We start from the raw sequence: 72089 nt of genomic DNA, 5'->3' as shown, positions 1-72089 counted from the left end.
TTCAGTATCACACGGGGGATCTGAGGAGTGTGTGCAGTGGATGAGTGGAGCCGGGGGAAGGAAAGAATGGCGGACCTGATTAGCGTTCTGTGATCTCCCACCATGCTGTCTGAGGCGAGACCCCCCCCCCCCCCCCCCCGTGCTGCTAATGACTGCTAATTGTGGCACGGCAGGGGGAGAGATGCTATGAGGTGAATATTGCACCCTCACTGCCTGGTCTGGTGCTGCTGGGGACCCTGGAGCAACAAACTTCCATTCAATCAAGTCCATCGATCACTAAGTCCATTAATCAGTAAGGGTATTGACTCCTTCTCTATCCATTTTGGTTTATAGTCACTAGATCATCCCATCTACCACTCCCTCCTCTCTGTATCCAAACTGCTGAATTGCACCCTTGTTTTTTGGGCTCAAAGTTTGCCGTTGAAGAAGTATCCCTGGGAGATGCTCCTCTCAGTTCAGCTGAAATTTGGACATGTTTTGCGGTAGAAGGCTGATCTAAACAGTGCAGGGAAGGCCTGTTCCAAAGGAAGGCCTGTGTTCTATCTATTTCTGGAGGAGTTTTGATCTGAGTGAAGTGAGCTGCTAGTGTCTGGCACTTACCGAATTCTCTCTTATTTATCCTTTGACAGATGAGTTTCTCCATTTGTAAATCTACTCCTAATCTCTCTCAATCCCTCTTCCCCTCCGTTGTAGAAGCTCGCCTTCAACTTTCTCTCACTCTCAATCTCTTCCTCACCTCTTGTTCCTCACCTCTTGTTCCTCCCTCCTCTACTTTTCTTCCTCCTCCTCTCCTTTTCTTCCTCCCCCGCTCTCCTCTCCTTATTAGCCAAGTAGGAGAATGTTGTCTGACCAGTTGAACTAGACTGAGGTGAGCTTATCCATGATAGACAAGCAGGGATATATCCTCAATGTCCTATAGCTGCTCATTGTATGGATCCGAGCTGCCAACGGTTAAGCCACAGAATGAGAGAACAGGAGCCTAAACTAATGCATCGCAACGCCGCAGTTCTTCCCTGTAATAAGTTTCCTTGGCCTGGGCTCCGCTCCGTGTTTCATTTGGAATGGGATTTGTCAGAGGAGAGAAAGTAATGTTCATCTGAAGTGCCTGACCTGTTTCTTTGTCCTGAGCTAACTCTCCCGTATCGCTCCATCTCTCATTTCAGCAAGGAAATGTCCCTCTTGTTTCAAACCCAATTTTCCTAAAACTCCAGACGTCAGCAGGTAGCAGCAGGCCGCCTCTGCCTCTCCGCCCAGCCTAACACACTTTGTGTCCAATTAAACTCTCTCTCACCCTCCATCTTTCACTCTCTCTCGCTTCTTCCCTGCCTCCTTACTTCTCTCTGTCAGTCTATCACTCACTCTACCTTGTTAAACACAACCACACCAGTCCAATTAAAGGTTTATATGCATAACAGAAATAAAGAGCCTGGATTTACACTTTGTTTCCTCTTACTTATTCATTACCTTTCGCTCAATATCAAACTCCTCCCTCTCTCAAACTCCCCCTCCCTCCTTTCTTTCTTTCGTCCGCCTCTCTGTTCCTCCATCTTTGTCTCCCCCCCTCAATCCCTCCCTCTTTCTCCACTCTCTCTCGCTCCACTCTCTCTCCGTCCCTGTAGCAGATGGTGGCTGTCAGAGGTGGACAGGTAACAGACGACCCAGTATCCCTCCCAGGCATACAGGCTCTGCCCTGGCCAGTCCCCTTCCAACCTGCCCACCACCCTCTTCCACCTTTCTCCTCCCAACACCACCCCCTTCCACCTCAACCCCCCTGCAGCCTTCCTACTCCCACAACCAGCCCTCTCCAACCTTCCTCCTCCCACCACCAGCCCCCTCCAACCTTCCTCCTCCCACCACCAGCCCCTTCCAACCTTCCTCCTCCCACCACCAGCCCCCTCCAACCTTCCTCCTCCCACAACCAGCCCCCTCCAACCTTCCTCCTCCCACCACCAGCCCCTTCCAACCTTCCTCCTCCCACAACCAGCCCCCTCCAACCTTCCTACTTCCACCACCAGCCCCCTCCAACCTTCCTCCTCCCACCACCAGCCCCCTCCAACCTTCTCCAACCCCCTGCAACCCACCTCGTTCCCCTCGTCTCCAGTTCCTCCTCAGTCTCCTCCCCTCCCTCTCCTCTGGGTTGATATCTGGCGGGCCGTCTCTTCCCCCCCAGTGGCGCGGGCCTTCTGGACAGAGCAGATGGTGAGAGCGGACCGGGAGGAGACGTCCTCTAACCTGGGAGTCTGGCCAGCCCCGGCCCACGGCGAACGCCTGATGCCAGCCTAATGGACCTGGACAGGGCTTGAAGTGTGTGCGCGGGTGTGTGTGTGTTTACGTGGTGTGTGTTTTGTAATTTTCGGTTGTGTTGCTTGGTTGTTTATGTCTCTGCAGCTTCAAACTTCAAGATTTTTGTATAATATAAGTATTGTGTGTGTTTGGTGTGTATGCACGTGTGTGACTGATTCTTTTCATTTCTAATTGTGTAAATTCAGCTAAAAACATCACATTGTGAGGTCAAAGGTTGGGGGTCAGCAGACCAGGGTCAAATGGACACACTGTGGATGGAAACAGGGATGCTGCTGATGTGTGAATGTAAGGTTTGTAAGGAGCAGCAGTTCATATTCAGTTTCAACACTGAAGAAACCTTCCATGAACAGGCTTATCACAGGCTTAGAGTAGTCCAGGCTCACTGTTAAATCAGCATAACTCAGACTCACAGAGGCATGGGCTTGAAACTGTCCAAGCAGCACACACTCACAGCAAGCTCTCCAGAGGCTGAGGATTAGAACCCTTTACTAGCTGTGTGTGTTCACTCCATCTGACATGTACTGTATATTGAGCAAGCCATAGAGTTCAGAAGAAGAGCGTTTGCATGTGTAACGGATGTGAAATGGCTAGCTAGTTAGCGCGTATGCGCTAATAGCGTTTCAATCAGTTATGTCACTTGCTCTGAAACCTAGAAGTAGTGTTGCCCCTTGCTCTGCAAGGGCCGCGGCCTTTGTGGAGCGATGGGTAACGATGCTTCGTGGGCGACCGTTGTTGATGTGTGCAGAGGGTCCCTGGTTCGCGCCCGGGTCGGGGCGAGGGGACGGTTTAAAGTTATACTGTTACACATGTGACAGATAATGAATCCCTCTATTAGATGTACATCAGAGAGTGGATGATAACAGAGGTGTCTGATTAGATTAGCCTCTATCTGTGTGTGTGTGTTCACCTGCACCGTAGAGGGAGACGTTCTGTATGACAACAGTACAAGCAGAGAAACACTTTCCAGTCTGTTGCTGAAGTGTATTCATGGCTATTTCCCAAAATGTATTTTAAATGCATTAATAGCAGAAAGAGCAACTCACTGAGCTCAGCCTAGTTTCCCTCATTTGCCTAGCGAGTCCACACGGATTGTTCTCCCCTGACACAGTTCCTCTCCAATCCCTTCATGTTATTAAATATTAAAATCACTGCAATCACTCTGTTTAGCAAACTCTCAGGGGATCAGGCAGCCAACACTATTACAGCACTGATGATTGCAATGCTTTTTTTTTTTTTTTTTTTTTTAACGCTGTCGACGCGCTAACGGAACGGAGTCTAAATGCTGACCGTCGGTGTCCATATTGTGCTGGTTAGATGTTACATGTTCATTAACATGATTACCAACATATGTACATGTGTACATGCAGACATACACACACACAAATAAATACTTTCATGCACACACACAAGCATGCATACGCACACATACAGGCATGCAGATTCCAAAAGACTTCACACTCCCACACTTGTCCTCTTCTGATATTTTCTTCTCAGGTCTGCACCTGGCTATCCCAAACAAATGAGTCAGAGGAACATTTTGCACTGTCTCTTTTTTATAAATCATTTCATATTCCCTCATTTTATATTATTGTCGCCCGCAATGAAATTGGGGAGGGGACAGATATCTGACAGCACTGGCCTGATTTTGACGAAGACATGAGTGAATGATGCGTCTTGTATTAGATTTGGCATTTACACAATTACACTGATTGGCCAGATGGTGGCGCTATAACAAGAATGAAAATGCAAGCTTTGAAAGGTCACTCAACTCATCCCGTTTGACCTAAAGTCATGAGATTCGGTACGTAAGTCCCTCTCCTCACAAGGAACAAATTTGCCCCGGGATCCATAATGTCAACCATGATGGATTTTCCGCCTTTTACCATTTTGTGAAAAACACTTAAAACGCAACTCTTCTGGCACCGAATGACCAATCTGCACGGAACTTGATATCTCTCTCAACCAATATTTATCAGATAGTACCTAAAACAACATGGCTGCTGCTGACCAATAAACATTCACGTGGGCGTGGTCTGGCACATAAATGCATATAAATATGTCAAGGATATTCGTATTGTAGCACAATTTGGTACACATGTTGCAAACACTGTCAAGACTCAACATATGCAAGAACATTCATATCGACCACACAGTGGTGCTATAACGAGCACCTGTTTATACTGCGCCTTCAGAAAGCATTCACATCCCTTGACTTATTCCACATTTCGTTGTGTTACAACCTGCATTTAAAATTGATTAAACATGTTTTTAGAAATGTTTGCAAATGTATTAAATTAAATACAAATATCTAATTTACATAAGTATTCACACCCCTGAGTCAATACTTTGTAGAAGCACTTTTAGCAGCGATTAAAGCTGTGAGTCTTTCTGGGTAAATCTCTAAGAGCTTTCCACATCTGGATTGTGCAACATTTGTTCTTTTCAAAATGATTCAAGCTCTGTCAAGTCTGTTGTTGATCATTGCTTGTAACCATTTCCAGGTCTTGCAATAGATTTTCAAGTAGATTTAAGTCAAAACTGTAAATCAGCCACTCGGGAACATTCACTGTCTTCTTGGTAAGCAACTCCAGTCCAGTGTAGATTTGGTCTTGTGTTTTAGGTTATTGTTCTCCTGAAAGGTGAATTCATCTCCCAGTGTCAGGTGGAATGCAGCCTGAACCAGGTTTTCCTCTAGGATTTTGCCTGTGCTTAGCTCCATTCCGTTTCTTTTTTATCCTGAAAAACTCCCCAGTCCTTAATGATTACGAGCATACCCATAACATGATGCAGCCACCACTATGCTTTAAAATATGGAGGGTGGTACTCAGTAACATGTTTTGGATTTGCCAACAACATAACACTTTGTATTAAGGACAAAAAGTGAATTGCTTTACCACAATTTTTGCGGTATTACTTTAGTGCCTTGTTGCAAACAGGATGCATGTTTTGGAATATTTTTTTTCTGTACAGTCTTACTTCTTTTCACTCTGTCAATTAGGTTAATATTGTGGAGTAACTACAATGTTGTTGATCCATCCTCAGTTTTCTCTTATCACAGCCTGGGGCTTCTGAGTGGTGCAGCGGTCTAAGGCACCGCATCTCAGTGCTAGAGGAGTCACTACAGACCCTGGTTTGATTCCAGGCTGTATCACAACCGGCCGTGATTGGGTGTCCCATAGGGCGGCGTACAATTGGCCCAGCGTCGTCCGGGTTTGGCCGGGGTAGGATGTCATTGTAAATAAGAATTTGTTCTTAACTGACTTGCCTAGTTAAATAAAGGTTAAATGAAAATAAATAAACAGCCATTAAACTCTGTAATTGTTTTATAGTCACCATTGGCCTTATGGTGAAATCCCTGAGTGGTTTCCTTCCTCTCCGGCAACTGAGTTAGGAGGGATGCCTGTATCTTTGTAGTGACTGGGTGTATTGATACACCATCCAAAGTGTAATTAATAACTTCACCATGCTCAAAGGGATATTCAATGTCTGCTTTTTTATTTTCACCCATCTATCAATCGGTGCTCTTCTTTGCGAGGCATTGGAAAACCTCAGTGGTCTTTGTTGTTGAATCTGGGTTTGAAATGTACTGCTCGACTGATGGACCTTACAGATAATTGTCTGTGCGGTACAGAGATGAGGTAGTCATAAAAAAATCATGTTAAAGGGATACTTCGGGATTTTGGAAATGGGTTCATCTGACTCTGGGGAAGTAGATAAAGGGCCACATTGTCAAAATCTCAAAGTATCCCTTTAAAAACGATTATTGCACACAGTGAGTCCATACAACTTATTATGTGACTTATGTGACTTTTTACTCCTGAACTTATTTTACAATACCTGGGTGAATGATGCGTCTTGCCATAGAGATCCATTAGTTACAAAATCACACTGATTGGCCCAAGGGAGGTGCTGCATCATTCGTGGGGGACGATATGTTTACTGTTGCCTTGTTTATAATTTCTGTCCGTTTTGAGGAGGCTCCAATTCTGGTTCCTGGCAGGTTGTCTCATCTCATTTACTGTTACTTGCTGTTTTCTAATAAGCGCTGTTGTAATTCTGTGTGTTATTAATGCCGGAGCGCACTGCACCCTGGGAGCCCTGGCTAGGCTGAGGCGAGGGCGTGCATCTGACACCCCGTGCCACCCGCCTTAGACCAACCCCTGTCCAGAGAGGGGGCTTGCTCGCCCAGGAGGTGACACTAATGGGAGATTTTAACCACGTCTCTTCCCCTTCCTCTCTTTTTCTCTCCCTCTTTCCCTCCCTCGTTCTCTCTCCCTCCTGCTGATCTGTGAATATGAGCTCAAAGCAAACACAGGCAGCTCTCATTAAGGGACTAGTGCTGGTATTAAATTTGCTGTTATTAGAGAGGCCTCCTTTTAATTTCACTGGCACAGCAAACCACACACACCCACGAAGACTGCATTACATTTAGATGCTCTGTGTGTGCGCGAGCATGTGTGTGCGCGAGCGTGTGTGTGTGTGTGCGTTTGCGCGTACTTGCGTTGGTGGGTGTGTGTCACGCCCTGACCTTAAAGATCCTTTTTATGTCTCTATTTTGGTTGGTCAGGGCGTGAGTTGGGGTGGGCATTCTATGTTTTGTGTTCTATGTTTTCTATTTCTGTGTGTTTGGCCGGGTGTGGTTCTCAATCAGAGGCAGCTGTCTATCGTTGTCTCTGATTGAGAACCATACTTAGGTAGCCTTTTCCCACCTGTGTTTTGTGGGTAGTTGTTTTCTGTCTTTGTGTCTGTTCCAGACAGGACTGTTTCGCTTTCGTTCTCCTGTTTGTTGTTTTTGTTCGATTTGTTTTTTTGGATTAAATCATGAACACTTTAAACGCTGCACCTTGGTCCACTCTTCCTTCAGCCCACGAGAAGCGTTACAGTGTGTGTACCTCAGAGGGGTGATGGGGGTGGTAATGGCAGCATCCATTATGGAGTGGGTTCTACTGTGTTCAGGTGTCAGCCCCTCTGAAAGTGATAGCCTGTAATAAGGCTGGGCAGAGGTTGGGTTTTGATGTGGGGTTCTCCGGCTGTGTATTTGGCTCTGGCTCACTGGGCCTCAGACAGATAGGATGTCATTTTTCACATTACTGCTCACACCCCCCCTGCCTGACACAACCAAGACGAACAAGATCCATACTCATGCACCATGACAAAGACTCTGTCCCACAAAATCAATGGCAATTATTTGATCCGAGTCTATTTCCACTATACAGAATGTACAGAATGTGTGTGTGTGTGTGTCAGTCTCTCAACAAGTGAGTTGACATAGAAATTCTTGCATATGGTACATTTGTCAAGCAGCGACTAGAGATCCCTCAAGGACATTTAATCACCTTCATCTGGATCCAGCTCCAGCCGCCTGTGCTGTGCCTCTGTCATTGGGCATTCAGAACACGCCACGCTGAGTGACAGGGAGGAGGTAAAGTGACTGTGACAGGGGAACTGGCATCACGCTCTGTGACAGACGACCTCGCCATGATATCACCATGACAGGTGCATAAGAAGATGACTGAATGGGGAGACTGCGTGACAATACTAGAATATAATGGTGTTTTCTCTTGCTGAGCCAAAGGGGTCTGTTAGGGGGTCTACTAGAAGATTCTGTTTTCTACCGTGACCATTTGGTGTTCTGTTGGAACAGGTGGTTAAGAGGCGACGCTGAGAACAAACCACAGGTGTTCGGTTCGCCTGTGATGACAAAGTGCCGGCACAACTTTCACACAAACAAACATGATACATGAAACATGACATACTATAGTGGGACTTTCTAGGACCATGTTTTCTTCTTGTTGGTGTGTTTGCGATTCACCAAGGCAGGCAGCCATTCATCCCGGCCCTTCTGTCTGTCTGTCTGTCTGTGGGAGCTGTAAAGCACCACGGTGTGTTCAGCTGTGACTGAGACTCATTAAAGGGGGAGAGCGTCCGTCGTGTCGGCCGGCTGTCCTGCGGTTGACTTACAGGGGGACTGGGGGGGCTCAGAGCTTCTCCTAACTGAACCCAACCTGCCGCTCCTCCATCACCCAGCTGGGGCTGGTCTCCTGTGATTCACTATGCCCCCCTGCCGCCATGCATCACACACCAGCCCCACTCTCCAACCTGCCTCCCCTGCCTCTTAGCAGACAGACCTTTTATCAAGCACCTCCAGGGCATAGCTTAGTGATGGATGCTTATCAAGGAGGACATTGTTGTGGATCTCTGCAGTGTCCTCTGTCATGTTGTAATTGTCCTTCAAGTCCCATACTGCCTCTTTAGTAATTGTCAGCCATCTACTGCATGTTTACTGCTGTGGCATTGCGACTTGAGATGTTTGAGTGGACTTATGTGCACCTCTCAATCTCTCCCTGTCCATCCATATTGATGTCTTATTTCTTTATATGCATATTTCCATCCATCCATTGGTGTAGTGTGGTGTGAGAAATGCCTGGTTGATGTGTTATTTCCCTAGAAGAGCCAGAGCTGTATTGTGTTCTGTGCTCTCAGCAGCAGACAGCAGTCCTGGAAGGCCAACAGGACCACACTGCTGCTGGGCTCTCTGTCGGCCTGTGTCAGATCTCCACTGATGTGTTCAGCCGTTCAGACACACTGGCTCAATATCTGCCTCCATCCTCATCCCCACCCTCTATTACTTCTCTCTCGTTCTCTCTCTTTCTTCCTCTCTCTTTCCCTCTCTCTCACTCCACCTCTCTATCTCATCTCTTGTCCTCCCGTCTCTCCTATCCTCTCCTGTCTTTCCCCATGGGGGAGATTACCCCTACTCCACGGGCCATTCCAGATATTTAATTTCCAAATCCCTGTAGGTAACCACCCCCTCCTCTCACTTTCTCTCCATCCCTCTCTTTCTCTCTTCATTGTGGTAAGAGACAAGCACAACGGAGGAAACCAAACACAATGGGGGCTGTTGATATATTAGAGGAGGTGGCATCTGTGAGGCTGGGGTCACCGTGGTGCTCAAATGAGAAAGGACATCGCTCATTTCCAACCTCAAATTGCCTTGCTCTCATCTCTGACCTTCTCTAAACAGCCTCACTCAAGCAATCCCCCAGCTTTTCCTTGACACGCAAGTACCAAGCTAGATCGCATGCACACGTGCACACATTCACTCACACCCACACATGTGCATTAAACACACACACACACCCTTACCATACACATTTGACATGATATGTACCCTTTCTACAGAGAAAGAAATTATACCAAAAAATATACATAATAATAATTCCCCTTTAATTGCGCATCTAACGAGAGAGGAATCTGTTGGTCTAGCGACGTTTCTGCTGTTAGGACAACTGCTGCAGCATGTCATGGCACAGTTTGTAAAACAATGGCCACTCAATTTATACAAATAATCAAATAATATGTACTGACCAAAAATATAAACGCACCATGTAAAGTGTTGGTCCCATGTTTCATGAGATGAAATAAAAGGTCCCAGAAATGTTCCATACTCACAAAAAGATAATTTCTCTCAAATTGTGTGCACAAATTTGTTTACATCCCTGTTCCAGTTCCCGCCAAAATATCCAGCAACTTTGCACAGCCATTGAATAGGAGTGAGACAACATTCCACAGGCCACAATCAACAGCCTGATCAACTCTATGTGAAGGAGATGTGTTGTGCTTTTTTTTTGATGATATCTAAATTATATATATATCTAGATTAGGGCCTAATGAATTTATTTCAATTGACTGATTTCCTTATTTGTATTTATTATGGATCCCCATTAGCTGCTGCCAAGGCAGCAGCTACTCTTCCTGGGGTCCGGCAGAATTAAGGCAGTTATACAATTTAAAAAACATTACAGTACATTCATTACAGAATTCACAACACACTGTGTGCCCTCAGTCCCCTACTCCACTACCACATATCTACAACACACTGTGTGCCCTCAGGCCCATACTCCACTACCACATATCTACAACACAAAATACATGTGTACATGTGTATAGTGCGTATGTTATCATGTGTGTCTATGCATGTGTCTGTGCCTATGTTTGTGTTACTGCACAGTCCCCGTTGTTCTATAAGGTTAATTTTTTCCCCCTGCTTTTTAAATCTGATTCTACTGCTTTGCATCTGTTACCTGATGTGGAATAGAGTTCCATGTAGTCATGGCTCTATGTAGTACTGTGCGCCTCCCATAGTCTGTTCTGGGGACTGTGAAGAGACCTCTGGTGGCATGTCTTGTGGGGTATACATGGGTGTCCGAGCTGTGTGCTAGTATTTTAAACAGACAGCTCGGTACCTTCAGCTTGTCAACACCTCTTACGAAAACAAGTTATGAGGATGTCAATCTCTCTTCCACTTTGAGCCATGAGAGATTGACATGCGTGTCATTAATATTAGCTCCGTGTACTTTTAAGGGCCAGCCGTGCTGCCTTGTTCTGAGCCAACTGCAATTTTCCCAAGTCTCTCTTTGTTGCACCTGACTAGGTGCGTCAAAACCAGGGCCTGTAGGACCTGCCTTGTTGATAGTGTTGTTAAGAAGGTAGAAACCAGGGCCTGTAGGACCTGCCTTGTTGATAGTGTTGTTAAGAAGGTAGAAATTAGGGCCTGTAGGACCTGCCTTGTTGATAGTGTTGTTAAGAAGGTAGAAACCAGGGCCTGTAGGACCTGCCTTGTTGATAGTGTTGTTAAGAAGGCAGAGCAGTGCTTTATTATGGACACTTCTCCTCATCTAAGCTACTGTTGTGTCAGTATCGTTTAACCATGACAGTTTACAATCCAGGGTTACTCCAAGCAGTTTAGTCACCTCAACGTGCTCAATTTCCACATTATTCATTCTGAAATGTAGTTGAGGTTTAGGGTTTAGTGAAAGATTTGTCCCAAATACGATGCTTTTAGTTTTGGAAATATTTAGAACTAACTTATTCATTGCTACCCATTCCGAAACTAACTGCATCTCTTTGTTAAGTGTTGCAGTCATTTCAGTCGCTGTAGTAGGTTGACGTGTGTTGAGTTATCCGCATACATAGACACGCTGCCTTACTCAAAGCCAGTGACTTTGAGTAACTCAGTAAAATCTTTGAAATTGTTGCGTGTTGCATTTATATTTTTGTTCAGTGTAGTTCTGTCAGGTAACCTACTTTGTAGTTAACATTTCATTGAGTATATTTTTGTGGAAGACTTTGTCTACCCACAAGACGGTTATCATGAGCATCACTAACTTGCTACATACAGAGTGATAAGCAAACTCGTACCCCAAATGTATAGGCAGATGTTGTGTTTGGCCTTCTAAGCCAATAGAGGCTAACCAGGGGTGGGATAATTCAATGTGGCTTTGATTGGATAGTAGTTGGGAGCTTTATGTTTTTCACAGTTTGCGATGGAACAAATAAAAAAATGCAAACACTTTCAGAATTGCTTGGCGAGCTACTGGTAGTTCGGGATCTACCTGTTGGAGAACCCTGGTGTAAACTAACTACGTAAAAATACTTTGAAGTACTACTTAAGACGTTTTTGTAGGTATCTGTACTTCACTGAGAAATGCCAATTTTTTTACAACTTTTACTTTCACTACATTCCTGAAGAAAATATTTACTTTTTACTCCCATATATTTTTCCTGACACCCAAAAGTACTCCTTACATTTGGAATGTTTAGCAGGAGAGGAGAAAGAGAACATGATCTTGTAGACTCACTAAACACTATTGCTTTGTTTGTCTAGTGTTGGAGTGCGTCCCTGGCTATCCGTAAATAAATAAGTAAAATGTGGCCGTGTGGTTTGCTTAATATAAGGAATTTTAAATGATTTTTACTTTTGATACTTTTGACTTTTATTCAAGTAGTTTGTTACAGGGTGACTTTTCATTGAGTCATTTTCTATTAAGGTATCTTTACTTTTACTCAAGTATGACAATTGGGTACTTTTGCCACCACTGCACTTTCCCCATGAGTGTGTATGGTCCAGAATGTTATATTTGTCATTTCACCACTAGATGAGCAGACGAGCCATAGTGTAGATTAGCCCCGCTACCTTCTGTCAGTGATGCAGCCCTGTTCAGATAACATCATCACGTTTTAATGCAGACATAAACACAGCACTGTGTTCTAATTGGCCAGAGATATGACAACATTAAAGGGTGTCAGCACAGGGAACAGCGTTTTAATTCTGGGTTAATGATGATGTTTATTTCCCCCGGTACTCGTTCCTAAGAGCTATGGCTTTATGCCAGTGGTGGCTAGCTGTAGCTGTGTGGTCTCTATGGGGAGAATGCTGAGTTCTCTCTCAAGGTAGTTTAGCTAAGAATCTCTCCTTCCCTCTGTAAGTTCTTTATCAGGAAGTAGCAGCACATTAACCTCAGAGTGGATTAGAGCGTGTAACAGAGCCGGGCTGCCGGGACGCAGTGTGACTGGGATCCTCTGGGCTCAGATTAGAGCCGACCTCTGACCTCTGTGTAAGTCACTGATAGTGAACTGTGCTTCCTCAACCTCCTCTCTCTCCACTCCCCGGTCGTCTGAGGCTGCTGTGTGGTTCTGGAGTAAATCCATACAGCAGGGCCAGGGTAGTACTGCTGCTCTGATAGAAACCACACAGATGTATCTGGCCTCACAGACAACAACCCCTAATCACAGTAGAAGTGATCTGAATACCTGTGGAGAAAAGACAGAACACCATGAGCAGAGATGAAATGAAAAAATAGCTTTCTGTTAAGGACACAATTTACTGTACAGGAATGAAAGGCAGTCTATTTCTGACACTGAGGAACAACTTAAATGTCACATTATAAATTGCCAATAACTGTAATATTGTGCTGACATAAAGGTTAAAGGGTATAGACGGACGAGTTTCTGCAGATATTTCTGTAATGAATTTCTGTGTTGTGAGAGCGATATAAATACATTAAGAAAGAAAGGTCAAAAGAAAGAAAGAAGGAGCAAAAAAACAGTGAAAGAAAAGGTGAATGAGGGAGGGAGGGGGTTAGCATATTCTACTTCAATGACTGTGATCTTCTTGTAACTGCCGTGTGCATATGTTGGTGATGACGAGACAGGGATTAGCATGGAGAGGAGTGCTGATGAGGAGATGAGTGAGGTGATAGATTTATATCCTGCCATGACAGCCCAGGGAGAGATTAATTTCCTCTTTACGACTGTTTAAAAAGACGCTTGCGCCATGAGAGACCGACTGAGAGAGAGACCGACTGAGAGAGAGACCGACAGAGAGAGACTGATTACTGCCAGGCTATGCCACAGAGTTGGTACTCGACTATTCCTGTGTGTGTGTGTGTGTGTGTGTGTGTGTGTGTGTGTGTGTGTGTGTGTGTGTGTGTGTGTGTGTGTGTGGAGGAACTGTGATTGATTGCGTTTCAGAGTGCTTGTGCCGTTTGAGAGAGAAAGAGAGTGTGTGTGAGAGAGAGAGAGTTAGAACCAGTGGGCTGTTTGTGTGGTATGGCTTTTGGGACTTTCGTTTGATTAAGTGAGAGTGCTGTCGCTGTGACGAATGAGAGCGATGATTTTATACCCTTTTATGCAATATTAAACTGAAGAAGAAAATGATGACATTTTTAGATCTCTTAAATGTCCCTTGTCTTGTTGAATCTGGAGGAACTAGAAAGGACTGGGACATTGCTCTAGGCCTAATCAGAAACTGCTTTAAAGTAATTGGAGAGAATTTCTTCATTTTTTAAATTCCCTATTTTCTTCAAATTAAGAAATATTTAATTTCATTATCACCATAATATCTCCTTTACATTTACAGTTTTTTATCATCAAAATAGGGTTCAGAAATCTTCTTGCTGTTCAAAGTCACACACACACACACACACTTACTGATTGTATCATTATTCTGCTAGAGCCTATAGGTGAAGACCAACAGGTGGTAATACAGTCACTCTACAGTAAAGACGTACAGTAATATGACCACTGATTGGTCTTTCCTGTCTCCTCTACCTTCCTCCAATGAACATGTGAGTGTCAGTATAGCTGACAGTGAAGAGGCTCTCCATCATGACACTGCAGTGATCCCCTGGGGTGATGACGCTGCTCAAATGTCAAGCTAAATGAGCAGGCCAACGTGCTTCTCTGCATGTTGTTCTATCTGCCCCTGTTTATTACTGTAATGTTGTCACCCCCTGCTCTCTCTGCCAATAGCCCCGTTGTCCTCCAGCCCCCACCCCGCCCACCACACCCTGTGGCTCTCTCAGACGACCAGGGGTCAGTTGCTCATTTATAGGTGTAATTAAAGCCTTGTTAATTATTTAGTCACCTCCGGGGCAGAGTCCATCTCTGCCCCCTGAGTTTGATCAGTATCTGACTGCATGTTTAAGAGAAGGCCCTGAGCTAAACGTCTCTCTCTTACTCTCTCTTTCTCTCTCTCGCTCTCTTTCTCCCCCTTGTTCTGAGCTAAACGGCTCTCTCTCTCGCTCTTTCTCTCTCTCTCTATCGCTCTCTCTCTATCACTCTCTCTCTCTTTCTTTATCGCTGTCTCTCTCAATTCAACATGGTAAACATACATTGCCAAAGCAAGTGAAGTAGATAATAAACAAAAGTGAAATAAACAGTTCGCATTTTTTTTACAGGACATGACACTAACAAAAGTTTCAAAAGAATAAAAACATTTCAAATATCATATTATGTGCAAATAGTTAAAGTACAAAAGGGAAAATAAATAAACATAAATATGGGTTGTATTTACAATGGTGTTTGTTCTTCACTAGTTACCCTTTTCTTGTGGCAACAGGTCACAAATCTTGCTGCTGTGATGGCACACTGTGATATTTCACCTAAAAGATATGGGAGTTATTCAAAATTGGGTTTATTTTCGAATTCTTTGTAGGTCTGTGTAATCTGAGGAAAATATATGTCTCTAATATGGTCATACATTTGGCAGGAGGTTAGGAAGTGCAGCTCAGTTTGCACCTAATTTTGTGGGCAGTGTGCACATAGCCTGTCTTCCCTTGAGAGCCAGGTCTGCCTACGATGGCAAGTTTGGGAATCACTTGCTTTTAGGTGGTTATAGAATTTAATGGCTCTTTTCTGGATTTTGACCATTAGTGGGTATCGGCCTAATTCTGCTCTGCATGCATGCATGTTGTGTTTTACATTTGTACAAAGAGGATATTTTTGCAGAATTCTGCATGCGGAGTCTCAATTTGGTGTTTGTCCGATTTAGTGAATTCTTGGTTGGTGAGCGGACCCCAGACCTTACAACCATAAAGGGCAATGGGTTCTATAACTGATTCAGCCAGATCCTAATTGGTATGTTGAATTTTATGTTCCCTTTGATGGCATAGAAGGCACTTCTTGCCTTGCCTCTCAGAAGTTACCTGTGGTGCTGATGTTTAGGCCAAGGTATGTATAGTTTTTTGTGTGCTCTCGGGTAACGCTGTCTAGATGGAATTTGTATTTGTGGTCCTGGCAAATGGATATTTTTTGCCACACCATTATTCTTACTGAGATTTACTGAGGGCCCAGGTCTGACAGAATCTGTGCAGAAGATCTAGGTGCTGCTGTAGGCCCTCCTTGTTTGGGGACAGAAGCACCAGATCTTCAGCAAACAGTAGACATTTAACTTCAGATTCCAGTAGTGTGAGGCCAGGTGCTGCAGATTGTTCTAGTGCCCTCGCAAATTCGTTGATATATATGTTGAAGACGGTGGGGCTTAAGCTGCATCCCTGTCTCACCCCCCGGCCCTGTGGAAAGAAATGTATGTTGTACATTTGTTGTTTGTGTACATGGATTTTATAATGTCGTATGTTTTTTCCCTAACACCACTTTCCATCAATTTGTATAGCAGGCCTTCAGAAGCTTTTTAGAAATCAACAAAGCATGAGAAGCCTTTGCCTTTGTTTTGGTTTGTTTGCTTGTCATTTAGGGTGTGCAGGGTGGACACGTGGTCTTTTGTATGGTAATTTGGTAAAAAGCCAATTTGACATTTGCTCAGTACATTGTTTTTGCATGAGGAAATGTACAAGTCTGCTGTTAATGATGATGCAGTGGATATTCCCAAGGTTGCTGTTGACGCATATCCCACGGTAGTAATTGGAGTCAAATTTGTCTTTGATCCCGTAAAACTCCTGCTGGAACTGCTTGAGGATGCCCTGCACCATTACTGTCCCAGACTTTTACACGTTGACAGAGGTTGTTTCAATTTCCTCAATGTCCAATTTGTAAGTCGCTCTGGATAAGAGCGTCTGCTAAATGACTTAAATGTAAATGTAAATGTCTAGTATTCTGAGTTTCCACCCTGGGACAATACCCTCTTGACATAGGGGTAGTGTGCTCTTATATCACTGTGCCATGCCAGGGGATTCGTCTGTGTGGATAATTAAGTTGCTTATGTTCCCCTCAGCAAATATTGTCTCTGGATTGTCCTTGAGGAGCTTTTTATGTTGTTCTTATTCCGTGCAGTGTTATTTTTTATAGCCATGGGGTACTGTATGGTAATGACCTCTGCATAGGGAAAGGCCATGGGTGCTTCAAAGGCCTCTGCATTTGGTGGGGGGGGGGGGGGGGGGGTGAAACTCAATTCAATTCTATTCTCCTGCCATTGTTAGGCCTAGGAGTTTTCACACCTCTTACTTCACACTTCAGTGCTAATTGAAGTTGCAGCCAGGTCAGTTCTGTTCTAGCAGCTTGGTAGATTAGTAGCCTTATTTATTAAGCTTTATATAACAAGATTGTCTTTTACTTTTTTACTTCAGAAGTGGGTTCAGACTGAACATTACTTACTCAGTTATGTGTTGGGTGGTATTTCCAGGTTCCGCTGTGTTTTCTGTAGGTTTTAGTTTGTTAGTTTTTTCTTCGTAGTAATGGTCCATTCAGGTAATTTTGTCCAAAATTATGGCTATAGGTATGGAATTTGGATTTGGATTGAAGGTTTTGATGTTGAGGTTAATATCCTGTATTCGTCCCTATGAATAAATGTAAGTTTATCTAAATGTATCCAACTCTAATTCTATCTTTTTGCAGAAGAACTCAGAAGCCCATGAGCTCACTACCTCTATCTCTCTCTCTTCCCCAGCTATCCAGGCTGTGAATCAATTCTCTCTGTGTCGCTCTCTATCTCTCTCTTCCCCAGCTATCCAGGCTGTGAATCAATTCTCTCTGTGTCGCTCTCTATCTCTCTCTTCCCCAGCTATCCAGGCTGTGAATCAATTCTCTCTGTGTCGCTCTCTATCTCTCTCTCTTCCCCAGCTATCCAGGCTGTGAATCAATTCTCTCTGTGTCGCTCTCTATCTCTCTCTCTTCCCCAGCTATCCAGGCTGTGAATCAATTCTCTCTGTGTCGCTCTCTATCTCTCTCTCTTCCCCAGCTATCCAGGCTGTGAATCAATTCTCTCTGTGTCGCTCTCTATCTCTCTCTCTTCCCCAGCTATCCAGGCTGTGAATCAATTCTCTCTGTGTCGCTCTCTATCTCTCTCTCTTCCCCAGCTTTCCAGGCTGTGAATCAATTCTCTCTGTGTCGCTCTCTATCTCTCTCTTCCCCAGCTATCCAGGCTGTGAATCAATTCTCTCTGTGTCGCTCTCTATCTCTCTCTTCCCCAGCTTTCCAGGCTGTGAATCAATTCTCTCTGTGTCGCTCTCTATCTCTCTCTTCCCCAGCTTTCCAGGCTGTGAATCTATTCTCTCTCTCTCTCTCTCTCTCTCTCTCTCTCTCTCTCTCTCTCTCTCTCTCTCTCTCTCTATGGACCACACTAACATGATATCTGTCTACTCAGCTCTTTCCTCTGTTCTGGTTTGGTTCTACTTCTTATATGGTATTGGTGATTGTTTTATCTGATCCATCTTTGCCGTCATCTTTGTCTTCTTATGTTATGTGTAATTATGTGTAGTCTGTCAGTCTGTCTCCTTGGTGAAGTTAAACCTCTGATGGATATAGCTTTTATACCTGGTCTTTTCCACAGTTATCTCATTTAGTGAAGTCAGCAATGTGACCGTGGTGCATCCCAGTATCTTCTCAGAGACATAGAAGAGAATAGCAGTAGTATAGTATTGCAGCCCTGGCCTGGCCTGCTAACCCCCTGACGGCATCTCTCCTCTCTGCTCCCCATGAGGGGGAAATTAAACTAATACCTATAAATGGCCCACCGATGTGTCACCGGCTGGGATGACCAGGTCGATTAAATCAATTCCAGGCCCATCAATTAGACTGGTGATTTGTGTTGGACAGAAATCACTTTGTGTTGGACAGAAATCCCCCTGGAACAGCCACTTGAACAGTCCCCCTCTTCTATCCCATAAACCCCGGAGGGCTCAGAGACTCATTGATTGGTTGAGCTGCCCACCCCTCAGACTGATCGATAACCGCCTTGCTCTCTCCCAGCGCTGTGGGAGGGGGAGCAGGGTGGGGCTGGAGGGGGAAGTGAGGGGAGATCTTGGGGAGCACGGAGACTGATTAGCCCGTTCCCATGGGAACTGCTCTCTAGGTGCCTGATACAGACTCCTCATAGGGAGAGATACTGTAGTCCACCTCTGTATTGGTTTCACACGTTGGTACTGGGGCTTTTAACTTCCCGCTAAAAGTCACTGGTAAAGACCAGTCAGGGAATAGAACTTCTGGAAACTGTCTTAGTTGGCAGTGTTGGACAGAAAACATGGCTTTGTGGCTATCTGGGCTGTCTGGCATTTGTTTTCTGCCTTTCTGCGAGAACTCTTAAATGGTATGTTGCCAAAGTAATGCATTTCTTTTGATTGAAAAATTCTTTTGGAGAGAGTGCGCTGAAAGCCTATTGATTTCCATTAAAGTGTAATCAAACTTTTCATGATGTTAGATGCGCGTGGGTATTTCTTCATTGTGAAAAACTCTTTGATTTGTGTTTTTGAAGTGGCTTACACCACGACTCTACTCCAAAATATTTAGTCCTGAATCGTTTGAGTGATCACCCTCTGCTATAGAGTGCTGTGATCCATGAATCTCCTTCCAATATTGGCTGCTAATGGTCTAAACCATGAATTACTAAAATATTGACGGAGTATCGTTGAAACAATGAAAACGACCAAAGTTGCGACCTGTATGGTGTGAATTATCAATCTCTATACCAGTATCCCTGAGTTGTCTGAAATATGAATCTCCCCTCAATATCAGCCCTGAAACACTTCAACCATGAATCTCTCTTCTATTAGACCTGCACTCTCTGTCTGCTCCATGGCCACGTCTCCTCCCAGGAGTTATAGGGAGAGAGGGAGGAGGAGGTGGAGAGGAGGAGGGGCTCTCGAACACAGAGTTACAGATGCTCTGTGTTTTTGGCAGAGTGACATGAGGGATGGTTATGTCTGTAAGGCCCTGCACTCCTGTTCCGGCCTAGCGGACCCGACCGATCCGGTGGCTGTGTCTGTGTGGTGGCGGAGCAGGACCCATAAAGAGAGTGGTGAGCCCCATGTTCAGGCCATAAAACTGAATTAAAATATGAAATCTGTCAGGCTCTGTCCTCGTAAATAAAGTAATATATTACTCCATCCATAAAAGTGAAAAAAGGTCTAGAGGTTTAACGAGTGGGAGAGGAGCGGGCCTATTTCAGCTCTGATTGCCAACCCCCCCCCGGCCCCCTCTCTCCATCACCCAACCCCTGTAGATGGAGCTAATTTTTCAGAGCAGAGCGGGAGAGGGAGTAAGATAGAAGGTTGAGGGAAACATGCACTGATGGTCATGGTATGCAGGTACAGGATAAGGAAGGTGGGCTTGTTCCAGTGGTTCAGCACCGTAGCAGAGGTTTGCAGTATAGTAGAAGTGGAACACTGTAAGTTGGCCAGGATCTGGTTTACCCAGGCAGTGTCCTACTATTAGCTCCCCCAGCACCCTCTCCCTCCAGCCCCCCCAGCCCAGCCCCTTGCGCCCTTCAGTCCAGTCCAGTGGTCCCAGTAGTGAGCACAGTGATTAGCATTAGCAGGCGGTGGGTATGTTGGGCATGGTCCTCCACCTGCTCCTGTCCTGGGCAGCTGCTGCTGCTGCCCGCTCTGCTAATTGGCTGGCAGGTGGCCGTTCTCTCCGGGAGAGGAGGACATCAAGTTTCCTGGTGTTCTAGACCAGAGATGTAAGTGTTGCTCAAGAATTCAGGCACTGCAGATGTGCAAACACACACACACACACACACACACACACACACACACACACACACACACACACACACACACACACACACACACACACACACACACACACACACACACACACACACACACACACGTTGTCACAGCCTCTCTCTCTCTCAGTATGGTGGCTAGAATAATGTTGGTGCCAGCATGGTGCCTGCCTCACCAGTCTGAGAGATAGATGGTATTCTGCAGAGGCTGGCACAGCTCCTCCTTATGTTTCCTTTACAATCCCAGGCAATGTCTGTGTATTCTCTGCTCTCCTCCTTTCACGTCTCCCCTCTGCAATTTTCTCATCCTCTTCTGTCCTCTCCTCTGTTCTCTCCTCTGTTCTCTTATCACTTCCGCTATTTCCCTCTTTTTTTGCTTCGTTCTTTTTTCACACTGTGTTACATCTCCCTTTTCCTCTCCTCTCTTCTCCTCTCCTCTCCTGCGCCAGTGTTAATGAGGATGTGTGGGGGAGCTGGTTGTCGGCTGAGTAAGCTCAGTATCAGATGATTAATTGCTGGAGGTGGGCATGGCGGCCCAGGGACAGTCTGGCGCGGGGACACAAGGTTGCAGCACGGTATACCCTCCTTTTTCTCTCACCCGCTTTCTGTCTCCCTCAGCGACTTGCTCTCTATCTCTCTTTGTCTCTGTCTCGTTTACCCTCTCTCGTTCTCTCTCCACTCCCTCTCTTCTCCTTGTTGTTGACGTGTTGTGGAGCAGACTCCCCTGTCTGCTGTCTGACCTACACATGTACTGTAGCCAGTGAGAGCTGGGCTGGGGCCTGTGTTGTGTGGGATTGTGTTCTTGCACATGTGTGTGCAGCTGTTAATTAAGATAAAAGGCCTCAGGAAGGTGAGCAGACCCACAACAGCTGTTCATCAACGTAATGCTAATTGCACGGGGGTCTACAGTAGATGTGTTTATCTGTGTGTGTTCTGTTCTGAGTGGTCAGAATGGGTCCGGCTTTTGGCTGTGGTGGGTCAGCAGTCAGCTGACCTTGGCTCTCAGTGGCTGGAAGGTTGAAGCCTTGCCCCTGATTGGTCAGAAGTTACCAGGGCTTGGCTCCAATTAGCCAGAGAGCAGTGGATACTGTATGTGATTGGTCCGAAGGCAGCAGGGCTCTGTTCTCCCTGTACCCAGCGATCGTGGCATCAGCAGGAGCAGGCGGTCACTGGACTCTGCCTCTAAATTTAGATTAAGGGAGGGAGAGCTGGGTACATTTTGTAATTAATAGCAGTGACCTGGAGGGGCCAGCATATTACCAGAGCCTGAACAGAGCGGGAGCCCTGTCTGGCCCACACACACACACTGCCTGGGGGAACTGAGACCTCATCTATTTCTCAGGGTCTGTTTTTATTTACCGCTTGTTTGACTTCATTTTCCAACCAGAAGCTTTGTTTCTGCTCCGACTATGGAGTCTGTTTCACTGCTCCTAACTTACCACTACTGTTGGCAATAAAGGAGCCATATTGGGAGTAAAGTCATGATGCTGCTCTGTGAGGAGCTCTCTGTTTGTCCATATTGTTTGCCAAATTCTTTCCTTGTTTTCATCGGTAATTGTACACTCTGTAGGCTACCTCTATATGTCTTATTCTCTCTGTCTCGGTTGTTCCATTACTGCTGTACACTCCCTCCCTCCCTCCATCCTCCTCTCTCTCCCTCTCTGTCATATTGAGCTGTCTGTCAGTGTGGGGTGGCTCTCTGGCGGTGTGATGGATGGGGAACGCGTAGGAGGAGCAGCCATCTTTAATAGACACGCGGATTGAAATGCTGGGGAACTAAATGTTAAGGGCCTCATAAAACATCCACTTCCCCACCCTCACCTTGTTGCCCCCCCATACCAACCCCTTCACCACCACCACAGGCTCCATCAATAAGCACTGTTCCACCGGGCCACAGGGTCAATAACTCAATCCCCACGGAGGAGAGGTCAAAAGCGGTCAAGGACAAAGGCCAGCCAGGGAGAGTGATTTTAGTGGCAGAGGAGTCTCTGTGTCTTATGTGAAGCATTGACCCTGTTCATAATTCCAATTGGCTGGCTTGTTTGATACTGTCCCAAATCCCCTCCGTGTGAGAAGGGATTGGCTTTGCTTGAGCGGCTGGAACTGGCTGTGTGTGTGCGCGTGTGTGTGCGTGCATTTGATCAGTCATACTGTCTGTGTATTTTATTGTGCAACTTGTTCTCTTTAGTTGCTCTTTACTGTATCTCTCTCTCTTCAGACCATCTCCCAATTTAACATTGCATTCCAGAGGGGTACATTTAAGCCAATGGTTTTTGGGTCTAAAAAGGAATCAAGTCAACTCAAGTCAACTCAACCCTGCACATTCAGCCATTAATCATAATAATTCTGTTGGTGTTCAACAGTGAATTGGAATCCTGTGGTCTATGCGACCTCTACAACCCAATACAAAATGATAGTATTCTAAAATGCTAAAGGTAATGAGCAGATGCACACACTGTAACTGGCCAACTACCACCAGGTCCCCAGTCTTTCAGTATACACAATGGAAGCACTTTAAAGCCAGCATCAAGACTTCGACACCAAGGTACAGTCAAGGGCATGGAGAGGGTTGAGGGCTAAATGATAGTATGTAGACGGTATTAGGGCTATAGGATAGTGTAGACGGTATTAGGGTTATTGGATAGTGTAGACGGTATTAGGGCTATAGGATAGTGTAGACGGTATTAGGGCTATAGGATAGTGTAGACGGTATTAGGGTTATTGGATAGTGTAGACGGTATTAGGGCTATAGGATAGTGTAGACGGTATTAGGGCTATAGGATAGTGTAGACGGTATTAGGGCTATAGGATAGTGTAGACGGTATTAGGGCTATAGGATAGTGTAGACGGTATTAGGGCTATAGGATAGTGTAGACGGTATTAGGGCTATAGGATAGTATAGACGGTATTAGGGCTATAGGATAGTGTAGACGGTATTAGGGCTATAGGATAGTGTAGACGGTATTAGGGCAATAGGATAGTATAGACGGTATTAGGGCTATAGGATAGTGTAGACGGTATTAGGGTTATAGGATAGTGTAGACGGTATTAGGGCTATAGGATAGTGTAGACGGTATTAGGGTTATTGGATAGTGTAGACGGTATTAGGGCTATAGGATAGTGTAGACGGTATTAGGGCTATAGGATAGTGTAGACGGTATTAGGGTTATAGGATAGTGTAGACGGTATTAGGGCTATAGGATAGTGTAGACGGTATTAGGGCTATAGGATAGTGTAGACGGTATTAGGGTTATAGGATAGTGTAGACGGTATTAGGGCTATAGGATAGTGTAGACGGTATTAGGGCAATAGGATAGTATATAGACGGTATTAGGGCTATAGGATAGTATATAGACAGTATTAGGGTTATAGGATAGTGTAGACGGTATTAGGGTTATAGGATAGTGTAGACGGTATTAGGGCAATAGGATAGTGTAGACGGTATTAGGGCAATAGGATAGTGTAGACGGTATTACGGATATATGATAGTGTAGATGGTATTAGGGCTATAGGATAGTATGTAGACGGTATTAGGGCTATAGGATATTATGTAGACGGTATTAGGGCTATAGGATAGTGTAGACGGTATTAGGGCAATAGGATATTATATAGACGGTATTAGGGCTATAGGATAGTATGTAGATGGTATTAGGGTTATAGGATAGTGTAGACGGTATTAGGGCTATAGGATAGTGTAGACGGTATTAGGGCAATAGGATATTATATAGACGGTATTAGGGATATAGGATAGTATGTAGATGGTATTAGGGCTATAGGATAGTATGTAGACGGTATTAGGGCTATAGGATAGTATATAGATGGTATTAGGGCTATAGGATAGTGTAGACGGTATTAGGGCAATAGGATAGTGTAGACGGTATTAGGGTTATAGGATAGTGTAGACGGTATTAGGGCTATAGGATAGTGTAGACGGTATTAGGGCAATAGGATAGTATATAGACGGTATTAGGGCTATAGGATAGTATATAGACAGTATTAGGGTTATAGGATAGTGTAGACGGTATTAGGGTTATAGGATAGTGTAGACGGTATTAGGGCAATAGGATAGTGTAGACGGTATTAGGGCAATAGGATAGTGTAGACGGTATTACGGATATATGATAGTGTAGACGGTATTAGGGCTATAGGATATTATGTAGACGGTATTAGGGATATAGGATAGTGTAGACGGTATTAGGGCAATAGGATATTATATAGACGGTATTAGGGCTATAGGATAGTATGTAGATGGTATTAGGGTTATAGGATAGTGTAGACGGTATTAGGGCTATAGGATAGTGTAGACGGTATTAGGGCAATAGGATATTATATAGACGGTATTAGGGATATAGGATAGTATGTAGATGGTATTAGGGCTATAGGATAGTATGTAGACGGTATTAGGGCTATAGGATAGTATATAGATGGTATTAGGGCTATAGGATAGTGTAGACGGTATTAGGGCAATAGGATAGTGTAGACGGTATTAGGGCAATAGGATAGTGTAGACAGTATTAGCGCAATAGGATCGTGTAGACGGTATTAGGGCAATAGGATAGTGTAGACGATATTAGGGCTATAGGATAGTATATAGACGGTATTAGGGCTATAGGATAGTATATAGACGGTATTAGGGCTATAGGATAGTATATAGACGGTATTAGGGCTATAGGATAGTGTAGACGGTATTAGGACAATAGGATAGGAGGCCGTCACGGTGTCCGAAGATTGTATGAAGACATAAGCAATTCATTTGAGCTGCAGAGACCTGATGATATATGAAGGTTTGAATGAGAATGCCAATCATGACTAACGCCATGGTTATTGTTAGAGATAAGGTCTGTGAGACTGGAGACAAGTCTTAAGTTATGCTCAGGGTAATGAGCAGCAAAACGTTTTGCTGATCAGAGATATCTATCATGAAAATGAGCGGGGTGTCAGCACACTGTAACGCTCTGAAAATAGACACTGACAAAAGTCGTCTTTCTGCCAGGACCGAGATCTAACAAGGATAGAAACATTGGTCTTTGTTTGAGTGTCTTTTTATTGGGAAACAAAGAGCTACATGGTGCTGGCTAGAGGCTTGGTATGAGCTGCTTGAAGGTAGGCCTGAGCTTTTCTAGAACTAGCTATGATTACAGACAGTAGCTCACAAGGGTTATAGTACACAACAATAGGCTTAGAGCAGTGGTATTCAAAGTCGGGGTCATGACCCCACTGCAGTGGTGTGGCCCCACATTTTTTAAATCTTCTTTAAATTAAGAGTATAGATTATTGTATGGGACCATATACAAACGTTTTTGAGAAAGATAAAGGTTATTGAGTAAATGTATTTATTGCTTTCTTTTCATTTTGATAAGGTTATTTGTTGATGTAAACATCAACATTTACAGATTTTTAGGTTGTGTCATTAGCTTTGGGTCGCAAGAAATTATTGGGGGAAAAATGGGGGCCCCAGAAATTCTGGTGATAAAAAATGGTCTCCCCTGTGAAAAAGGCCAAGTGTTAGTGTTACGGCCTCAGTTCTACCAGATCTGACTGCAACCTCCTTGGGACCTGCAGGTTTCCTTTCACGAGACATACATATAGAGGTAATTCATGTCACAAAGTAAACTATGAAGGACTCAAAAATGAATTCCCATGTCACAGTAACAGGCTTCCCAATGATTTCCCCGCAACAATCTCCCTCTCTCTGGCTTTCTTCTTTACTGTGCTGTAAACGATATGACCCAGGCACAAAATGCAATCCATTCACACCAATAAAAGAGACAAGTCTGTCAGCAAGCTTTTTATTCAGGCATTTTATACAGGGAACATGGCCAAACTTCTCATCTTTACATCTAAGGGATTCCAATAATGTCCTAGCGCTGCAAAAAGAAAAACTCCTCTTTCCTAAATTGTAGCTGGTTCTGTGGATGTGGCGTTTCATTAGTGTGTAATATTCATAACTTGTAGTTGTAATAGTGCCTGTAGGGGGATATCTATGGATGATATCAGTATTCCTTCACTGCTCAAGGCCTTCTTTCTGTTTAACTAACAGTCATCCTACAGCAGGACACAAGACTCAAACTATTTTTGAAACCTATTTTCTGTTTTAGAATCTGTCCTGGGTGAAAATGTAACACGTTCTATTCTGTTTACTAAGAGTGGAAAACTAAAGGAACTAAAGTTTCTCACTAGAGAAATCTGTCTCCCCAACCAAAAATGAGGAAAAGAGGCAAATGAAGATTGATTGAGAAGTGGCGAAGGGTGTTGCACGTTGACTGCAGCTGACTCTGCACATCGCATGATGAATCCCATTCAGGGCTGCCGATAATGATCCGAGCCCAACACTCACACAGCGAAGGAATGGAGGGGGAGGTACAAAAGGGGGGTGATCAGCCCCAAAGATACAACCCCCAACCACCTGACTCCCTACATGACTCTTATCAAGAACCCCACAGTAGGCAGTAGACTGTCAGAAGAAACACCCGGAGAGGTGGGAGAGGGAGCTACAGAAAGACAAGAAGAAGAAGGAGGATTTTTTTGTTTTTGTTTTGTCAAGCTGCAGCTTTTGAAGGACAGCTTCTCAATAAGAGTCTCATCCCATCAGGCCTTGGGCTGTAGTCTGGGTCTCTACTCGGTGTGAGAGGACGACAGCACCTCCTCAGTAGATCATATCAAATGTTGTTCGCTTGGAGGTAAAAGAGAAAAAAAGATGGAAAGAGAGATGGGGGTCTGGAGAGGCTGAGACAGTGATGGAGCGGTAGAAAGCTAACCTTTACCAGTTCATGTCTCTCCCTCCCTCTCTCCCTCCTCCCTCTCTGTCTCTTGCTTGATCTCTCTTTTTCTCACTCTCCCTCCCTCTCTCGCTTCATCTCTCTTTTTTACTCTCTCTCCCTCCCTCTCTCGCTTTCTCTCTCTCTCTCTCCCTTTCTCTTTCTCTCTCTCCCTTTCTCTTTCTCTCTCTCTCTCGCTGTCTAATGTCCTTATCTCACATGTATCCGCCTATTAAAGGCCCTTAGTGTCTGTCGGCATTACTGAGTTAGACACAAACACTCCTCACATCTAGACTGAAAGAACAGATGCTGTTACTTGTACTTCTCAAACACACCGCCTCAAAACTAAAGGCTCAAACTCAGACCCACCCCTCACACATTCACACACACACACCTGATGGTCTTTCAGCAGAGTGAATAATTACCTTGCCAAAGGGCACCACTGTCATCCCTGGCTGGTATTTAAAGGCCTGTCACTGAATTTTAATCACACCTTTCCTCAGCTTCGCTTAGTTAAGTGGAAATGTCCTCTTTGTTGGCTGATCCAGAGATCAGAGACCTGATGCCTTCATCATAACCTACAGATAACACTGTCTTATTGGCTAACGCAGACAGATATTATCCTTAATGTCAACACTGTGATGGACACATATCTCTCTTTGTTGTGCACAGATGAACAGTTGACCCCATTGAGACACACTGGAGTGGGCTCATATTGTTGGCACAGTAACATGATGTATTTATTGATCATTGTGGTCATGGTCATAATAGGTTTGAGGACCTTTAGGTTTGCTGTGACACGTCCATGACCAGAACAGAAAGCCAACTACATCCCAGAGGACTGAGTGATGTGAAATGTCCAAAGGAAACGTTAAGCAAATAGCAGCAATCAGAGATTTCAGTACCATGGACAGCAATTCTTTGAAAATGCATCTACAAGGTCAGTTGAAATGTAGCAGGATTATGAAACTAGTGACTAGCCTAGTATGTGACAACTAATTGTAGTTTCACTATATTGTTGATGGTAGTTCATGTTTCTATACTAAAGGCTTTGTTTTTCTCTTCACAAGAATAATAGGATAAAATAATGATTTACAGTGTCTGAAGCCATTGTGAAATGATTCTAATCTAATTAGTTGATTCAGTTTGACTCCACTGTATCCCCCGGGCTGTTCCTGTTCCTTTCCAACAATCTCTCACTGCATCACATACTCACACACGCAGGCACGCACACATACAGTTTGAGTTTTTCTTTATCTTTCCATATCTGCAACTTTCCATTTGTTTTGTGGTCTCAGGGCACCATTGGAAAATGAGACCCTGGTCTCAATTGGGCTCCCCTGATTAAATAAAAGTTAATAAATAAAATAAAAAAGTTAATAAATAAAATACAAAACATTAAGAGCACCTTCCTCAATTCGTCAGGGCATGGACTCTACAAAGTCTCGAAAGCAGACCGCCACATACCACCCTACCCCACCCTACCCCATACACAAGTCATGTCTCAATTATCTCAAGGCTTAAACATCCTTCTTTAACCTGTCTCCTCCCCTTCATCTACACTAAATGAAGTGGATTTAATAAGTGACAATAATAAGGTATCATAGCGTTCACCTGGATTCACCTGGTCAGTCTGTCATGGAAAGAGCAGGTGTTCCTAATGTTTTGTACACTTAGTGTATACCAACCCCCCTGCCCTTATTGTTCAGTATCCCTCTCTCCACCCCTCTTTCAACACAATGTATTTTCATCCCTCTCCCTTCCTCAGTGTTCTTCTGGCCTGGGCTCTCTCCCAGCCTCTGTCACTGCCTATGTAAGTGGTGAATAGTGCATAAGGCCCAGTTAGTGTTCCATCAGGGCCATGGATACAGAGCTGGGGGATCATGGAGGCTCAGGCACAGAATCAGGCTGGCTATCTTGGCCTCTGTTTGTCTAACACACTGGGCTAATAACCTCCAGGCCCCACACACCCACTGCTCTGCATGATTGGAATGGCAGTCCAGAGAGACCATTAGAATGCTGGAACATGAAACCACTTAGAGCATTCGTGTGCAGGGCCGGTCCTAGCTTTTTGGGAGGCCTCAGCGAGATTTGGTTTGGGGGCCCCCCACCTATTGCGTCAAAAGTTTAAAAAGTAGATTTTCTGCAATTCTGTGCATTTTGCCACGGGCGGAGAGAAAATGTTGCAGTTTTAAAACTCATTTCAAGCAATTCTACTCATTGTGCCATGGGGCAGACAGAACATTTTGCAGTTTTAAAGGTAATTTCCTGGAATTACCGTCTTCTGAACAGGGTTGGTACCCAGGTAACTGTAGCCTAATCAACTTACATAAGACTGGTGGTCTTAGAAGCCAAGCCACCGTGCCTGGTGTGTGGAAATAGATCCTAGGGACAAATAGTGTCACAGCTCACCGATACAGCCGCTGATTATAGAAAGGATGGTCTTGATATTGGTATTAGTAAAGTGAATGGGATATAGAACCTGTAGATAAAGGAACTTGTGATATATTTAGTATTGTTGGGTAACAGATACCTCTATGGAAGGATGATGTTGCAAATTGAGATACTACATTTGGGGTATTACAATTGAGGCCATGTTCCCAGGCAGGTGAGGTACAGTATTATGTTGTTGACTCAGACAATAATGGGCAATCAGTGATTAACCGGTAATATTATGCGTATAAAGGGCATGTTGGGTATAAATAGGAGGTGGGCGACTTATAGTACCCATGCCCTGCAAAGAATCTCTCTCTCCAATCTCTCTCTCTTTCTCTCTTTCTCATTCTCTCTCTCTTCTTTCTCTCTCTTTCTCTCTCTTTCTCTCTCTTTCTCTCTCTTTCTCTCTCTCTCTCTCTCTAAGTCTTGTCTTGCTCTTCGGATACACTTTTTCATAGCTCAAGGTTACTTGTGTGAATGTCTATTTATCACTTTTAGCTTTTCACGCCTCCCCCCACCTTCTCATGCCATCACTAGTTATTTTCTCAATTGACTATGGTCCCGTTCCCTATTACTCCTGCTGAAACGCCACTTCCACAACCAGATGCTCGCACTCACAAATTGTTTTCTCTCCCAGAGAGCCAAAACGCCTCATTCTGTGCCAGTACAACAACACTGGTGTCCGTTGTTTCTCTCCCTTTAGACTGTTCCATGTAAACTCTATTCACTCTATTCTCCTTCACCACTACCAGCTTCCTCTCTCCCTGTGTGTCAGCCACTACATTGCTGTTATATAGATTTCACATTCACAAGAACCCTGCCATCCAAATTAGATTTCTATTCTTCTATCTTGTTGACTTTTTCCCTTTTCTTTCATCATCTCCAGCAAGGTTATCCTGAGGCAGGCGGCGCTTTTATGGAAACAAGGGGGCGTTGGCAGAGGGATGAGGAGATGGAGGAGAGGGGGATGGAGGAGAGGGGCTTCGCCGCCAGCCATGCCGTAATCGATCTTGTTTAAAGGGATGTAGTGAGCTGAAGGTTTGAACTCATCTCCTCGTTAACAGTTGTCTGGGATTTAATTAAGAAGCCGAACGGATTTAATGTCAATTACATTCCCAAAATGAAGGAGAGAGAAAAGTCACAAAGAAAGAAGAAAGGAGAGGCTCATTAAAGGAGTTGCATGCATCATCCTAGTTGAAACATTACCCCCTTTTCTCTAGTTTATTTCTCTTTCCTCTTTCTCTCTCTCTTCGTGTCTCTGTAAGGGCCATTAGCACACATTGCCACATCTTTTCTTTGCCGTTGGCGCACAATATGAGCATATGCAAATTAGACAAAATAAAGATTTCATCGACATTGACACTTTTTGGCTCACAGTGAATTTGTCAAGCGAAACAAGATATAAGACTGGAGCCTGTTTCTCGACAATTGAAGTGATATGTTCTTTTGTGTACTTTATTGATTTTTTGAATGTCGGAAACCACAATTAATGCCATCATATCATCCTTATGCTATATCATCAACATGACACTGAAACAAAAGAATGTGAAAAGATAAAACAGACCACTCCACGGCATGACCCACATTAAATACAACTTTATTTAGGTCGGAGAACTTGTAGTTTGTATATGTATATATATATATCTGACGGTCAGTTCTGTTTCTATTGTGTGCTGAGAGGACAAGCATTGCCCTGTGGCCTATGGAAGGCCAACTGTCCACAAGTCTGTTGGCACTCCATTGGACAACAATAAGACTGTCACCATAACAACACTGGCCATCCTACAGCAACATTCTCTCTTCTTCCAACCAGCAGCACCCTCTGTTTGAGCAGCCATAGAGGAGCACGGTGGAGTCTCAGTGATATATTGCTGTTAATTTGCGAGGATGGGGTGAGGATTGGAGCGAGGGACTGAGGAAGGTAGAGAGGCGGTACATGTGACCCAGCAGTCATAAAGGTCCAGCAGTGTCTCTGTTCTAGTTGTCAGGAGGGGGTGGGGCTCCACCTCAAGGCGTTTTACTCCATGTCTCCTCTGAAAGTCCAGATGGGGGGGGGGGGGGGGGTAGGAGAAGGAGAACCCATGCCAGCCTGTGTTTCTACAAGGGCTGGAGGTACTGTGTACATAATCTTCTTCATTCATGTCTCTGTAGCACTGCGATGTGTGTGTGTTTGCGCCGGCATGTGTGTGTGTTCTCACTGTGAGGGTTCAGTTGGCCTCACTGTTAAGCCGAGAGATTAGCCAGATGAGCTCCGAGCTGGACTCTGGCGGGCGGTGATAGAGGGAGAGAAAGAGAGATGGATGAGGACCTGCCCACAGTGGAGTTCAGCGCCAGGGCAGGGGAGGTAGCCCCGACATAGGAACATGGGGGCATGGAGGTTAGGGGAGCTGGTCACAGTGAGAGGAGAGACACAGAGAGGATAGGAGGACATGTTGTGGGTAGGGGAAAAGAGAGCCCAGATGGGCAGAGCGGAGTAGGAAGAGGAGTGGGATGACTTTAGGCCAATGGCAGACTTCCACACACTAGTTGGTAAATCCCAACATTACAAACTGCGACATGAGGCTATACTTCCCTGCATGCCAACTCTGAGAGGGACAGGGTCTTGCCAGGCAGTACTTGCATCAGTTTACTGTGAGACAGGGAAGGTACTATGCTTACATGCACAATTCTGTTGGAGTATCTGGGTATTCAGATGAACTCTGTGGACCCCAGGAAGAGTAGCTGCTGCTTCTGCAAAAGCTACTGGGGATCCTAATAAACAAACAAATCAATTGCACTTGGACTCTAATATGTTCTGAATACTGTCTACTGTTTGCATGCTTACTACTGTATAATGATATTCCATTGATGGTTGCATGAGGCACATTTTCCCAAAAGGTTGCAAGCACCAACAACTAATGCAGAGCAGTACATCATTTTTTGTCTTCAATCGCTTCCTTTCATGTTTAATTTGTTCCTGAGGTCCAAAACTGCCTCTTAAAAATTGCAAATATTCACCAGAAAGCTGTCATGCAAACAACAGTAATCTGATTGTAATGTTTACATGCCAAATACTGACTTAATAAATCCCAAACAAATTGTTTAGGAAAGGAGTATTGTACACTCGTTTCACTTGAAATGAGCTCATTCGGATTACTGGACTCTTCTTGTCCAATATGGGTGTTTACTTGTTTAATTCAGACTCATTGAATTCTGACTAATTTCAGATTATTAGTGTGCATTTAAACACAGCAGGTGTGACTATGAGGATTGACTGTGACACTAGTGATTTAAACCAGACAGATCTATTTTACAAACATCTCGACAAGGGAGAACCACCACAGACAAACCACTGCATATTGTCTTTTCAAGTAAAACATTTGCTCAGAGGAAAACCAAATCACCAGTAAGCATCAGGGGTCTGAAGTGTAGATTGGGGTTTATGCGTCTGAATAAACAGTAATATCTTAGAAGATAATTTAGTCTTTGTGATGTTAGTGGTTAATGTTCCCTGCTAGACCCTGCAGGGCTGTTGTAGCAGCAGCAGAGACAGGCAGTCTGAGAGAGGCAGCAACGGCAGCAGAGAGAGGCAGCCTGAGAGAGGCAGCAACGGCAGCAGAGAGAGGCAGCCTGAGAGAGGCAGCAGCCTAACAGAGATGTTGTGGTTATGGCCTCATAAAGACAGGGGCTACCCAACTCTTTAACAGTAAATTAAACACCCAGACACTTTGATGTTCAGATCTCACTTACAGTACTTCCCATATATAGCCTTGTGAGTGAGCCTTTCTCTCTTTTATTCTGTCTCTCTCTTCTATTCTACCTACAGTCAAATTGCTCCATCTCTACCTGACGTGATGCTCCCGTACCCCCCACAGGAGGAGGACTTTATAGTGAGTGGTTCCTGATCCAAGTCACACACTGGCCTCCCAGGCATCAGTGCTACAGAAACCCCACTAAGCTCCCTCCAGACCAATCAGAGCACAGCAGTGCCAAAGGCCAAAGGCCATGGGGTTCAATCACTTCTGTTACATTGAGGTTTTTCCTTTTTACAAATACATTAGTAATACCATATATTATGCATTCAGTGTTCAAAGTATGACACCTGCCATTGGAAAATACATAGTCAGGAAATCATCACGTAGTCTATATAGGTGCTATGCGTCAATTTCCAAACAGCCCATATTGTCAGTACAGAATCAGTTGTCCCTAAATGAGATGTATACAGTATTTTGTCTAGTGTTGTTGTTTGTGAAATGGACATGAGTTCAGCCAGTGGCTGTTCATCTTGATGAGAGAGCTGTTAACTGAGGGCCAAGCTGCTGGGCCAGGGAGCCATAACACAACTATCCACTATACCCCTCGCTGTGCTCCTCGCTCGCATCCTAATAATCCTAACTTGATTTCCAGGAATACATTTCGCCCTCTATCGGTGAAGCCTTAATTAGTTTTATTTTAATTTATTCCAGATAATGATCAGACTTTAGTGAACACACAGCGTTTGTCAGGAAAGAGAAATCTCCCACACACAGCCGAAGTTATCAAAGCTTGAAATCAGGAATCCTGACTGCAACAAAATGTAATCTTTTTCATACAGAGGGGACAATAGAAGGAGCTGAATACTCTACATCTCCTTCTCTCTCCACTTTAATTAAAAGAGCTCTCTGAATCTCTCATTTCTCCCCCTCTCCCACTTTCGTGCTCACTCTCGCTCTCTCTCTCTCTCTCTCCCCCTTCCCTCTCTATCATGTGTGGAGAGGCAAGTGCCTATCTCTATGCAGAATCAAGTTATTTCTCTCACGTTGAACTTAAGCCCTGTCCCATATTTTTGTCTGGCGATTGCTTTTGCTTTCTCTCTTTGCTCTCTCTCTCTCTTTCTTTCTCTTTCTTTTTTTTCTTTCTTTCACACTCTCTCAATCTCTCTTTTCTATGTCATAGAGGTTACATAATTCAGGGAAAGATAGAGATGATGTTTGATAGAATGTCATACCTTTAGAATAAACATTGGGTGGGATAGCCTATCGGGATGACATAGGATAGGCGTGGGGAGAGAGAGGGTTGGCGTGGGATAGCCTATCGGGATGACATAGGATAGGCGTGGGGAGAGAGAGGGTTAGCGTGGGATAGCCTATCGGGATGACATAGGATAGGCGTGGGGAGAGAGAGGGTTAGCGTGGGATAGCCTATCGGGATGACATAGGATAGGCGTGGGGAGAGAGAGGGTTGGCGTGGGATAGCCTATCGGGATGACATAGGATAGGCGTGGGGAGAGAGAGGGTTGGCGTGGGATAGCCTATCGGGATGACATAGGATAGGCGTGGGGAGAGAGAGGGTTGGCGTGGGATAGCCTATCGGGATGACATAGGATAGGCGTGGGGAGAGAGAGGGTTAGCGTGGGATAGCCTATCGGGATGACATAGGATAGGCGTGGGGAGAGAGAGGCGTGGGATATGGCGTGGGATATGGGAGCATTGGGAAAGAAATGGAAAATGCCCTTTTGAAAGTAGAGTGCTACCTCACCTGAATGACAGTGTGCAGTAGTTCACGAAAACATTCATAGATGTTTGTAGGTGTTTTCTGTATTTAGCAAAGTAGGTAGCGAAATTAGAGGTTTGAGTTGAGGTAAACGTGTGTGATGATGTTGGGCGTGCTAGTTACTACTGTTCCTGTCGATGAATGCTTCATGACAGCACTCTAAATATCAATGCCTCACTGTGTGCATACTGTATTTGTTGCATATATACGTTTTTACAGGGTACAGTAGTCTGGCTACAGCGAGGGGTTGTCTGGTGAGGTGTTGCAGCAAATTACATAAGTTTAATCCAGCTCAATCTGGTGGCCCCTCACCCTACAGAGTCACTCCTCCCCTCGTCCCTCCTCTCCCCCTCCTGTGTGTCCCCCTCTAGCCCGAGGGCAGGTAGGGCATCTCGTTGTGGTAGTTGTAGTCCGGGCAGACCTTCTGGACCAGGCGGTAGTCTGTACTGTAGAAGGAGATGTAGATACAGATGACCTTGAAGGGCTTGGAACAGATCCAGGAGACATGGCTCTGTGTCTGCTCCTGGAAGCAGGTCTTGGACGGGTCGTAGTTGCACAGCGACGTGCGCTTGCTGCGGTCCACCTTCTCATAGTCCACGCGGCAGTTGAAGATCTTAGAGTCCTTGGGGTAGACCACGCTCTGGCGCTCCAGGTCAAACTCCACTGCCTTGACCGGCGGCACCAGGCTGACTGAGATGTTGCCCTGGCCCGTGGAGTTGTGGCGGAAGTAGACGCTGAACGTTCCGTTGCCATGGTCTACGATCTTGCCGGTAATCAGCAGGTTGAGACGCACCGTCTTGATATTAGAGTAAAAGTCTCCCCAGCCAAACATCTTCTTGAACTTGCCCGTCTTGACGATGGGCCGGCGTTTGACGCGGGAGGAAGAGGAGGTGTCTGGCTTCATCAGGTCACTACCCAGCATCTCCCAGAACTCCTGCTTGGAGAAGGGAATGGGTGAGCGGTAGGGCAGCTCCAGGGAGGTGGCATTGGCTGCCCGACTTTTACTCTGGAGCATCCAGCGACTCAGGGGGGAAAGGGGAGTCTGACTCCCCAGGAGACCCACCGTCTTAGAGGACGACCCGTCTGCTGAGGAGCTCTTGTGGCTTGGAGAGTCATCTTCTTGACCCAGGGCCAGCTGGAGATAAAGAGGGATAGGGAGAGAGGGGGAGAGTGTGTGTTTGAGAGAAAAAGGGTGAAAGGGAAAGAGAGAGAAAAGAGGAGAAAAAAGGGGAGTTATTATGAAGGGAGTAAGAAACAAGGACAGAAAAGGAATGAAAGATGTAATCGATACTTAATTTAGCTCCTGGTGCTATAGATATCAACTGTGACATTCTATCAATGTTGTACTGTTATAAATTAATGTTTGAGTATGCAGGTATATATGTTGTGCTGTTACATTCTGGTGTCTATTCAGGTTGAGAACAGATATACCTTAACGTCTGGTTTTCAGAGAAGCTATATTGCTCCCCAAGCAGCAGATGAAATAGAAATCGACTCCTATACCTTCAGCTACTTGAGAGCCCTGGGGGGATGAAGGTAGAGATTTAAGCCCCATAGTGCAGGCCTGAGTGGAGAAACAATTATTGCTTCGGTGCCTTCGGTGTGGGGTTGGAGGAGGGGCAGGCGAATAAACCTTGATGTGCAATTAAGGTTTTTTATGTTTTAATTTAAAAATCTGTATTGGCACACACACAAAACTGTCAGATGTTAACAGTGAGTGAGGAGAAAGGAGAGAGAGAGATAAGACAGTCGTGCTCGGCTCAGCCGTGGCTTTGTGGAGTGTGTGTGAGAGCAGGCTGTAATGGGTAATTATTAGATGGTAATGATCTATTAACAGGTAGGCACTGTCGCCTGTTGGAGCCCGGAGTGCTCTTCTGTCCTTTTGATCTAACCGTGGAGAGGATAGGAGTCTGTTTGTGTCGCCGTTCCTCTGTTTGTGTTAGTGTCATTATGCAATGGATGGTTGCCGGAATGTGTGTGGACAGTACCCTATTAGCGAGGCATAAGTGTGTGTGTGTGTGTGTGTGTGTGTGTGTGTGTGTGTGTGTGTGTGTGTGTGTGTGTGTGTGTGTGTGTGTGTGTGTGTGTGTTTGTGTGCATGCTCTCTCTCTCTCTTTCTCTCTGCCAGATAGAGCAGGGTTTCTCCCAGTGAACCCACTGTTATACAGTGATTCATAATGCATGCTGCTCTGTCTGTGCTCTGATCCATCCACTGTTTTGAGTGTCAGGGCTTCCTTATACCGGTTTAGTCAGGATTATTAAGTCTTACTCATTCTTACTCCATTTTATACAGATTTCTACAGGCTCACTCAGATTTGTTCTCTTGCATTTCAGACAGTCTTGTAATATTGATTTTCTGTCGCTCTAAAACATGTATTTCCTTTCGTAACAACTTGCATTGCATTGCAGCAGTCTGTAGAGGATTCCCTACTGATGTTGTTTTGTTATGGTCTAGCTATGGACTCAGACTCTGGAGGAGATGAGGAGTCCCCAGACCTCAGCCTTTCTGTCTGGTCCCTCTAGGGCTGTTTGAGTTACCTGGGCTGGGCCACAGTCAATACTACACACCCCTGGTCTGGGTACCTGGGCTGGGCCACAGTCAACACTACACACCCCTGGTCTGGGTACCTGGGCTGGGCCACAGTCAACAATACACACCCCTGGTCTGTTTACCTGGGCTGGGCCACAGTCAACACTGCACACCCCTGGTCTGGGTACCTGGGCTGGGCCACAGTCAACACTACACACCCCTGGTCTGTTTACCTGGGCTGGGCCACAGTGAACACTGCACACCCCTGGTCTGGGTACCTGGGCTGGGCCACAGTCAACACTACACACCCCTGGTCTGTTTACCTGGGCTGGGCCACAGTGAACACTGTCTCCCATGTTTCCCACAGAGAGCTGACCCTCATTCAGACACAAACACATCAGCCTGACAAGGAACCCTGTTGGCTAAAATGTGATATTATTTGACATTTCTGATAGCGTCCCTGAGAATCCCTCCTTGGCTTCATTAATAATGAATAAAATACATGGAGCAGAAGACATATTGATGAATATTCAGAAGCCTTCTCTTGCCTGCGAGTGCGTGCCAGGCGCTGTGACTGTGATTGCAAATGCACTATTCCCCCTTGTCCCTGAATGATTTGCCACTTTGGGTTTGACTCCTCTCCCTTCATGGGGTGGTGTCTGGTGGGCAAAGAGCAGCACGCTGCCTGTCTGCCAGTCTCCCTAGGTGGCACTGCAGAGTCTCAGTGGTGGCCATCACAGTGCCCTCCAGGGTTGTGTGGAATGTGCCACTGTATGAATCTTTGACACTCTGTCTCTTGTGTTTACATTGAGCTCATTTCCCAGAGACTCAGTGATTCAGTGACTCAGACAGGCAGTGCCGGCAAGGAGAAGAGCTGAACAACAAACACATATCCCCTCTATAATACAATCTCACTGAGCCATAACTTGCATGAGTTGTGGTCATTTAAGGAGCTGAATATGTAAACAGAGCATTCGGGGTGAGACAGGACGTGTGTGTTAGAGGTTAGGGAAGAGAGAGTGCTTCTGTAGAACAAACGATTGAAGTGCACAGCGTCAGTGTGGGAGACATGTTAGAACGGGCTTCATGGATGATTACTGGGGTAATAAAACAATGAGGATGAGATCCCCCTCGCTTTAGAGCAGATGGTTAACGGCTTGAAGAAACGCTTGTGTAGAGTGAGTCACCGTGCTGAAGGTTATACACTGGCCTGCTTATGTTGACGGATGTCTGAAGTGAAAGATGGAAACACATGCTATGAGGCTGAATAGTGCTGTATAAGACTGACATAGCATGGCACAGCAGTTTGAAGAAGATGAATAGACCTGTTTAACAGCAGCTGTATTAGGTTGAGTTGTAATCCGAGGAACAATATTGGTGTTAGGTTTCAAAGTACTTTTGAATCTTCATAAAGAGTGCTTATCAGCCAATCTGAGCTACACAAAGCTGAAATGAGGGCGAAGGTGCAATCAGGTCAGAGTCTGGGGTTGTTGGCGGGGGGTGATTTTGTCGTCTGTCTGTCATGTGTGAGTCAGTGAAATGGTTGGAGGGAATGTGGGGGGTCTGCAGGCTCCATCACTGTGGTAATTGTGACGCATTAAGTGTTAGTGAGTACAGGCCTGGGGCCTCTCTCGCGGCAGGGGGTAGAGGAACGGGAGAGGATGAGAGGGAGGAAATGATCAACAAGAGCCCACCAGCTCCACAGGAAATATTCAGACTATTAAAGTGACAGTTACACCATTTTACCCTCCTGTTTCCCTGGCGTCACGGCACAGTTGCTAAAAGCCAGAACAGAGATTATGGAGAAAGTTAGCTCAAATCTCTGAACTAACTGTTCTGTTCTGTCACAGTGCTCAGGTGGTGATGAGAGGCCATGGTGTCAACTAGAGAAATACTGCTACTGAAAATAGAGAGTTTTACCTATTCAGATGTGTCTTCTCATCAATATCCACATGTATAGAGATGGTGTATATGGTATTTGATCATATAGAGGCACACAGCAGGTGTTTTTGCAGCACATCCTTCTCCTGGGCAGCAGATGGCTTCAATAAGCTCTCAATTTTCCTCTGGCTGTTGAGTTAAAATCTTCATCTCTAATATGACATACATTTTTAATTAACGGCTCAAGCGCCTGCTCAGATTTCCAGAGTGTTCTCCGACGCTTTGTGGGGGTTTTTCCCTCCCACCAAACTCCAGACCTAATGCGTTCACTGTAGGAATATTCTCCTTCTGTTACATGATTAAAATCGGAGAGCGGCTGTGCCCTTATAACTAATTATTCCACTGGCTAGCGTGGACGGGAGGGCCGGGGGAGGGAAAGGTAATTTCACAAGAAACAAGGCGTTTGACTCTTAATTAATAATTTACGTCAGCTTCAAGGGGATCACCGAAGCTTAGCTCTGCGCTGGGTGGATGAACTCACTAAATTCAGCTCTATGCTGGGTGGATGAACTCACTAAATTCAGCTCTGCGCTGGGTGGATGAACTCACTACATTCAGCTCTGCGCTGGGTGGATGAACTCACTAAATTCAGCTCTGCGCTGGGTGGATGAACTAACTACAGCTCTATGCTGGGTGGATGAACTCACTAAATTCAGCTCTGCGCTGGGTGGAAGAACTCACTAAATTCAGCTCTGCGCTGGGTGGATGAACTAACTACAGCTCTATGCTGGGTGGATGAACTCACTAAATTCAGCTCTGCGCTGGGTGGATGAACTCACTAAATTCAGCTCTGCGCTGGGTGGATGAACTAACTACATTCAGCTCTGCGCTGGGTGGATGAACTCACTAAATTCAGCTCTGCGCTGGGTGGATGAACTAACTACATTCAGCTCTGCGCTGGGTGGATGAACTCACTAAATTCAGCTCTGCGCTGGGTGGATGAACTAACTACATTCAGCTCTATGCTGGGTGGATGAACTCACTACATTCAGCTCTATGCTGGGTGGATGAACTCACTACAGCTCTATGCTGGGTGGATGAACTCACTAAATTCAGCTCTATGCTGGGTGGATGAACTAACTACATTCAGCTCTGCGCTGGGTGGATGAACTCACTAAATTCAGCTCTGCGCTGGGTGGATGAACTCACTAAATTCAGCTCTGCGCTGGGTGGATGAACTAACTACATTCAGCTCTATGCTGGGTGGATGAACTCACTACATTCAGCTCTATGCTGGGTGGATGAACTCACTACAGCTCTATGCTGGGTGGATGAACTCACTACAGCTCTATGCTGGGTGGATGAACTCACTAAATTCAGCTCTATGCTGGGTGGATGAACTAACTACATTCAGCTCTATGCTGGGTGGATGAACTCACTACATTCAGCTCTGCGCTGGGTGGATGAACTCACTAAATTCAGCTCTGCGCTGGGTGGATGAACTCACTACATTCAGCTCTATGCTGGGTGGATGAACTAACTACATTCAGCTCTATGCTGGGTGGATGAACTCACTACATTCAGCTCTATGCTGGGTGGATGAACTCACTACATTCAGCTCTATGCTGGGTGGATGAACTCACTAAATTCAGCTCTGCGCTGGGTGGATGAACTCACTACATTCAGCTCTGCGCTGGGTGGATGAACTCACTAAATTCAGCTCTGCGCTGGGTGGATGAACTCACTAAATTCAGCTCTGCGCTGGGTGGATGAACTCACTACATTCAGCTCTATGCTGGGTGGATGAACTCACTACATTCAGCTCTATGCTGGGTGGATGAACTAACTACATTCAGCTCTATGCTGGGTGGATGAACTCACTACATTCAGCTCTATGCTGGGTGGATGAACTCACTACATTCAGCCACTTTCTATCTGTTTTGAGCTCCTTACTCATTTTGGACAAGTTCAGTTCTACCATCCCACTGGACCTGCAGCTTCATTTAGTATGCTGAGGGAGAGACCTTGCTCTGAATTGGCTATCAAATTTGTACATTATAAGATATCGACAAGGCGGCTGAGTGGAGTGCGGTGCTGGAGCAGGATAGCAGGAGGAGAGCGAGAGCAGTGGTTGATGGGATAGAACTGATTAAAGCAGAGTTCTGCTACTGTATATGCCCACCTGTCTGAGAGGACCTGAGAGGGGACTGGACTCTCTCTCTCTCTACCTCCCTCCCTTTCTCGCTCTCTCCCTCCCTCTAACTCTCTCTAACACACTCTCTCTCTGTGGTGATGCACTGTGGAATACCGGGCTTAACTTTCATTTGAGGTCATATCAGTGGACATAGTTAATACTATCTGTCTTTTGTGTCTGGTTATATTGCAAACACAAACATCAACAGTGTGTGGACATCTCCATCAACATTGTCATTGCTCCAACCTACATCATTCATCTCCTTTAAGCTCAGTCTGTTCTAGAACAGTAAACAGAAAACCCTTCCAGAGCAGAGCACTACCCTTGGAGACATATAGTACTGTAGTCCTTCAGATCACTTCAACATCTCGGGACTATACCCTGGAGGCCTCTGAGTCAGCTGGTTGTTGGAGTGGGTAGTTAAGTCTTCTCCCTCCCTACTGTAACCAAACAGCCCGTCACAGACTGGTGAGGTCAGCAGAAGCCCCATCACCCCCTGATGATTTCACCAGGAGCCCCCGTCACAGCCTGGTGAGGTCAGCATGGGACCCATAGCCCACTGCATCATCAGGAGGACATCACTAGTGGTCTCTTTGTAGTAGCAGATGGTGACAGATGTCCCCTCTTCAAATAAACCTGCTTCTATTTCCAGTAAAAAGGAGTTCCGCCACCGTCCGCTCTCTAAAGCTGTTTGTTCTTGAGATAACTTTTTATTTACATAAATAAAAGTATATTCAGCACAAATAGGAAGCTCTCGAGTGGCTAGCATTCTCAGAGGAATAAAATTGTGTGACGCTTCCTTCCTAATAATCAAAGGTGAAATTGCTTCTAATTCTATGGAATTAGAGCCAATTTATGCTTGATCTGAAAATGTGGTCGGAGGCTTCGTATGGAGGGTGTGACGCAATTGCAGAGTCTCCAGAGGCATGCAGAGACCAAATCAAGCTCTGTACGGCATTGCTGCGTGCTCTCAAATGTTTTAACAATGCGGAGGGCTCTGTATAGCTCCACATTGACATGATTGGTTGACAGCAGAGCTGTTGTGAAGGAAGTTGTCAAGGAAGTGAGTTTGTGTTTATATAGGACCTCCCGCCCCAACCTACTGTCAACCAATCATGTCAATGTGGAGCTATACAAAGCCATCCGCATTGTTAAAATATTTGAGAGCACGAATGCTTGCTCTGACTTCTGCGGAGGCCGCATCGCAGTAAATGCTGTAAGGTCACAGCAGACGTCGGATTGACCAGGCAGAGCCTTTTACAACCTCTGTATATCATTGTTGTGTGGTTCAAACAATTCCTGACAGACACATACTGTAACATATTCTCCAGCACAATTCATCCAGGCCCTTTTTTTCTATGTGCCCCAGTGTTTCAGAGGACAATGCCACAACTGGTTGGGCAGGAGAAAGGCGCATATCTAGGGTCATCCATGCCACACAATGGCGCCGGAGGGGATGGCTAATGTTTTACGGGCTCCTAACTAATTGTGCTATTTTTTGTGTTTTTTCACGTTGCTTGTAACTTATTTTTGTATATAATGTTTCTGCTACCGTCTCTTATGACCGAAAAGAGCTTCTGGATATCAGAACAGCGATTACTCACCTCGAACTGGACAAAGATTTTTTTCTTTAATGAGTCTGACGCGAAGGATATACTGCTGCTCCAGGACCAGGCGCAAATTCCCGTCATTCGCATGAAGAGGAAACGGCGATACAGGGGCCGCAGATCCGGGTGCCTTGTGAGATTTCGTTGGCGAGTGGGTAACCCGGCTCTACCATCTGTCCTATTGGCCAACATGCAATCACTGGAGAATAAACTGGATGAGCTCTGTTCGAGACTATCCTACCAACGGAACATTAAAAACTGTAATATCTTATGTTTCACCGAGTTGGCTGAACGACGACATGGATAATATAGAGTTGGCTGGGTTTTCCGTGCATCGGCAAGACCGTTACCTCCGGTAAGACGAGGGGTGGTGGTCTGTGTCAATTTGTCAATAACAGCTGGTGCGTGGTCTCTAATATTGAGGAAGTCTCTAGGTTTTGCTCACCTGAGGTAGAGTACATCATGATAAGCTGTAGACCACACTATCTACTAAGAGAGTTTTCATCTATATTTTTCGTAGCTGTCTATTTACCACCAAAAACCGATGCTGGCACTAAGACTGCACTCAACGAGCTGTATAAGGCCATAAGCAAACAAGAAAATGCTCATCCAGAAGCGGTGCTCCTAGTGGCCGGGGAATTTAATGCAGGAAATCTTAAATCCGTTTTACCTAATTTCTACCAGCATGTCACATGTGCAACCAGTGGAAAAACAATTCTAGACCACCTTTACTCCACGCACAGAGACCCGTACAAAGCTCTCCCTCGCCATCCATTTGGCAAATCTGACCATAATTCTATCCTACTGATTCCTGCGTACTAGCAAAAACTAAAGCAGGAAGTACCAATGACTGGCTCAATACGGAAGTGGTCAGATGATGCGGATGCTAAGCTACAGGACTGTTGTGCTAGCACAAACTGGAATATGTTGACTTCCGAGTGGCGCAGCGGTCTAAGGCACTGCCTCTCAGTGCTAGAGGCATCACTACAGATCTTGGTTCGATTCCAGACTGTATCACAACCGGCCGTGATTGGGAGTCCCACAGGGCGGCGCACAATTGGCCCAGTTTTGTTTGGGTAGCCCATCATTGTAAATATGAATTTGTTTTTAACTGACTTGCTTAAAAAAAATACAAATTCTGGGATTCATCCGATGGCATTGAGTAGTATACCACCTCACTCACCGGCTTCATCAATAAGTGCATTGATCATGTCGTCCCCACAATGACCGTACGTACATATCCCAACCAGAAGCCATGGATTACAGGCAACATTCGCACCGAGCTAAAGGCTAGAGCTGCCGCTTTCAAGGAGCAGGACACTTATAAGAAATCCCGCTACGCCCTCCGACGAACCATAAAACAGGCAAGCGTCAATACAGGACTAAGATTGAATCCTACTACACCGGCTCTGTGAACGTTGGATGTGGAAGGGCTTGCATAATATTACTGACTACAATGGGAAACCCAGCCGCGAGCTGCCCAGTGACACGAGCCTACCAGACAGGCTATATGCAATTTATGCTCGCTTTAAGGCAAATAACACTGAAGCATGCATGAGAGCACCAGCTGTTTCAGACGACTGTGTGATTACACTCTCCATAGCGGATGTGAGTAAGACCTTTAAACAAATCAACATTCACAAGGCCGCGGGCCAGACTGATTACCAGGACGTGTACTCAGAGCATGCGCGGACCAACTGGCAAGTGTCTTCACAGACATTTTCAACCTCTTTCTGACCGAGTCTGTAATACCTACGTGTTTCAAGCCGACCACTATAGTCCCTGTGCCCAAGAACACTAAGGTAACCTGCCTAAATGACTATCGCCCCATAGCACTCACGTCTGTAGCCATGAAGTGCTTGAAAGGCTGGTCATGACTCACATCAACACCATCATCCCGGATACCCTAAACCCACTCCAATTCGCATACCGCTCCAACAGATCCACAGATGACGCAATCTCAATTGCACTCCACACTGCCCTTTTCCACCTGGACAAAAGGAACACCTATGTGAGAATGCTGTTAATTGACTACAGCTCAGCATTCAACACCATAGCACCCACAAAGCTCATCACTAAGTTAAGGACTGGGACTAAACACCTCCCTCCACAACTAGATCCTGGACTTCCTGATGGGCTACCCCCAGGTGGTAAGGATAGGCAACAACACATGTGCTACGCTGATCCTCAACACGGGGGCACCTTAGGGGTGCATTCTTAGTCCCCTCCTGTACTCCCTGTTCACCCACGACTGCGTGGCCAAGCACGACACCACCATTAAGTTAGCTGACAACACAGCGATGGTAGGCCTGATCACCGACAACGATGAGACAGCCTATAGGGAGGAGGGCAGAGACCTGGCAGTGTTGTGCCAGGACAATAGCCTCTCCCTTAACATGAGCAAGACAAAGAAGCTGATCGTGGACTACAGGAAAAGGAGGGCCGAACACTCCCCCATTTACATCAATGTGGCTGTAGTAGAGCGGCTCGAGAGCTTCAAGTTCATCACCAACAAACTATTATTTTCCAAACACAGTGAAGAGGGCACGACAACGCCTATTCCCCCTCAGGAGACTGAAAAGATTTGGCATGGGTCCCAGATCCTCATAAGGTTCTACAGCTGCACAATCGAGAGGATCCTGACCAGTCTGGTATGGTAACTGCTCGGCATCCGACCGTAAGGCACTACAGAGGGTAGTGTGTATGTCCCAGTACATCACAGGGGCCAAGCTTCCTGCCATCCACAACCTATATACTAGGCAGTGTAAGAGGAAGGCCCAAAAAATTGTCAGACTCCAGACACCCTAGTCATGTTCGCTCTGCTACCGCACGGCAAGCGGTACCAGAACGCCAAGTCTAGGTCCAAAAGGCTCCTTAACTGCTTTTACCCCCAAACCATAAGACTGCTGAACAATGAATCAAATGGCTTCCCAGACTATTTGCATTGACCCTCACCATCCTCCCTTTTTTTTTATATGGCTGCTACTCGCTGCTTATTATCTATGCATAGTTATGTTAGCCCTACCTGCATGTACATATTACTTCAAGTACCTCGACTAACCTGTACCCCCGCACATTGACTTGGTACCGGTACCCCCTGTTTATAGCCTTTGTTATTTTATTGTGTTCCTTTTTTTACTTTTGTTTATTAGGTAAATATTTTCTTAACTCTTATTTTCTTCAAACTGCATTGTTGGTTTAGGGCTTGTAAGTAAGAATTTCATGGTAAGATCTACATCTGTAAAATTTGATTTGACAATTGCGCTTGTGCAGAAAAGTGTTTTCTGTCTGTGGACAGGCAGCTTTGTGCCTGTCTGGTGATGTGTCACAGAGCACAATCTCCCTCTACCCATCATGCCTCTCTCTACTGCTGTATGTCAGTCAGTCAGGCAGCAGGGGATGCTGAGGGCCTGGGGGGCTGAGGGCGGCCTAAGGCCCAGCGCTGGGGTACTCGCTGGGTGGGCAGGAGAATGGCGCACCTCTAGGGTCATCCATGCCATGCCTGAGCATAACTCACGCTGTTTTATAACCCGAGCAGGAAGTGACAGCCTGTCCATAATAACACCACTGGCCCTTTTCTCTGCCTCTTCTCTAAAGCTCCTCTCATTCACTGTAGTGTGTCTGTCTAGCTCTTGTCTGTTGGAGGAATTATTGAAGTACAATAAGAATCCATTGTCCACAGGGAGGTGTTTTAATGTCTGTTACCTCTTGTTACACCGTGACCCTGCCTGCTCTTGTCTTGGACCTGGTCCATCTTGTGAAAGAGTTTTGATCTCAATGAAACCTGGATAAAGGTTAAACAAAACAATCAATACAGAAAATGAGAGACAGAGATATGGCTATAGCTTATCTGTGTTTGTGAGGCCATAGTATAACTGTACTGTTTGTGACTGATTGATACTGTTTGTGACTGATTGATACTGTTTGAGGCTGTGATTGAACCTGGAGACAGCAAGACAGAGAGGCACTAGGACTATAATGCACAGCTTTGCATTGGCAGTCATCTAATGTGTTTGTGCTGATACAGCATTGGTGTATTGTACCATATTTGTGTGGCCATGTACAGTCTGTGTCTCTCCGTCTCAGTTTGGAATGCTTTGGATGTATTGTTGTTGTACAGGGGGAGCATGGCTGGTGTTGTCCTGCTTAGTGAGGGATGAATCTGGGTGGACAAGGTCACTGACCGTGGGTATCTAAGAAAGATGACTCAAAGACTTTCTGACAAGACAAAATAGGGGAAAAGAGCTGCATGTGTTTAAAATGACCTTCAGCCAGTCTCTTAACCTTAAATAACACAACACGCTGTGGAAAGACGCTCTGTTTAATATCTTTCATCAATATGAAGAATTGAAAATACGAACACCTAAAATTGCACTGCCAACTAGATGTCAGATATGTAATGATCCTATAGACGTCATAGTGGACAGGGGTAGAAAGGCTGGAGTAAAAACAGATCAGTGAGAACAGACCCTGATGCTCAACATATACATAAAGCTCATACAACACATAGCTGTATAAACATAGATCAGTCATGTAGCTGCAGATGCCCGGCCTATAACCAGAAAACATAGAGCTGTATAGATCAGAGTGCTGTCTGCAGCCTAACTTCATTGGGAGAAGCCCCAGGTAATACTTAAGACATCACACTGATGTTTCAGCACCATGGACAGGAATCGCAACTAACACGGGAACATAGAAGACGTTTTCAGCACCATGGAAAGGGAGCGCCACTAATGCTAAAACCCACGAAAGTCGAGAGCCACTTCAGATCCTTGGACAGCACCTCAGATTCTTACTGGGTGAATATTCCACACACATCTGTTGGCCTATGGCTACTCTCTGTTGTTCCCATTCCATTTCCCCTTAAACTTAGAATTGTAAAACGATATGCTCATGCTCTCTGACAACTACTGTATGTATAGTGGGTGACAATCTGTGGAGTGTGGACATGTGCAACCTCTCAAGGTCTCTGAGAACCTGAGGCTTCTAGCCTATAGAAGACCTTGTTCAATACGTGCCTGCCTCTCCAAAACTGGGTGTAGTGAGTTCACTGAATGCGTGTGTGTAAGAGCAGAGCTCCTTCATTACTGGTGATCCCTGCTGTTTGAAGGTTACAATGCAAATTTCAGACCAGTGCTCCATGGCAAATAACCACTCACGTGTCCCTTTGGGGGGGGGGGGGGGTGTGTGTGTGTGTGTGTGTGTGTGTGTGTGTGTGTGTGTGTGTGTGTGTGTGTGTGTGTGTGTGTGTGTGTGCGCGAGAAAGCGAGATTGTGAATGTGCAATATACAGTATTGTCTTAGTTTTACCAGTACAATTCACTTCTTATCACTTGCATACTACTGCACCGAAACCCTCATCCATGCCTTCATCACCTCCCGACTGGACTACTGCAACACTCTCCTCCCTGGTATCCCCACCAAACTCACCAACAGATTCCAGCTGGTCCAGAACTATGCTGCCAGAATCCTCACCCGCACCAGATCGACTGAACACATCACACCAATCCTCATCAATCTACACTGTCTCCCTGTGCAATCCTGTATTGACTTTAAGACACTCCTCTTCACCTACAAAGCCCTCCACAACCTGGCAACCACCTACCTCTCTGACCTTTTTCCAGTCTATGCCCCCTCTCGCTCCACCCACTCCTCCTCTGCTGGTCTCCTTGTCACCCCCTCATTCTGCCTCTCCAACATGGTTGCCCGGGCCTTCAGCTGCTCGGCACCCAGGCTCTGGAATGCACTACGCCCACACATACAACATGAAGCCACAGTCATCTCATTCAAAAACCTCCTCAAAACACACCTCTTCATAGGAAGCCTATAACCTGTAGCCTGTAGTCTATGATTGACTCTGTCCCACACCCCTTCTCAGTATCCATGTGTCCCCCCCAAACCCAAACCCTTACCTAAAACCCGTCCCTTTGCCTATTCCCAACCCTACCCCCTAAACCCTTACCCTAAACCCTTCCCTTTGCCTAAAGCCAAACCCTTAACCTATCCTCTACCCAAGCCCTCCCTCCTTATTTTATTTGTCCTGTTTTGTCTGGTCCTTTGATTTTAAATTGCACATTAATTGTTACACTTGATTTGATGTAGACCTACTGTTAATGGAAAATGTCCTTGAGTGTCCTGAAAGGCGTCCCCCAAATCCAATGTATTATTATTATTATTATTATTATTATTATTACTACTGTTACTTCTCCATCTATTCTACGCTCTATCCATTTCAATCCCTCTCCTTCCCTCCGTCTTTCTCTCCCCCAACTCTCATTTAATTCTGTCTCTCTCCATACTCTCTGTTCTCGTTGTATGCTGTTCTACACATTTCTCTCCTTGTCTTTTCTATCCTATTCACACTAGGCTGTCCCTCACCCTGTATTTGACTGCTAACTCTCCCTTTCTGCACTCTCTTCCTTATTCAGCCCTTTTGTAACCCCAGTCATTATGAGCATGGGCACATGGCACACAGTGGATATGTTAGGAGCCAGACTCCCCTTACCTGTCTCTCGCTCTGTCTTTCTCTTTCTCTCTCGATCTGTGTGTGTGTGGTGTGTGTGTGTGTGTGTGCGTGTGAACCTGGAGAAAGCACAATAACCCTTGATATTGCCTGTCTTACTGTAAGGATCTAATGGTATTGCTATGAGACTAGTGCTGGGTTAATAGCCCTAATATAAACATTTAACAAACAAATTAGTTGTAATAGGCTCTTGACTGTATAACACTGAATGCTCGAGCCATTTAGTGCATTAAAAACAAATGAATCCAATCTCTGAGCTGCATGTCATAGAATGAAAAATTGCTAAACCCTCGCCAAAAACGTACTATAATTTCTCAGCATAGCAGTCAATTTCAAAGCACTCTGACTAAGATTGTTTATATTATTCATATCAACCAATGCATGGCATAGTAATTAACATTTGAGACGCTAAATCCATCACATCATTGTTGCTTTCTTCGTGTTGATAGAGTATTAATAACCTTATTTCCATCCAGACAGAGTGGGTTTATACACCCTAGAGACAAAGGCTACACACTGATATTGAGTGGGGCGGTACAATAGGGAAATCAGCTGAATTTGAATATAAATGCATGGTCTATCATTATTAATCTGAGCTCTATTGTGTAATCAGTTGGATAATTTATTAATTGCTCTATAATTTATCAATGTCATGCTGCTAATGAATTACCCAAGATTCCCTGCTGAGAGATGTGGTGCGCCACAGTTTTTAGATAGGCAACATGGTAGAATATTGATAGAAACTGCACTCCAATTAATTACATCATTAGCGCAATCCTGCTGCGTTTGAGAGTGTGGCAAGCATGTGTGAACATACACCTTGAAGCGTGAACATGCTCTCCAACTCCTAAAACCTCTCTCTTAGATGGGAGGAAATGGAAGGGGAACATTTATTCAATTTGTCAAGTAATAGGGCCAATGTCATCTATTAATAATATGTCTTACGACCCAAATCCTTTGTGAGACGTGCAAATGTTCAATCAATGAAGAAAAATAATTTTGAGACGGTGGTACATTTGGCCTAATGATGACTTTTATTTTGAATTATCCATAATCTCATTTTCATTTCACGTAGGCTAAACAGTGGCCTATGTCTTTATTTAAAATAGGTTACCTACTTTTGTATTATTTCAGCCAGTAGTTCTGAAAGTGGTGCTCAAGAGCCAAAAGTTGTCCTCGTTTTTTGTATACTACCTCATCAAATTGTGGACCAAGTCATCCATTTCGTGTAATATGTTACATCAAAGACAGTACAGTATGTAGGCAGAAACTGCTTCTCCAATAGAAATCCCTAATCACACTTCTATGTGATGTCATGGTGATGTGGGCTGAAACAAGTCACTGGGTCTAAAGGGAACTGCAATGTGCTGGCCGTCAAATCAAAGGCACTGCTTCGATATAATGTTGGTTTTGAGGAAAATGAAAAGGTGTCAGTTTGTCACTTTCACGAGGTTGGAGTACTAAGGAAAAGAATGTCACACAACTAAGGAAAAGAATGTCACTTCTTTCACTGACTTCTCAAACCCCAGCCTGCTCTGCTTGGTTTGTTTCGGAAGTGTTCCCAGGAAGTCTTGCGATGTTGCACCTCTGGGTTTAGAAACTCTGTGGTTACATCCCGCAACATTTTTACAGTATTTTTTTGCAATTCGTATGATGTGTTAAGAATCCAATTCTTACTATATTTTACGAATTTGTTGTGCTTAAAATCCTGGATTAGGAAACTACCCAGTGGGCAAAAACGTGTTTAATCAACTTGTTTCCACGCCATTTCAATCAAATAAATCAATGTGATGACATTGAATCAATGTGGAAAACTGATTCGATTTGAAAAAAATTATCAACATAAGGGGATTTCGTTTCCCCCCCCCCCCAACGTTTAACCTAAATCCAATGACATGGTGATTTCACCTTGACGTTACATTAGTTGCCAACTCAACGATAACTAGACGTTGAACTGACATCTGTGCCCAGTGGGTAATAACTCTTTGAATACTTTATTATAGCCTACAATTCACCTGTATACTACAGTCTTTGTTCAGTCAGAAGCGCCCAAGGTTATTCAGTGTGTGTGCCTTTACAAAGCCACAAGGTCGGCCGCTCTGACACAAAGGTGTCACAACAGAACTGAACACAACAAACATCAAAGAAGCAACCTTGCGACAACACTTGAATTTAGCCTACGTCATTCAGTTTTTGTTCTTGATGCTACAATTTGCCTCTAAATTTGCCAACTTAGATTGTTGCTCTATATATAGATATAAATGTAAAGCATGATGACGTAAATTTGTTTAGAAAATTAAAGTCTAGGCAAAAATTTTGCACACAACATGGTCAATAAACATGCCCAATAAGGCACTTAGTTTCATCTTGATGTTAGTTATGTTTATCTCATTAAAAGCGTTACATTTACCAGGACTCTAAATCCTGTGGTAATTACAGATCATTAATCACAACATAATTTTGATTGAGTATACACCAGGTTGCACAGTGTGATACCTGAACTGGCATAGGCTACAGTGCACTAACGTCGAATTCTGTTGCCTGCAATAATCAGCTAGTGGTCAATATAAAATTCTAGAAATTCCTTTTTTTTTTTACTCAACCTCAACCATTAAAATATTGACCACACGTTGCACTGTGTCTCATGCCAGGTAGCCTATTCGTCTCGCCTTTGTACCGTTATTAAGTTATCTTTAAAAAAAATTTTTTAATAACATATAGTAATGATCGGTCAAAGAGAGTCCCCCTTTCGTTGTCCATCAACAAATAACTTCAGCAATGGATAGAATACGCTTCAACCGAGGAACTCCAATATGGAGATTTGAGGCACACTTAATGTACGGGACCGTTGTCCGTGGCGCAGCATGCTATCCATGGCAACCGCTCACAGCGTACTCACTCACGCGGGTCTCTGCCCTGGGAGAGGGAACCTTGTCGGGTCCAGTAGCTTGTGCAACAACGTATGCACGGTTAATTCCCTTCACTTTTCGCCAAACAAATGAGTGGCACCTGTCTGAAGGAAGAGGTAGCCTAGTAACGACGGGGGTGAATGGACATGGAACTATGGACACAGACACACATATGACTGGTGTAACTTTTTTACACTGCTGGGCACCGCCGCCCCTTCTTGCTTACCAAGCACGCTGTTCCGTTAAGGAGAAGCAAGATAAAGCCGTGGTTGGAACGCATTTTTCTGCGGAGCTTAGTGCCTCAGATTCCCGCTTCAGCCCGAAGTCAGCTTTCATTCACGAAGACGCTATTCCTTCCGCACTGTAATCCCCAAAGCTAAGATACGGTCCCATGTCCAACGCAGGCTCAGCTGCTACACCTGGGCACCTTCAACACGCGCCTTCCTTTTACTTTTCCCGGGGTTGAGTCCAATCACTATAACATTGGGAATCCATGAGAATGTACCGCATTACCATCCACGAAAAATAGTGTATGCAATTCCTGCTCAACCTGCAACAGTGTGAGTGAGAATGAAGTAGATGATATGTAGTCGGCTGTATCAGAGTATATCCACCGGGGTGAAGCCTAGTTGATGAATGGAATCCTTGGCGTTGCTCATATCAGCGTGTGTGGACTGACAAGGAATCGTATACTGGCATTGCCGTTTAAACAGTCTCTCTCTCTCTCTCCCTGCCCCTCATGCGTGTGCCCCCAACTATCTCTCTCTCATGCCCTCACACTATTTCTCATCAGCAGTCAAGCAGAATATAGTCAAACCCACTGTGGTTCTACTAAACTAATTGACTGGTTTGCACTTTTGCACACATTATGTCAGTGGAACCAAGCATGTCATTATGTATGATGATGATGGCTGCTGTTTGGAAGCACATTTAATCCATTTAGGGAATTAAGCTATTGATGCAAATGATTGGAATAAACTTTTCTATGATCTTCTGTAGACTAACAGACTGTCCCTGACCATTGTGGGTCACCTGCTGTGTGCAACAGGTGGTGATCGTGACCATGTAACAGTCACATTTCAGTGTTAACCAATGCCAACACACATGGGGCATACATAACATTTTCCTCATTGACATCCTCAGGACAGGAACTTTCCTTTTTGGTTAGGGCCGGTTCTGACTTTGTTATGTCAGTCCCAAAGCTGAATTGATCCCTTTTCATTCTGATGGACACATGAACGCTGTGAGCAGTTTGTTTGGCCCTGATGTAGTTTCCTGCAGGGTGTCTAGTCAATCTACAGCCTTGTTGAAGCTTATTGATGTACACAGTGAGCCTGGAGAGCACACGTGCGTCACCGGGTGCTGTGTGATGAATAAAAACATTTCCTATAACACAGTTCATTAGGAGCAGGTTAATGGGCCGGACTACTGGATATCTGGCCACTTCAGCATATTACTGCTGCTGCTCACTGCTCGGCTCTACTTCCACTTCATTAGATAGAAACATAAAGTTCTGTCTGTCTGGTTCAGTCTGTCTATATGTCTGTCTGTCTGTCTGTCTGTCTGTCTGTCTGTCTGTCTGGTTCCGTCAGTCCGGTTCAGTCCGTCTGTCTGTCTGGTTCTGTCTGTCTGGTTCTGTCTGTCTTGTTCTGTCTGTCTGTCTGTCTGTCTGTCTGTCTGTCTGTCTGTCTGTCTGGTTCAGTCTGTCTATATGTCGGTCCGGTTCTGTCTGTCTGTCTGTCTGGTTCAGTCTGTCTATATGTCGGTCCGGTTCTGTCTGTCTGTCTGTCTGGTTCAGTCGGTCCGGTTCTGTCTGTCTGTCTGTCTGGTTCAGTCGGTCCGGTTCTGTCTGTCTGTCTGTCTGGTTCAGTCGGTCCGGTTCTGTCTGTCTGTCTGTCTGGTTCAGTCGGTCCGGTTCTGTCTGTCTGTCTGTCTGGTTCAGTCGGTCCGGTTCTGTCTGTCTGTCTGGTTCAGTCGGTCCGGTTCTGTCTGTCTGTCTGTCTGGTTCAGTCGGTCCGGTTCTGTCTGTCTGTCTGTCTGGTTCAGTCGGTCCGGTTCTGTCTGTCTGTCTGTCTGGTTCAGTCGGTCCGGTTCTGTCTGTCTGTCTGTCTGGTTCAGTCGGTCCGGTTCTGTCTGTCTGTCTGGTTCAGTCGGTCCGGTTCTGTCTGTCTGTCTGTCTGGTTCAGTCGGTCCGGTTCTGTCTGTCTGTCTGTCTGGTTCAGTCGGTCCGGTTCAGTCTGTCTGTCTGTCTGGTTCTGTCTGTCTGTCTGGTTCAGTCTGTCAGTCTGTCTGTCTATCCGTCTACCTTTTTTTCTATCTGATAGATTGTATATTTTCCTCAGCTTCCTCCTTTCCTCTGGATCTCTGTTACTTTACCCTTTGACCTTTGTGAACTTTGGAGTTATCTGTATCTGCTAATCCAGCTTGTTTGGCTATCTATTAAACCGATGTTACAGGGTTAATTGATCTCAGTTCAGGGGTTAATTAGCTATAAATGTGTGATGGCCAGAGACTCTACCACTCTCTCTCTCAATAGACCCCCTTTCTATTCTCATTACGCACCACTAAATGCTGATGAAGGTTAAGAATGAGTACCCAGGCTTCAGGAGGGCTCTAGATGTCTGTTAGATTATTTTAGACTCTATAAACTTCCCTCTTTTTAATTGTATTCTGCCTCAGAGTGGCAGAATACAATTGGGGCGGCATTGTAGCCTAGTGGTTAGAGCGTTGGACTAGTAACCCAAAAGTTGCAAGATCGAATCCCCGAGCTGACAAGGTACAAAATCTGTCGTTCTGCCCCTGAACAAGGCAGTTAACCCACTGTTCCTAGGCCGTCATTGAAAATAAGAATTTGTTCTTAACTGACTTGCCTAGTTAAATAAAGGTAAAAATAAAAAGAGGCGGCCCTGTGTACCACAGAGGGTCATGGAAGAAGCAACAACCTGTCTATAAAGGGATAACAGCTCCCCAACCCACTATCTAGTGGAACACCAGCCATAATAAAGTCTTTAAATCAGCACTGTTTCATTCATACACACGCATTCACCACCACACATTGTTATAGGCCCATAACTCAGTTTCTTTACTCACTCAAGATAAGCAGAGGCTCAATGCTAAAATAAGTCATTGCATGTGTAACAATATATTCTCCCAGTCTAGTTTTATTCAAGACTTGAATCAGAATGCCAGACAGAAATGTGTGTTTGTGTAATATGTACTGAGTCTACTTTTCTTCCAGACTCCAACAATAGTGCTCTATCATGTAATCCTATTTCACTGTGTAATTCAATTTGAATGAGGCGCTGCAGGCGACAGACAGGCAGAGGGAGCATGGTGAGAGCTGGTCTGGGGAATACTGGTGTGATCAGTGAGGTGCTGGCGCCCTCTAGTGTCCAGGTTTGGACACACCCTGCTGACATAGTGGCTTAATTAAGGGTCACACTCAAGCGGTCAGATCCAATGTTTTGGTTAATACTATATACTGAAACATTTATCATTTTAACGGAATGTTGTCCTTACTCAGTACATTTGTGTCTTAGTTTAGTCCAGTCTACAGTCTTTAGAAAACAGTAGCCATTAGATCAGTTGACACTAGGGGGAGCTATTGTAGCATGTGAATCTGTCAGGCATTTACCGGCAGTGAGGCTGATGTAGCTACAGGTAACTGCCAAAATAAAGGAAACACTAGAGTAAATGAAGGACACAAAGTATATTGAAAGAAGGTGCTTCCACACAGGTGTGGTTCCTGAGTTAATTAAGCAATTAAAACATCCCATCATGCTTAGGGTCATGTTTAAAAATGTTGGGCAAGGCATTATTTTGGCTACCATGTCTATGCCCCCATAGGATGACAATGCCCCCATCCACAGTCCACGAGTACTCAAATCAAATTCTATTTGTCACATGCGCCGAATACAACAGTGACCTTACAGTGAACCTTACAGTGAAATAATTACTTACAAGCCCTTAACCAACATTGCATTTTTAAGAAAATCCCCCCCAAAAGTAAGAGAAGAATAACAAATAATTAAAGAGCAGCAGTAAATACCAATAACGGGGCTATATACAGGGGGTACTCACTGAATGATTTGATGAGCATGAAAATGATGTCAACCACATGCCATGGCCGTCTCTGTCACCAGATCTCAACCAAATTGAACTGTGCCTGAGACACTGTTTTCCATCAACAAAACAACAAATGATGGAATTGCCGTGGAAGAATGGTGTTGCATCTCTCCAATAGTTCCAGACACTTGTAGAATCTATGTCAAGGCACAGTGAAGCTGTTCTGGCTCGTGGGGCCCAACACCCTATTAAGTTGGTGTTTCCTTTATTTTGGCAGTTACTAGTATGTATGTGTGGTGTGTAGGTGCATCTGACATGGGACAATTTAATATGTTACATGAACAAGGTAACATTATTTTATCTTTATTTAACTAGGCAAGTCAGTTAAGAACAAATTCTTATTTTCAATGACGGCCTAGGAACAGTAGGTTAACTGCCTTGTTCAGGGGCCGAACGACAGATTTTTACCTTGTTGGCTTGGGGATTAGTAACCTTTAACCTTTGGGTTACTAGTCCAACGCTCTAACCACTAGGCTACCTGCCGCCCCAACATGTCTGTGTATATTCTGTCTAACAGTATCTCCTGCTGTTAGAAACACATCAACTGAAATAATAGGATGGTTTTTATTTTTGGCTGAGCCTTGGATGATTGGTTGGGATGAATCAAACTTCAACAGTCTCTGCCAAGTCTTCCAGCTAAGTGCTTCCCTCATCAGAGAGTCTGTTTCACTTGCAATCTACAAGTCCATTTTTTTGTGGAAAGAAAATGCTGGGGAGAAACAAAATATAACGGCAGTAGAGGGGAAGGTGGTCTCTCTCTCTCTCTCTGTCTCTCTCTGTCTCTCTCTGTCTCTCTCTCTCTCTCTGTCTCTCTCTCTCTCTCTTTCTCTCTCTCTCTCTCTCTCTCTCTCTCTCTCTCTCTCTCTCTCTCTCTCTCTCTCTCTCTCTCTCTCTCTCTCACTTCAAGTCTCTGACAATCTCCTGGGATTTCACAACTATAGGATCCACTTTAAGCACATCACTGACAATGCGTTCTTCTGAGTTGTTCTGTTATAACACAATAGTTCATCCTGCCCTGTGGTATTCCACGTTTGGCTGACTTTAAAGTAGAGGACAAGGGCGGCAGGTAGCCTAGCGGTTAAGAGCGTTGGGCCAGTTACCGAAAGGTTGCTGGTTTGATTCCGTGAGCCGACTAGATGAAAAATGGGTCAATGTGCCCTTGAGCAAGGCATTTCACCCTAATTGCTCCTCCTGTAAGTTGCTCTGGATAAGAGTGTCTGCGAAATAACTCAAATATAAATTTAAAAGGCAGTGGTGTAAAGTACTGAAGTAAAAATACTTGAAAGTACTACTTAAGTAGTTTTTTGGGGGTATCTGTACTTTACTATTTATTTTTGACTACTTTTACTTCACTACATTCCTAAAGAAAATAATGTACTTTTTACTCCATACATTTTCCCTGACACCCAAAAGTACTTTACAGGAAAATAGTCCAACTCACTCACTTATCAAGAGAACATCCCTGGTCATCCCTACTGCCTCTGATCTGGCGAACTCACTAAACACGAATGCTTTGTTTGTAAATTAATGTCAGAGGGTTGTAGTGTGCCCCTGGCTATCCGTAAATAAAAAAAATATCGAAATTGTGCTGTCTGTTTTGCATAATATAAGGAATTAAAAATTATAATTACTTTTACTTTTGATGCTTAAGTACATTTTAGCAATTCAATTTTCTTTTGATACTTAAGTATATTTAAAACCAAGTACTTTTAGACTTTTACTCAAGTAGTTTTTTACTGGGCGACTTTCACTTTTACTTGAGTCATTTTCTATTAAGGTATCTTTACTTTGACTCAAGTATGACTTTTGAGTTTGTTTTCCACCACTGAGTGGAGAAGTGGAATTGTAAGGATAAAGGAAAGAGGATGGAAGGAGGTCTAAATCTCCAGCTCTGTTGAGGCTCAGGCTCCATTAATCCTGATAGATCCTTTATTTACGTTTCATTTCCTCCTCTTCCTCTGAGAGAGCAAGGGAAAGAAAACCCACCAGCCGTGGTTCCACCTCTACTCTCTCTTTCACTTTCCCATAACCACCCCTGGTCCCTGCTCACACAGCCTTCCGTCTTTCTATGTGGTTTGTGAAAGATTGTGTCTGTGCATTGAGTGCCTATGTGTGTTTTCTTTGTGTTTCCCCAGAGGTCTATTGTTTCCCGAAGCTGTCCCATGTTGAGTATCAGCCCCCTGTCTCCCCCTGGCTCTGCCTGCAAATCTAATAGAAAGTTAATGTTGGGTAAGTGGACCACGGTGGGTTAATTGAGTCTAATAGAAAGTTAATGTTGGGTAACTGGACCATGGTGGGTTAATTGAGTCTAATAGAAAGTTAATGTTGGGTAAGTGGACCACGGTGGGTTAATTGAGTCTAATAGAAAGTTTATGTTGGGTAAGTGGACCACGGTGGGTTAATTGAGTCTAATAGAACGTTAATGTTGGGTAAGTGGACCACGGTGGGTTAATTGAATCTAATAGAAAGTTAATGTTGGGTAAGTGGACCATGGTGGGTTAATTGAGTCAAAACAGGAGGACAGAAGATTTTGAAATGTTGTCATATTTTTTCTTCTGTTTTTGTCTTAGGAGTAGATTACTTCCAGACATACTGACAGTCCGACCCAGTGCTCTGTGAAATTACTCCTTTAATTTCAGACATTTTTAGTTTTCTAAAAGCTGTTAGTGTGTAGCAGAGCCAGAGGCATATACAGAGAAAGATGGAGAGACAGAAGAAGTGAAAGGGAGGCATATAGAGAGAAAGATGGAGAGACAGAAGAAGTGAAAGGGAGGCATATAGAGAGAAAGATGGAGAGACGGAAGTGAAAGGGAGGCCTATAGAGAGAAAGATGGAGAGACAGAAGAAGTGAAAGGGAGGCCTATACAGAGAAAGATGGAGAGACAGAGAAGAAGTGAAAGGGAGGCCTATAGAGAGAAAGATGGAGAGACAGAAGAAGTGAAAGGGAGGCATATAGAGAGAAAGATGGAGAGACAGAGAAGAAGTGAAAGGGAGGCATATAGAGAGAAAGATGGAGAGACGGAAGTGAAAGGGAGGCCTATAGAGAGAAAGATGGAGAGACAGGGAAGAAGTTAACACACTCACCCCCATGTGCTTCTGATCAACATGTTGTTGCTCATAATTCCTGTCTATGTCTGGTGTTTAGTGTCTAGTTTAAGTGTCTGGTGTTTAGTGTCTAGTTTAAGTGTCTGGTGTTTAGTGTCTAGTTTAAGTGTCTGGTGTTTAGTGTCTAGTTTAAGTGTCTGGTGTTTAGTGTCTAGTTTAAGTGTCTGGTGTTTAGTGTCTAGTTTAAGTGTCTGGTGTTTAGTGTCTAGTTTAAGTGTCTGGTGTTTAGTGTCTAGTTTAAGTGTCTGGTGTTTAGTGTCTAGTTTAAGTGTCTGGTGTTTAGTGTCTAGTTTAAGTGTCTGGTGTTTAGTGTCTAGTTTAAGTGTCTGGTGTTTAGTGTCTAGTTTAAGTGTCTGGTGTTAGTGCTAGTTTAAGTGTCTGGTGTAGTTCTAGTTTAAGTGTCTGGTGTTTAGTGTCTAGTTTAAGTGTCTGGTGTTTAGTGTCTAGTTTAAGTGTCTGGTGTTTAGTGTCTAGTTTAAGTGTCTGGTGTTTAGTGTCTAGTTTAAGTGTCTGGTGTTTAGTGTCTAGTTTAAGTGTCTGGTGTTTAGTGTCTAGTTTAAGTGTCTGGTGTTTAGTGTCTAGTTTAAGTGTCTGGTGTTTAGTGTCTAGTTTAAGTGTCTGGTGTTTAGTGTCTAGTTTAAGTGTCTGGTGTTTAGTGTCTAGTTTAAGTGTCTGGTGTTAGTATCTAGTTTAAGTGTCTGGTGTTTAGTGTCTAGTTTAAGTGTCTGGTGTTTAGTGTCTAGTTTAAGTGTCTGGTGTTTAGTGTCTAGTTTAAGTGTCTGGTGTTTAGTGTCTAGTTTAAGTGTCTGGTGTTAGTATCTAGTTTAAGTGTCTGGTGTTAGTATCTAGTTTAAGTGTCTGGTGTTAGTATCTAGTTTAAGTGTCTGGTGTTAGTATCTAGTTTAAGTGTCTGGTGTTTAGTGTCTAGTTTAAGTGTCTGGTGTTTAGTGTCTAGTTTAAGTGTCTGGTGTTTAGTGTCTAGTTTAAGTGTCTGGTGTTTAGTGTCTAGTTTAAGTGTCTGGTGTTTAGTGTCTAGTTTAAGTGTCTGGTGTTAGTATCTAGTTTAAGTGTCTGGTGTTTAGTGTCTAGTTTAAGTGTCTGGTGTTTAGTGTCTAGTTTAAGTGTCTGGTGTTTAGTGTCTAGTTTAAGTGTCTGGTGTTAGTATCTAGTTTAAGTGTCTGGTGTTTAGTGTCTAGTTTAAGTGTCTGGTGTTTAGTGTCTAGTTTAAGTGTCTGGTGTTAGTATCTAGTTTAAGTGTCTGGTGTTTAGTGTCTAGTTTAAGTGTCTGGTGTTTAGTGTCTAGTTTAAGTGTCTGGTGTTAGTATCTAGTTTAAGTGTCTGGTGTTTAGTGTCTAGTTTAAGTGTCTGGTGTTAGTATCTAGTTTAAGTGTCTGGTGTTTAGTGTCTAGTTTAAGTGTCTGGTGTTAGTATCTAGTTTAAGTGTCTGGTGTTTAGTGTCTAGTTTAAGTGTCTGGTGTTTAGTGTCTAGTTTAAGTGTCTGGTGTTAGTATCTAGTTTAAGTGTCTGGTGTTAGTATCTCATAGCGTCTCGGCGTCACGTTGATGTTTGTTTGGGTTTACACACTATGGGAGAGAGAAGTGCTCAGTCTTAACACTAGAGGGTTATTCTTATTCCACCTCTGCTCAGCTTAAACCGTTTAACCTCCCTCTAATACCAAAACAAACGTCTACTGGAGGGGAGCTAGCTTCCATCCCCCCTTGAGGGTTGGCTGCTGAGGTTCATTCAAACTCCGTTATGTCTCTATTGAGTGACATGGCTTAAACCAATCTACCATTTCCACGACCTTTAACCCTAAACATGGGAACTACTCAGCTCACAAGCATTTCCTGGTTGGTTACTAAGACCATGCATCACCGTGGTGTCACACAGGGCGTATACTTAGTCCATTTGGATTTTTGTCACAGGCTTTTCTATGGGAGATCCATTTAACCAGGTATCATGCTAATCAACGTGACTGATTTTCCTCGTAGATAATTAAGGATAATTCAGTCCCATGCCCTTCTCTCAGATAATAACTATGTGGGACAAGGTTACAATGCTAGTGATTTGGAGTGGTAATAACCTCTGTTGATTTGAAAGAGATGGAATTACAGTCTGTTCATAATAGAGATCTGTCAGCATCACCTCTCTCCATGTGGAGGATCATCATCACCCATCCCCTTCCCTCACCACATCCTCCTGACATGCACAATCACAAACCACAGAACAGGTGAGCCCTTGTTCTAATGGCCTAGTCGTTGTTCTTCGGGCTCTGGTCACCATCCGATATCCATTAAAAAGCAGTGGTCTCCAAAATATCTTATGTTCATTCCATGATATATGCTGTGCTGATCTTATCTAAGTTATTGCTCAGTTCTATGGTGTCAATGAAGTTTCCATAGTTCCCATCAGATCAAAGTATGGCCCTGCTCAGCTGGGATGCTCTGTGGCTCACAGACAGAGAAGGTCACCGGGTGGGGCTTAGGGACCATGGTGTGAAGGTGTCAGACTTCAAGGTCTGTCTGAGCACCCTGTGTCACCTGGCATTGTGGTCCAGACTGGGGGGATGGAGGGCAATGCAGCAGGGTGCCTTCAGGGGGTGGACTGGCACCCTTTGAAGCGGGTTGTTTTGAGATGCTGTAGCTGTATGGCCTCCATAGAAACGCTACCCTGCTTCCAAGCCCCATTTGATCCCAGAGTAACATGAGAGGTTGTGTAGCAGCCAGTCAACGACGGACAGACCCGCCTGATTGGTCGGAACAGGAAGCAACCGTGAACCAGGGGTCAGAAACAGAACACTTTTCTCAGAGCGGTGACTATTGGATTAGTGTTTTATGTAAACCAGAAAGCCAGAGGAGCATAGATAAACAAACACACAGTTACCACACACACACATGCGCACGCACGCACACTACATTTTTTCCCCCTGCTGTGCCTGTGAAGTTTACTCTGTTTTCTCTCATACACAGTCACAGGTTAATGCAACTTAATGCAACACATAAAATATGGGAGTGACGTTTTGATTTTGATTTCATGGTCGGGGCAGATGTGTATAAATGAAAATGGATATGTGAAGTACACTAATAGCTGTTCAGTAGTTGAGTCACACCGTCCACCACATTGCCCTTTCTATATTTACATGCACTTCTTTCTTTTTTTGTGCACAGTCTGCCAAAGCCAGACGTCTCCACTTCAGGGAGATGAATAGAAACATCCAGGTTTATTGCACTCTGTCTCTTTACCTCTCTCTCCCTCACTCTCTCTTTACCTCTCTCTCCCTCACTCTCTCTTTACCTCTCTCCCCCCACTCTGTCTCTTTACCTCTCTCCCCTCACTCTGTCTCTTTACCTCTCTCTCCCTCACTCTCTCTTTACCTCTCTCCCCCCACTCTGTCTCTTTACCTCTCTCCCCTCACTCTGTCTCTTTACCTCTCTCTCCCTCACTCTCTCTTTACCTCTCTCCCCTCACTCTGTCTCTTTACCTCTCTCCCCTCACTCTGTCTCTTTACCTCTCTCTCCCTCACTCTCTCTTTACCTCTCTCCCCCCACTCTGTCTCTTTACCTCTCTCCCCCTCACTCTCTCTTTACCTCTCTCCCCACCACTCTGTCTCTTTACCTCTCTCTCCCTCACTCTCTCTTTACCTCTCTCTCCCTCACTCTGTCTCTTTACCCCTCTCTCCCTCACTCTCTCTTTACCTTTCTCCCCCTCACTCTGTCTCTTTACCTCTCTCTCCCTCACTCTGTCTCTTTACCTCTCTCTCCCTCACTCTGTCTCTTTACCTCTCTCCCCCTCACTCTCTCTTTACCTCTCCCCCCCACTCTGTCTCTTTACCTCTCTCCCCCTCACTCTCTCTTTACCTCTCTCCCCCCTCTCCGTCTCTTTACCTCTCTCTCCCTCACTCTCTCTTTACCTCTCTCTCCCTCACTCTCTCTTTACCTCTCTCTCCCTCACTCTGTCTCTTTACCTCTCTCCCCCTCACTCTCTCTTTACCTCTCCCCCCCACTCTGTCTCTTTACCTCTCTCCCCCTCACTCTCTCTTTACCTCTCCCCCCCACTCTGTCTCTTTACCTCTCTCCCCCTCACTCTCTCTTTACCTCTCTCCCCCTCTCCGTCTCTTTACCTCTCTCTCCCTCACTCTCTCTTTACCTCTCTCTCCCTCACTCTCTCTTTACCTCTCTCTCCCTCACTCTGTCTCTTTACCTCTCTCTCCCTCACTCTCTCTTTACCTTTCTCCCCCTCACTCTGTCTCTTTACCTCTCTCCCCCTCACTCTCTCTTTACCTTCCTCTACCTCACTCTGTCTCTTTACCTCTCTCCCCCCACTCCGTCTCTTTACCTCTCTCCCCCCACTCTGTCTCTTTACCTCGCTCTCCCTCACTCTCTCTTTACCTCTCTCCCCCTCACTCTGTCTCTTTACCTCTCTCCCCCTCACTCTCTCTTTACCTTCCTCTACCTCACTCTCTCTTTACCTCTCTCCCCCCACTCCGTCTCTTTACCTCTCTCCCCCCACTCTGTCTCTTTACCTCGCTCTCCCTCACTCTCTCTTTACCTCTCTCCCCCTCACTCTGTCTCTTTACCTCTCTCCCCCTCACTCTCTCTTTACCTCTCTCCCCACCACTCTGTCTCTTTACCTCTCTCTCCCTCACTCTCTCTTTACCTCTCTCTCCCTCACTCTCTCTTTACCTCTCTCCCCCCACTCTGTCTCTTTACCTCTCTCCCCCTCACTCTCTCTTTATCTCTCTCCCCACCACTCTGTCTCTTTACCTCTCTCTCCCTCACTCTCTCTTTACCTCTCTCTCCCTCACTCTGTCTCTTTACCCCTCTCTCCCTCACTCTCTCTTTACCTTTCTCCCCCTCACTCTGTCTCTTTACCTCTCTCTCCCTCACTCTGTCTCTTTACCTCTCTCTCCCTCACTCTGTCTCTTTACCTCTCTCCCCCTCACTCTCTCTTTACCTCTCCCCCCCACTCTGTCTCTTTACCTCTCTCCCCCTCACTCTCTCTTTACCTCTCTCCCCCCTCTCCGTCTCTTTACCTCTCTCTCCCTCACTCTCTCTTTACCTCTCTCTCCCTCACTCTCTCTTTACCTCTCTCTCCCTCACTCTGTCTCTTTACCTCTCTCCCCCTCACTCTCTCTTTACCTCTCCCCCCCACTCTGTCTCTTTACCTCTCTCCCCCTCACTCTCTCTTTACCTCTCTCCCCCCTCTCCGTCTCTTTACCTCTCTCTCCCTCACTCTCTCTTTACCTCTCTCTCCCTCACTCTCTCTTTACCTCTCTCTCCCTCACTCTCTCTTTACCTCTCTCTCCCTCACTCTGTCTCTTTACCTCTCTCTCCCTCACTCTCTCTTTACCTTTCTCCCCCTCACTCTGTCTCTTTACCTCTCTCCCCCTCACTCTCTCTTTACCTTCCTCTACCTCACTCTGTCTCTTTACCTCTCTCCCCCCACTCCGTCTCTTTACCTCTCTCCCCCCACTCTGTCTCTTTACCTCGCTCTCCCTCACTCTCTCTTTACCTCTCTCCCCCTCACTCTGTCTCTTTACCTCTCTCCCCCTCACTCTCTCTTTACCTTCCTCTACCTCACTCTGTCTCTTTACCTCTCTCCCCCCACTCCGTCTCTTTACCTCTCTCCCCCCACTCTGTCTCTTTACCTCGCTCTCCCTCACTCTCTCTTTACCTCTCTCCCCCTCACTCTGTCTCTTTACCTCTCTCCCCCTCACTCTCTCTTTACCTCTCTCCCCACCACTCTGTCTCTTTACCTCTCTCTCCCTCACTCTCTCTTTACCTCTCTCTCCCTCACTCTCTCTTTACCTCTCTCCCCACCACTCTGTCTCTTTACCTCTCTCCCCTCACTCTCTCTTTACCTCTCTCCCCACCACTCTGTCTCTTTACCTCTCTCCCCCTCACTCTGTCTCTTTACCTCTCTCTCCCTCACTCTGTCTCTTTACCTCTCTCTCCCTCACTCTGTCTCTTTACCTCTCTCTCCCTCACTCTGTCTCTTTACCTCTCTCCCCCTCACTCTCTCTTTACCTCTCCCCCCCACTCTGTCTCTTTACCTCTCTCCCCCTCACTCTCTCTTTATCTCTCTCCCCCCTCTCCGTCTCTTTACCTCTCTCTCCCTCACTCTCTCTTTACCTCTCTCTCCCTCACTCTCTCTTTACCTCTCTCTCCCTCACTCTGTCTCTTTACCTCTCTCTCCCTCACTCTCTCTTTACCTTTCTCCCCCTCACTCTGTCTCTTTACCTCTCTCCCCCTCACTCTCTCTTTACCTTCCTCTACCTCACTCTGTCTCTTTACCTCTCTCCCCCCACTCCGTCTCTTTACCTCTCTCCCCCCACTCTGTTTCTTTACCTCCCTCCCCCTCACTCTCTCTTTACCTCTCTCCCCCTCACTCTGTCTCTTTACCTCTCTCCCCCTCACTCTGTCTCTTTACCTCTCTCCCCCTCACTCTCTCTTTACCTCTCTCTCCCTCACTCTCTCTTTACCTCTCTCTCCCTCACTCTGTCTCTTTACCTCTCTCTCCCTCACTCTCTCTTTACCTTTCTCCCCCTCACTCTGTCTCTTTACCTCTCTCCCCCTCACTCTCTCTTTACCTTCCTCTACCTCACTCTGTCTCTTTACCTCTCTCCCCCCACTCCGTCTCTTTACCTCTCTCCCCCCACTCTGTCTCTTTACCTCGCTCTCCCTCACTCTCTCTTTACCTCTCTCCCCCTCACTCTGTCTCTTTACCTCTCTCCCCCTCACTCTCTCTTTACCTCTCTCCCCACCACTCTGTCTCTTTACCTCTCTCTCCCTCACTCTCTCTTTACCTCTCTCTCCCTCACTCTCTCTTTACCTCTCTCCCCACCACTCTGTCTCTTTACCTCTCTCCCCTCACTCTCTCTTTACCTCTCTCCCCACCACTCTGTCTCTTTACCTCTCTCCCCCTCACTCTGTCTCTTTACCTCTCTCTCCCTCACTCTGTCTCTTTACCTCTCTCTCCCTCACTCTGTCTCTTTACCTCTCTCTCCCTCACTCTGTCTCTTTACCTCTCTCCCCCTCACTCTCTCTTTACCTCTCCCCCCCACTCTGTCTCTTTACCTCTCTCCCCCTCACTCTCTCTTTACCTCTCTCCCCCCTCTCCGTCTCTTTACCTCTCTCTCCCTCACTCTCTCTTTACCTCTCTCTCCCTCACTGTCTCTTTACCTCTCTCTCCCTCACTCTGTCTCTTTACCTCTCTCTCCCTCACTCTCTCTTTCCCTTTCTCCCCCTCCCTCTGTCTCTTTACCTCTCTCCCCCCCACTCTCTCTTTACCGTTCTCTACCTCACTCTGTCTCTTTACCTCTCTCCCCCCACTCCGTCTCTTTACCTCTCTCCCCCCACTCTGTTTCTTTACCTCTCTCCCCCTCACTCTCTCTTTACCTCTCTCCCCCTCACTCTGTCTCTTTACCTCTCTCCCCCCACTCCGTCTCTTTACCTCTCTCCCCCTCACTCTGTCTCTTTACCTCTCTCCCCCCACTCCGTCTCTTTACCTCTCTCCCCCTCACTCTGTCTCTTTACCTCTCTCCCCCCACTCCGTCTCTTTACCTCTCTCCCCCTCACTCTGTCTCTTTACCTCTCTCCCCCCACTCCGTCTCTTTACCTCTCTCCCGCCTCACTCTATTTTTCCACTGATGAGCGTCCAGCTCACATCCCTTCTCTGTTCATAAGTGAGATGAGAGACACATGGAGCAGGTCAATATCACTGCAGGTTTTTTGTCATCAAGTCAAAGCAGGACAGTTTGTGTGCAGGACAGAGCGGAGCAGAAAGCCAACCCAGCTCTAATGGGCGCCATAATTAAAAAAGCTTTTAGAGCAGGGTGTGGCTCTGGGAGAGGAGGCAGGTTGCAGGGGTGGGGGGGGGGGGCACATGAGTGATCAGAGCAGGACAATTTCAGATTAACAACACAGACTCATCTATGGACAGGAAGGGAGGGGTTGAGGAGAGCTAGAGGATGGCTTCAGACTTGGTCTACGTGGCTCGATCTGTTTTTACACAGATATTGGTGTGGGGTCATAGTGATGTCTCTAATAATGTCCACCACTAGAGGGAGTTTAAGACTCTGCACCATGAGAACACTGCAGCTGCTTCATTCCGTAATATACAGTATCAATCCCATGACGTAATTACCAGTATGTTGATTATAGGCCCAGGTCCATAGCCACAGGGCCCCCAAACAAACTCTTCGTGTTTGCATGTCCAGAAAACATTTATTTTGCTTGCAAACCACTGTAAATATTGTGTGATGAGCATAGACATGGTTCCTCAGCCTTTGAAGCTGCTTCCAGCCAATGATAACGGCACCACAGTCTAATGCAAACATGGTCAACATAAATATTCATCAGGACCAGAAGAGAGAAGACGTTGTGTTAGATAGAATAGATTTCTGAATGATGTCCAGTATGCTTGTATGAGGTTGGTAGCTATGACTACTGGACTGCAAGACTGTAGTGCATATACACACAGGTACATGAATGCATGATCATATTGGCACTGAATGTGCATTTGAATGAATCCAATTTCATTTGATCTCTTTTGACTTGTGAACTGGATCAGAAGGGTTTTAGAATGATGTGATCTGTTCCATTGTAGTTTGAGACAGTGAGTGTCTCTGCGTTAGTGTGTGAAATGAGTGTGTCAGGTTAGACTTGGCCTTGTGGTTGTGATTAGTGGGTTATGAACTCTAACTCTCACAGGCTGGGAAAACATTTGAAAACAATTTTAATTTCCTCAGGTTGAAAGGAAAGCATCTTCTTTCTCTCTCTCTCTCTCTCTCTCTCTCTCTCTCTCTCTCTCTCTCTCTCTCTCTCTCTCTCTCTCTCTCTCTCTCTCTCTCTCTCTCGCTCTCTCTCGCTCTCTCTCGCTCTCTCTCGCTCTCTCTCTCTCTCTCTCTCTCTCTCTCTCTCTCTCTCTCTCTCTCTCTCTCTCTCTCTCTCTCTCTCTCTCTCTCTCTCTCTTTCTCTATCTTTCTCTCTCTCTCTCTCTCTCTCTCTCTCCCTCTTGCCTTTCTCTCTCCCTCTTGCCTTTCTCTCTCCCTCTCTCTCTCTAGGGTCACACTTGAGGTCATATGGCTAAACATGATTGAGTTGGTGTATACAGTATCCAATCGTCTCTCCAGTGGACCTCCACTATCCAATATTACCATAGCAAAACATTTCCCTCTGTTCAGCATGGGAACTCGAAGGTAAAGACTGACTGGGCGGCTGGTGAGAGTTTTAGGTCTGGGTTTGGTGTGAGCTTAGGGTCAGAGACTATAGGTTTCTCTATACCTCCTCTGCCCCGTAGTATCAGCCCCAGGTCGATGAAACTGACTCAACTCTATTTGACATATTGAGGTTTTGATGCATACTCCACGGGATGGATGAGGCAGTAGACCCCCTGCCTGGATCCAGAAACAGGAGAGGATTGGGCTACAGGGAGAGATGTTCAATCCAGGCTTTCCTTTCCTCCGGCACGGGGTGTGGTGACCCCACTCTGCTGCGAGACTCCATGGCTGTTCCTCATGCAGGATCTGAGCTGGTCCTCATGCAGGATCTGAGCTGGTCCTCATGCAGGATCTGAGCTGGTCCTCATGCAGGATCTGAGCTGGTCCTCATGCAGGATCTGAGCTGGTCCTCATGCAGGATCTGAGCTGGTCCTCATGCAGGATCTGAGCTGGTCCTCATGCAGGATCTGAGCTGGTCCTCATGCAGGATCTGAGCTGGTCCTCATGCAGGATCTGAGCAATTAGACTATTTGGGTTCCAGGGGAGCTATTTATTTGTGTGGTTTGACATGTTTCTGTCGTCTGGGGGTCAGAGCAGCACGGAAAACCGATATCACTGAAGTGTGTTTATTTGCCCTGGAGGCAAGGCAACCAAACAGAACACGCTTAGGGAGAGGAGGTGGAAGTGAGAGAGAGGGTGAGAGAAAGAGAGGGGAGAGAGAGAGAGACAGACACAGAGAGAAACAGAATCAGATAGGAAGGGAGAGAGAGAGAAGCAGATAGGAAGGTAGAGCAAGAGAGAGAAGCAGATAGGAAGGTAGAGCGAGAGAGAGAATCAGATGGGAAGGTAGGGAGAGGGAGAATCAGATGGGAAGGTAGAGAGAGGGAGAGGGAGAATCAGATGGGAAGGTAGAGAGAGGGAGAGAGAGAATCAGATGGGAAGGTAGAGAGAGGGAGAGGGAGAAGCAGATGGGAAGGTAGAGAGAGGGAGCGGGAGAATCAGATGGGAAGGTAGAGAGAGAGAGAAACAGATGGAAAGGTAGAGAGAGAGAATCAGATGGGAAGGTAGAGAGAGGGAGAGGGAGAATCAGATGGGAAGGTAGAGAGAGGGAGAGGGAGAATCAGATGGGAAGGTAGAGAGAGGAAGAGGGAGATTCAGATGGGAAGGTAGAGAGAGGGAGAGGGAGAAGCAGATGGGAAGGTAGAGAGAGGGAGAGGGAGAAGCAGATGGGAAGGTAGAGAGAGGGAGAGGGATAATCAGATGGGAAGGTAGAGAGAGGGAGAGGGAGAATCAGATGGGAAGGTAGAGAGAGGGAGAGGGAGAATCAGATGGGAAGGTAGAGAGAGGGAGAGGGAGAAGCAGATGGGAAGGTAGAGAGAGGGAGAGGGAGGGTATGAGAGATAGTGAAAGTGTCTGAAGGGTATATTGTATCCTTAATGTTGCTCCTGTAAATAGATGTGATCCTCCTCCTCTAACTGATCTTGTCCCAGCATGCAGTGCTCCTGTGGTGGTGCTGATGGGAGTGATGACCGATCTGTCCATCTGTCTGTCTGTCAGCTAGGACCCTCAGAGACAGCCTGGGTTTTAGACCTGGCCCCAGACCAAAGGACAGGAAGGGCACCACTGACTCATGGGCCAGCACAAATGTAGGACAGTATCACTCTTAATCATCTGTCCAACTCTCATTTTCTACACCTCCCATCCCCGTTCCTACTCCCTCTCTCTGTATCCCCCCTCTCTGCCTCTCTGATTGTGCTTGTTGTCCATGTGTATCCATCCACCAGTTATTTTAAACCTCAAACCTTTGCTCTTGAACAGTACTCAGACCAGACCTTTATAAACACAGCTAATCCAATACAGCAATGAATACACATACTGAGGAGGAGAGGGGGGGGGCGTGACTAGTGCTGGCACTGAACCCTTTCAACATTGCCTGCACTACAGATGTAGGATCTTAACTTGAGCCAGTTTGCTACAGCAGGAAAATAATCCTGCAGCAACAGGAATGTGAATTATTATGTGGATTATAATTAATGGACATTTTTGTAGGGGTTGATACACTTTCCATTAGGGAAAATCAAGTCAGAAATTTCAATGTGGAAATTACAAACTTCAGAAACCTTTTTAAACCTAAAATACCCTACACATTTTACAGTTCTCCGGCAACAGGGTGATCAAATGAAGATCCTACAGTCGTGGCCAAAAGTTTTGAGAATGACACAAATATTAATTTCCACAAAGTTTGCTGCTTCAGTGTCTTTAGATATTTTTGTCAGATGTTACTATGGAATACTGAAGTATAATTACAAGCATTTCATAAGTGTCAAAGGCTTTTATTGACAATTACATGAAGTTGATGCAAAGAGTCAATATTTGCAGTGTTGACCCTTCTTTTTCAAGACCTCTGCAATCCGCCCTGGCATGCTGTCAATTAACTTCTGGGCCACATCCTGACTGATGGCAGCCCATTCTTGCATAATCAATGCTTGGAGTTTGTCAGAATTTGTGGGTTTTTGTTTGTCCACCCGCCTCTTGAGGATTGACCACAAGTTCTCAATGGGATTAAGGTCTGGGAGTTTCCTGGGCATGGACCTAAAATATCAATGTTTTGTTCCCCGAGCCACTTAGTTATCACCTTTGCCTTATGGCAAGGTGCTCTATCATGCTGGAAAAGGCATTGTTCGTCACCAAACTGTTCCTGGATGGTTGGGATGTGTTGGTACCATTCTTTATTCATGGCTGTGTTCTTAGGCAAAATTGTGAGTGAGCCCACTCCCTTGGCTGAGAAGCAACCCCACACATGAATGGTCTCAGGATACTTTACTGTTGGTATGACACAGGACTGATGGTAGCGCTCACCGTGTCTTCTCCGAACAGCAGTCCAATCCCTGTACCTTTTGCAGAATATCAGTCTGTCCCTGATGTTTTTCCTGGAGAGAAGTGGCATCTTTGCTGCCCTTCTTGA

General features: G+C 45.3%; 1 protein-coding gene across 1 annotated transcript; it reads right to left on the bottom strand.

The window, feature by feature from the left end:
- Positions 1–26088: 26088 nt before the first annotated feature.
- LOC139574621 (neurexophilin-1-like) lies at positions 26089–53426 on the bottom strand. The gene is made up of 2 exons (XM_071399363.1): positions 52901–53426; positions 26089–36166 (listed from the first exon to the last, which is right to left on the bottom strand). Exons 1-2 carry the CDS (start codon positions 52952–52954, stop codon positions 35399–35401), a joined length of 822 nt encoding a protein of 273 aa, XP_071255464.1. The 5' UTR covers positions 52955–53426; the 3' UTR covers positions 26089–35398.
- Positions 53427–72089: the final 18663 nt, after the last annotated feature.

This window comes from Salvelinus alpinus, chromosome 1 (assembly GCF_045679555.1).
Source record: "Salvelinus alpinus chromosome 1, SLU_Salpinus.1, whole genome shotgun sequence".
Classification (NCBI taxonomy): Eukaryota; Metazoa; Chordata; class Actinopteri; order Salmoniformes; family Salmonidae; genus Salvelinus; species Salvelinus alpinus.
Note: the sequence above shows the minus strand (reverse complement) of the source record. Positions and strands in the feature narration are given on the sequence as shown.

Bases quoted from the DNA above. Each gene is read 5' to 3' on its own strand.
- LOC139574621 (XM_071399363.1), bottom strand. From the start codon at position 52,954: ATGCGTTCCAACCACGGCTTTATCTTGCTTCTCCTTAACGGAACAGCG. The intron at 36,167-52,900 runs GTAAGCAAGAAG...CTTTATCTCCAG, and splicing joins TTAACGGAACAGCGTGCTTG to CTGGCCCTGGGTCAAGAAGA.